This window comes from Spinacia oleracea, chromosome 1, assembly GCF_020520425.1.
Source record: "Spinacia oleracea cultivar Varoflay chromosome 1, BTI_SOV_V1, whole genome shotgun sequence".
Lineage (NCBI taxonomy): Eukaryota > Viridiplantae > Streptophyta > Magnoliopsida > Caryophyllales > Amaranthaceae > Spinacia > Spinacia oleracea.
Window position 1 is genome coordinate 106,157,641 of NC_079487.1, and position 72,089 is coordinate 106,229,729.

Below are 72,089 nucleotides of genomic sequence, written 5' to 3' on the forward strand. Positions count from 1 at the left end.
CCTAGTGCCTAGTGCCTACACGGGTGCAAACGTGCGAGAATGCCAAATTTTGCGACTTCTTTAAAGAATTGATTCTTGTCTGCTTTTAAATCCTACTCTCGATCAATCTTTTTTTATAGAAATAATGTCAATCCTTTTAGTTTTAGTATTAGTACTGATAGAAATAAGACGAAAATAGTATGTGGCTAGAAATTGATATCGGGGTAAAAGATAACTAAGATGCTTTAGGTGTATCACTCTTATTGCTTGCCTATATTAAGAGTTTAAGACTTGTGGTTGTTAATTTGTTATGTGTCTACTGTACAATTCAATCCAACTTTGTCTCTTTTAAAACACAAATTGACACTTGACAGTTGTGCTTGTGTACCATGTTTTTTGTGCTAAGAATGGGTCACTAAATTATGGGGAAACAATAACACACTTATTTTCAGATACATTGTTATGGAATACTCTCTCCGTATTTATTTAAGAGATACACTTGCATTTTTCGATCGTATTTATTTAATAGAAACATTTGCCATTTTTAGTAACTTATCAACCCCACCATCTAATTAAATAATACATCTAATTAACATATGACCCACCATTCTATTAAACAAATAATTTCAGAAACCCATTCCACCTCTTACCCCCAAAATGACATGGTCCCACTTGTTTACTTATTAAAATATCTACCCAACCCCACTTACTTTATTTTTTTATTTCATTCAACTTTTTTTCTTAATACCCGTACCCGGCCAAGTGTATCTCTTAAATAAATACGGAAGGAGTAGGTGATTGTTTAATTGTAAATTATTAGGTCTTGCTATAAAATAAAATAAAATAAAATAGTTACGGAGTATTACTGTAATTGTTATTTACTTGTACTACTCCATATGTAATTGAAAAATAAGATGTAAAGAGTAATGTTTTTAGAAACTTGTTTTCGGTACAAAGTACTCCCTCTCTAAAAGATTGCTCAAACTTTCTTTTCGATCTACCTTTTTGAGTTTGTCCAATACCACTTACTCTGTATAATATATAGTCATGACATTCTCTCACACTCTATTATTTAAATTAGCAAAAAAATAAGACAATTGATTCACCTGTTTTGCTTTTGTCGTCTTTCTTAATAAAATGAAAAAATGATTTGATACAGTCTTTAGAAACGATTGGAGTATAATTTACAGAATAGTTTTCTAGAAAGTATTAAAGTATTGTTTGATTAAAGACCTTTTACTTAATTTCTTTTACTTCATGTCTTCATTTACCATTTTTTACAATCTCTCTCACCTTCCCCACGAGTACATTATTCACTCACTCACTTTCTCAAAAATTTCTAGAAACAATAGCTTACGCCTTACGCTAAATGAATATTCCTTCCGGTTTTTTTTTCTATATTCTTCTTTTGGTGTTCCTTTGAGATTGCTTCATACATTAAAAAAAAAAAAAAAATCTACTTGCTTTCGCTCCTCTTTTCCTCGTAAACCCACTTTATCAACTTATGTGCATATTTTTACACCAAATTGTTAATAAAGTAAATTTTGATTATAGAGCAACAAAAGAAGAGACGGATGAGCTGCTTAAGGAACGAAGAGAGTGCATTATTTTCTTTCGAAGAAAGTATACAGGGACACTATCAACTATCAAGTGTCAATTGCCAAGTCGAAAAAGGAGTTTGGCCATACCTTAATTTTCTAGGATGCTGCCTAGTTGCCTATCGGGCTACCCCACAACGTTGGCTTGGGGAAGCAATCTCAAGAATACAAATGTCCTGATAAATCCACCGTCAATTTTTGTTTTATTTTTCTTTCCAACACATTTCGCAGTCATTTTTATTTAATTAATTACTCACTCTTTGGCGGAATACTTGAATCAGAGTTTAATACAAAGTTACTTGTTATTTAATTTTTTTTGCAAGGTAAGATGAATAGCCCTACCAGGTCGGAACTCCGCATGGGTCAATCGCCCCGGGTTAGCAGGCTAGACACTTTGAGAGTGGGGGGAGTGATAAGGGGAACCCTCCCTCAAAGTGCCCCTAGTGGGGATTGAACCCCCAACCTTTTGGTTGGAAGGTGAAATCTTTTCCACTAGGCCAAGATACACTTGGTTACTTGTTATTTAATTAGATGGTACTAGTTGATAGTGGAGTATTTTTTGACATAGATAGGGATATTGTCAACTTCTTAAAGGGGGCAAGGGGTAGGGGGAGGGTGCATGGGACCTCAAAATGACATTTGAAAGGGTAGTTGATATAATATTAATAAATTTTTACCATTTATAGAAAACAATACAAGTAATCCGGTACGCCTTTATAAGAAAAGCATTGCAAGTATTCCGGGATGGAGGAGTACTCCATATTTGGAGTATTACACTATTAAGTATTACCCCAAACATTTTAGCATGTTTACGGCCATGTTTTGCAATTAAATTCGGGGTCGGTAATGTTATTGGCTAGTTTATTTGACTGGTTATAGTTTGTTACTCCCTCCGTCTCTTAATATTTGACTTGTTTTGACTTTTTGCACTATTCACATAATTCACTTTGACCCTATTTTATTTCTAATATATGAAAATAAATGTTAGTATATAATATATTGTTGGCTTCATCTTAATGTATATTTTCAAAATATTAATATTTTTATAAATTTTTATAATATGTAGTTAAAGAAATTGGTGGTCAAAGTTGTGCATCAACAAGCGTGTCCGATCAAAACAGGTCGAGTATTAAGGAATAGAGGGAGTATGTTCAAGTATTTTAATGTTTGATAAATCAACGGTTAGATATTAGTCCGTATAAATTCTTGCGAATGTACGAGAGATAGTGTGAAAGATGGTAGATTGGTGGACTGAGAACCTAGCCAATGAGGAAAGAGGACAGCGATGGGATAATCCTATACACTGTATGACAACAGTACAACAGGACAGCAACAGAGATCAGCAAGTTTCTGCATTATCTTGCATTGCATTATCAGATGTTGACAACAGACATGTCTAAACATTACGGGAGTAGAGTAGAGTACTATACTCCGTAATATTCACAATAAAGTCAACAGGATATGAAAACCCACTTCTTATTGCAACTTGCCTACATGGGCCCCGAATATAATTTGGGAAATAATCTACTCCATTTCTACGGAGTACTAGTGTCGCCGAAATATAAATAGAAATAACTCCATTCACATTAGGCTGTTAATTACATTTATGGAGTACGGAGTATTACTTTAGATACGTAGTTGTTACAAAAATCCTTAAATAAAAAAAAACAATATCACTATGGATTGATTGGTTTCAAATTAAACAGTACGTAGTAGCATTGACTTACACATGAGCAGCACAAGTGGCTTCATTTTACATGTTAACTTGTGAAAATGAGCATGTTTAGTGGAAACGAAATAATTTTCCTTAAACACGACACAATATATAAAAAGTGAGCAATACCAAAATAAATATCACTTTAACAATGCGTTTTGTTGAAAATGTAGCAAAATAAAGCCACACGTGTTGCTCATGTGCAAGTCAATGGTCGGAAAAGCTCAGTCAATGCGGGAAACTTCCATTAGGTGTCTTTCGCAAAAAAAAAATTACATTATGGTGTGATTTCACAAAAGAAATTATATAAGATCATTTGTCGCAAAATTTTAGTCATCAAAAATCCATTTTAGCAAATTTGCCAAAAGTAAAATAAAATCATACAAACTAGAGTTTCTAATTTTTTAAAAAATTAACTTTAATTTATTTAACTTGTATGTGTTGAGAATGGTAGTGTGTCAGCATGCTTAATTAAGATCTTAGCCCATTTCATTACTTATTGTCCAGCCCATTTAGTTGTAAAGTCACATGTTCAACTTATGGGATCATGTGACTTGTTTTGTCTCTTTGTATGAGTCATGTTTAGGGTATTATCCTAGGACAATGATTGGCCAGCCCTTACTTCTAGGTTGATGCTGCGCCGTCCTATTTAAGGACTTGTAATGAGCAATCAGCTCACAACTTCAAATGAATGAAAACAGAAATGAAATGAGGGCTAAATGAGAATGTTGATTGCTTGCTGTTTGTATGAACTCAAGGCTGGAATGTCTTCATGGTATCAGAGCAAAGGTTAGTAAAGCTCGATCTTTTCTCATCTTTCCTGGTTAGCAAACCTGTGTAGAAGCAATCAATCAATGTTTCATTAAGTAGCCTAAAAATAGAAGCTTTTTCTTTTAAAACAGTTAGCTTTGTCTTGTGCATATGGTCTGAAAACTTTGATAAACATGACTACTATAGAAACTACTAGCCCCTTATACCTGCACCCTTCTGATGGAAGTAACTCCATAAATATTGAAAAGCTCCAGGGATCCTCAAACTATAGATCCTGGAGAAGATCCATGGAAATATCTCTGGGAGCCAAGAGAAAACTTGGGTTTGTGACAGGTGCTGTAACTAGAGATGCTAGTGATAAAGTAAAACAGGAATGCTGGGATACCTGTAATGATATGGTGATATCTTGGATCCTAGGGTCTGTGTGTGAATCTGTTAAGAAATCTATAATGTTTGTAGCCAACTGTGCTCAAATGTGGAAACAACTTGAGAGCAGATACTCTGTGTCAAATGGATCTAGAAAGTACAGACTTTGCAAAGATATTTATGAAACAAAGCAACAAGGGAGGATTGTGTCTGAATACTACACTGAAATGAGAGCTCTGTGGGAAGAGCTTGAATCCCTAAGTGTGTATCCTGCCATTACCACCATGACAACAGAGATAAATGCATTTGTGCAAGCCCATGAACAACAACAAGAAGAAATGAAACTGTTTCAGTTTCTGAATGGATTAGATGAAGCATATGGTGCTCAAAGAATCCACTTGTTAATGATGTCCCCTCTTCCTAGTGTTGATACAGCATGCAGCTGTGTGCAGCAAGAAGAGTCTCAAAGGGAGATACTGAAACCGGTAAAAGAAGAAAATGAGGCAGCTGCTATGTACAGCAAAGTGCAGGAGCTGAACTGCACTGCTTGTGGCAAGAATTGTCACACACAAGACAAGTATTGGACTGTAGTTGGCTATCCTGAGTGGCATGCCAGGAGTCAACAACAGAACAAATTCAAACCCAGAGATTACAGTGGAAAGAAACCACAAGTGAGAGGAACTGGATCCAAAGGGAATCAGAAATGGAATAAGGGCAAGAATGGCAACAAAGGAAGAATGGATGCTAATGCTCATAGTCACAGTGAAAGTGGGTCATCAAGCTCAACAACCTTCACTGCTCAACAACTTGAAAAATTATTGAGAAATCTGCCTGCACTCTCAAAGAATGGAGGATCTGACACTGAAGAAGAAATGGATGTGAGCTACTCCAATATGGTGAGCTGTTATTTTGCTGACAAAAGCAACAATGAGTGGATCATTGACACAGGAGCATCTCACCACATGACTGGAGATGTAAACCTGCTGTCAAAGATAGGAACTTGCAACAACAAACCAAGAATCAACTTGCCTACAGGAGAAACTTCTCTCATTAGTCACTGTGGTGAAGCTCTCCTTGAAAACAGGCTAGAACTTAAAAATGTACTGTGTGTTCCAGCCTTCAAATACAACCTTCTGTCAGTAAAAAAACTCACTCAAGATGGGAAGTGTAAGGTGACCTTTCACCCAAAATTCTGTATCATTGAAGATGGGAGAACTTCAGAGGTGAAGGGAGTTGGGAGAGTATCAAATGGTCTGTATTATCTTGTGAACAAAGCTCTGGGTGATATTATTGAAGAATTCAAAGATCAGAATATCCAGTGCATGAATGCATCCACCACTCTGAGTGTGCCTGCAGTGATACAAGGAGTAAAACCTCTCAACAAGACCACCCTGTGGCATCACAGATTGGGTCATGCTCCTCTCAACAAAATCAGCAAGATACATGAGCTTAAAGGGTTCAAAAACACCACAGAAGACATCTGTTTGACCTGTCCCCTATCAAAATTCACAAAGCTGCCATTCAAGCCAAACAACTCAATAGCAAGCAAGCCATTTGAACTGGTTCATATTGATACCTGGGGTCCATACAAAGTTGAAACAAGGGGTCACTACAAATACTTTCTAACTGTTGTAGATGACCACTCCAGAATGACTTGGGTTCACCTGTTGAGACAGAAGTCTGATGCATTTGAAGCAATCAGAATCTTTGTTCACATGGCAAAGAATCAGTTTGGGTATAGTGTGAAGATCATAAGGTCAGATAATGCTCTTGAGTTTGATGACAAGAAATGCACCTCTTTCTTCACTGAATTGGGAATATCTCACCAAACCTCTTGCAATGACAGACCTCAACAAAATGGGAGAGTAGAAAGGAAGCACAGGAATGTTCTAGAAATGGGGAGAGCATTGAGATTCCAGGCTGGCCTTCCACTCCAATTTTGGGGAGACTGTGTTCTTACTGCAGTTCATCTGACAAACAGACTGCCAAGCACAATTCTTGATCACAAAACACCATATGAGGAAACTGTGTACATGAAAATTCCACCTGGATACACTGAGATGGGAAGCAGGATAACAGTTCAAGCCAAGGGGGAGTCTGTTCCTAAGTCTGATCCCACAAAAGTGTGCAAACTCAACAAATCTTTGTATGGACTCAAACAAGCCCCTAGACAGTGGTTTGCTAAATTGAGCTCAGCCCTGATAAGCAACAAATTCACTCAGTCCAAGTCTGACTACTCTCTCTTCACCAAAAGAACTGGAAAATCTTTCACAAGCATCCTAGTCTATGTGGATGACCTAATCATTGCAGGAAATGACATGTCATCTATCTGTGAAGCTAAGGAGTTCCTCTCATCTCAATTCCTAATGAAAGACATGGGAGAATTAAGCTACTTCTTAGGAATTGAAGTTGACAGAAACAATCAAGGAATATTCCTTTCACAGAGGAAATATGTACTAGATCTCCTTGCTGAGTATGGTCTTACTAACTGTAAACCACTCAAGCTCCCCATGGATGCTCATTTGAAACTATCTGCTGATATTGGTGATGTGTTGGGAGATCCTGAACCCTACCAAAAACTTGTGGGAAAGCTCATTTACCTCACTATCACAAGACCTGACATTGCCTTCACTGTCCATGTACTGAGTAAATTCATGCACAAGCCAACAAATGTCCATATGCAAGCTGCTATGAGGGTGCTAAGGTACCTATCTGGTTCACCCAATCAAGGAATTCTTCTTGCCTCACACTCTTCTGCTCAACTCCAAGCCTACTGTGACAGTGATTGGGCAGGCTGCCCTACCACCAGAAGGTCAACATCTGGTTTTTGCATCCTTCTAGGTGCCTCTCCCATCTCTTGGAAAGCAAAAAGACAATCTGTGGTAGCCAGGTCCACTGCTGAAGCTGAATACAGATCAATGGCACTGACTGTGTGTGAAATACTATGGCTAAAACAACTCTTGAAGGATTTGGGGTTACCAAACTTGGGCACCACTCTTGTTCACTGTGACAATGAAGCAGCATTGGCAATTGCAGCCAACCCTGTGCACCATGAGAAAACAAAACATGTTGAGATAGACTATCACTTTATCAGAGAAAAAGCAGCAACTGGTGTGATCAAACCAACCAAGATTGCTAGTGTGGATCAACTGGCAGATGTCTTCACCAAGCTTCTCTCCACTCGACAACAACACTACCTTCTCTCCAAGCTGGGAGTTTGTTCTAAACCTGCACTCTCAGCTTGAGGGGGAGTGTTGAGAATGGTAGTGTGTCAGCATGCTTAATTAAGATCTTAGCCCATTTCATTACTTATTGTCCAGCCCATTTAGTTGTAAAGTCACATGTTCAACTTATGGGATCATGTGACTTGTTTTGTCTCTTTGTATGAGTCATGTTTAGGGTATTATCCTAGGACAATGATTGGCCAGCCCTTACTTCTAGGTTGATGCTCGTCCTATTTAAGGACTTGTAATGAGCAATCAGCTCACAACTTCAAATGAATGAAAACAGAAATGAAATGAGGGCTAAATGAGAATGTTGATTGCTTGTTGTTTGTATGAACTCAAGGCTGAAATGTCTTCAGTATGCAAACCTGTAACATGAGATGTGATTTTTGGCCCTTTTGCGCGCCCACTATTTTTAGCAAGCTCACTATGAGAGCACATGAAAAATATTATACGAAGACTATTTTATATAAAGTCATGCCAAAATCAACAAAACAAAAGGTCAATCAATCTAGAGAGTAAAAAAAAAAAAATACTCCGTAACAATCTTTTGTTTTCAAAAAAATAATATAATGGTCATCATTTACCAAAATCAACAAAATGAAAGATCGATCAATCTAGAGAGTATAAAAAAAATTACTCCGTAACAATTTTTTGTTTTCAAAAAAATAATATAATGGTCATCATTTACCAAAATCATCATTGCCATCCGTCGGAGGGAAAGATTGCCATTTAGGCATTTACCACAAAAACCCAAAAATCTACGGAGTAATTTGTAAAACTACAACTCTACAACTCTACAAGTGGTCAAGTGTACAATCTCTCCTAGATTGAAAACAGTGAGAAAGGTCAAAAAGCTTCATTTCCTTTACTTTGCAACTTTCACAAAAAACCAGTTTCTTAACCTTACACCCCCATCTCCATCTCCATCTACTTCTACTTCTACTTCGCCGTCTATTCTTTTTCCATCTTCAACTACAATTCCCATCTGGCCATCTCCATCTCCAAATTTTGTCATGCAAATTGAAAAAGTTCTTGACATGGATCAATTCTATGGTAATTCTTTCTTATATGCATTTTTTTCAATTATTTTAGTAATCTCTCGCAGTGTTTTTTTAATGCAATTTAGTATTCATTTTTGTTCTCACGTATTTTTGCTAGTATTTCCATTAGTTTTGTTATAAACAATAGAGTACTGGTAAACTTAAAACTTGCAATTGGGTCTTAAACTTTGTCAATTATGTGGGCATCAATTTCTTTTACTCAGTCGCAATTCCTACTCAGTTGATTGCAATCCTCTCTCCCAAATGCTGCTACGAGAAGTGTTTTTAGATTTAAGGAAACCCGCTTATAGAAACCTCTGTTTCACACTTTCACCAGACATGTAAATTAGAGTTTTGACCGGTCAAAAGTCAAAACACAGTCAAACCTCTAAAGTAGAAGTTGAATCCGTAATTGTTTGTTCAATCCTCTGCATTCAGTCCACCGAACTCCTATAAACAGGTTTGCAGTAGTGACAGTTTTTTTTAGCTTTCTAGGGGCGAGAATTTATTTGGTTAGTCAGATAACAATTGATCTTGAACAAGTTTAACTAGGAAGTAGGGACTAGTTGAAGAATTAGATAATACGGAGTATGTTTGTCCGTTTATTTTTACTCGTAATACTTTGTTTTTCCAACCTTGTCAAATTTATTTAATTATCAATCATTCTAAGAGTATGAAAGTGATGGATAGCTCAGTAGGTTAGAGCTTCCATCCCTGTGATCGATTCTCATCCTCGCATTTGTCGCTCATCTGTCATTTGCAACCAAAAAAAAAAAAAATGTTAGAGTACAAAAGTTTTACGATAATACTCCGATTTATGGGGGTGAAAAGTTACACTAGGAATTTTTGAGTTTGTGGGGCCAAGCCCACTCAGCCACTCAGGCCATACCAAATGTCCGCCACTGCATGGGAAGAATCAGATCCGAAAGAGAAACGGAATAGACGGGCGTAATTTGGTAGGTAGGGTATACGAAAGTATTATCAATTTAGTGACTCAAACGTTATATTATTAAGAAAATGAATGTGATTAAGAAGAGATGATGGAGTATTTTTGTCATTTTTACCATCATTTCAACTCTATTTGGTCTCTCCCAAATGAGTGAACCTCCGAACTTAAACATCAAATGTCATTTGAATTTCTAAGGTTTTACCCACACGTTAGTGTTTTGTCTTGTAGGATTACCAATTGGACAAATCATCCTTTTTGGCGTACTCTTAGGACAATCTTGTTAAATTCCAATATTACCCTCACACCAATAATTATCCTAAGCAACTTGTATTAAAAAACACCAAAATTAATTAAAGCTCCTTTTAGTCATCAGTTGGATACTTGGATCTTATTCATTTCGTGTTGTGTCATTGTATCATGTATCATGTATCATGTGTAATGTGTATGTGTCCTCTTAAACTTCAGAAAGTCACATATTCTTGATTACTTCATCATACCATTCCTTTATGTGATCAATACCCAAATCACCAACTAAAACACTCACTCACTCACTCACCTTGAAAAACCATACAATAAGGTACAGTTGGGTGGGCGGTGGTGTCATTATTCATTCATTCATTATTGAAATATTTATTCATTCACCCCAGATTTGTTTTATATAGTCCATAATTTGTAGTATTGTTTTGGTAAAGCAATGGCGATGACAGGAAACAGTATGCAAGGATATCAAGTAGTCCACCAGCAGCCGCAAGCAAGCAACGACATAAAAGGCATGGAGCCTAAACTCTACTTTGCAGCATTAAGCGGATCCTTTCTAGACTTAACACGGTGTATGCCAGATTGGAACACACAAACAACCATCACAGGTAACAATGTTCTACACGTTCACGTTGGGAAATCACTCTACGGCCACGGCCACAAAGCAGCTAAAGATCAGAAAGTGGCTAGGGTGATCAATATCAAGCTTATCAAAGAAGTCCTTGATTATGATAGTTCGTTGCTATGGAAGGAGAATAATAACGGAAATACCCCTCTGCATCTTGCTGCTAGATTCGGGTTATCAGATGTGGTTCAAGTCTTCCTGGAACGAGCTTATAGTGAGGTTAGTTTCCTGGTTAGGATGACTAATAATAAGAAGGATACAGCCTTGCACGAGGCTGCACGTGTAGGTCATGTTGATGTGGTGAGACGGCTAGTGAAGGCGCATTTTTGTTGTCCGAATGAGGCTAATGAGGTGGGTGAGACTCCCCTTTATCTTGCTGCTGAGAGGGGATCTACTGAGTCGGTAGCTATTATTATAGACACTTGCGATCATGCAGCTCTTGCTTATCGAGGTCCTAGTGGTAGAACAGCTCTTCATGCTGCTGTTCAGTGGGGAAATTCAGGTAAGCTACACCTACCTTTTTGTGGAATTTTTACTATTCTTTATGCCATAATCCACCGGTATTTCCAAGATTAGATGTTATACTGTATTGTGTATGGTTAACTATTTCGCTCAAAATCAACCAACTTCTCTGTATGATAGCGAGATTATACATCATAGAATCAAGAGGAGATGAGTTTTGACTAAAGCTGACTAACGTGTCGTGTTCTTGTTCGTCTTCAACATAAACGGGTTGGAAAAGCTCAAAAGTAGCCCGACTCATTTAATAAACGTATCGTGTCGTTTAACTAATCGTGTCGGTAACTCTTAACACTAACCTGTTTTTTTCATGTCCGGTTCGTGTCGTGTTTGTTCGATAAAGTTGACTCCGTTATAAAGTTTTCAACACAATACAATAATTGTTTGGTTGTTTTTTCTTAAACGGTTTAACTCGTGTCAGTTTCGTGTTGAGAATCTCAACACTAATCTAACCCATTTAATTAAACATGTCGTGTCGTGTTGGCCCGTTTAATTAAACGTGTCGTAAACCTTGACACTAACCCGCTTTTTCCGTGTCCGGTTCATGTCATGTCAGATTTTGCCTACTCTAGTTTTGTCCATGTAAATGATAAAACCAAAAGGCGGCCGAAAAGTCATTTACCAAACAAAGGCTTAGGAGTTAAGACAATAAAGAGTATTAAGAATGGGTTTGAACTTTGAACTACTACTACGACTTAGTTGCTAACATGCTTTGAACATGAACTGACAGTGATGGTAAAGAAGTTGTTGGAAAAAGATCCGTCGTTAATCAGGGTCCGGGACAACGAGGGGCAGACACCACTTCATTCAGCAGCTGCAGAGGTGAGCAAACTCGAACTTTTGAAGGTGTTGTTAGATTACGACAAGAAAGGATCATCAGCAGTATATATTCCAGATAATAAGGGAAGAACAGCATTGCATATTGCAATGCTCCGGCTTTCTTGGGGAGCAATGAAGGCGCTCATGGCTTACTGTCCAGACTGTATCGAAATAGTTGACAATGATGAGCAGAATGTTGTTCATTATGCTGCCAAATGGAATTGTTTAACCAAAATTGATACTTTCCTGGGGTTAGGACACTTTGATGAGCTTCTTAATCAGAAGGATGTAGATGGGAATACTCCTCTCCATTTGATTGTTGACTCTATTCCCAAAAATTTCACTCATCCGTGTTTACTTAAAGTCGGAAATTTCATTGTTAATCATACCGTGTTGGACCTCAAAGTGTTCAACAAACAAGACCTTACGGTTGGGGATATCTTGGCTTCTTATGACCGTATCATTCGTCGAGAAAGTGTAAGTTCCTTTCTCCCCTCCACTTGTTAATTATATACCAATATATGTAATTTTGTAAGCAAAATTGTTTGTGATAGATGTACGTGATAGAGTATAAAACTTGGGCTTCAACCATCATCTTAAGCTTTTGGTTGAAGCCCAATATTACTTTTATGCTCTATCACGCCCCCCCCAAACCCAACATGAAAGCCCTTTAGGCTTGAAGTGTGGATGCAACATGGGTGTCTTCATACCCAACGCTAAATATTTCACTTTAAAAGGAGGGGTGAATGGGATATGAACACGTGACTTTGTATTATGCTGGCTCTGATACCAAGTCAGAGGACCAACTCAACCAAAAGCTTAAGCTGATGTTTGAAGCACCAATATTAGTTTTATATTCTAGCGGTACATACTTTGTAATAATATAATGTTGCATTAATTTGACAGATATTACAAGGACTAACGGGTAAAGTAGCACCAAGAGGTAGGAGAATCAACACATATGAAACAGATCTAGATGTTGAGAAAGCAAGGGGTGATGATCTAGGAGAAGGGACAAACGTAGTGACACTGAAAGAAGCAGCACAAAGTCGTTTAGTAGTTGCTGCCTTGATAGCAACAGTATCATTCACAGCCGGGTTTACCTTACCCGGTGGGTTTGATCAAAACATAGGTGACGACATGGGGATGGCCGTGCTTAAGGGCAGGACAGCCTTCAAGATATGTTTAATCTCCAACGCGGTAGCCTTCATGTCATCAACTATAGCCATACTACTTTACTTTGTTCTTGTAACAACAGGTTCGACTTGGTTCATACGAGTTCTTTCGTCTCACGGTCTAATATTGAACACGTTCTCATTGGGTGCACTCATGGTAGCATTCACCACAGGAGTGTCGGTCGTGGTATCTGCCAACCTCGCCCTCGTGATCGTGTTATGGGTGTTCTCTACATTTTTCTTTGTGTATTATGTAATATTAATCCTCCAAACGTTCGGGATTTCGCTGTTTTATGCCAGGAGGTGTAGCCTCAGGCGTGCTACTGCTGGCTGATCTATGCCATGATATCATATATAGTTGGCCTGTCAAATGTAACAACTACTAGCTCCATCCATCACATTATGTTCTTACTATGAAATGATTGAATTCATGATCTTGATTAATTATGACCTTTGAGATCTCATTGTATATATTTTTGTTATTATATTCCAATAATATCTACTCCGTAGATCGTTGTCTTGCAGACCTTTTGGTAAAGAGTTTTTGGAAGCATGTTTAGAGGCAAGAGTCATCAAATTGCCATATCTTCTCCTTTGGAAACAAGTGTATTTCATTTCAGTAAACAAATCTTACCCCAACTTTTTGGGAGACAAGATTTGTGATCAATTTGTAAAAAGCTTCTCCCCCCACCCCCCATTTGTCAAAATTAAAAGCATAATTAACTTGCAAAAAGCCTTTTCCCCAAATTGTAAAAATATAAAGGATAATTATAATTAGGTTCTTCTCATAAAAATAAAAATAAAAACAAATATGTTTCAAGTTGAATAAGTTCAAATGATGACATTTACAGAGTAATAAGTTTACATTTTCAGTCAGGTCTAATAGGTTTATATAAGTCCGGGAGATTTTAAGTGAAAAGATTGCATTCCTGTATACATCTATATAGTTAGCTAATTTTACCAAGTGAGTGCATTTTTTTTAAGCAATCCACTTCCTTGGTGAAATAAGTCAAATATAACAGAACCTAACTCACTCATTCATTCATATGAAAATAAACAGTTTTAATTATAGATAATCATATCTCTATCTAAGTATCCATGCTTATCTTTTTGTGTGTGAATGGGTAACAAGAACAATACGAATTACAAATAGGGGTAATGAGATTTGAACCAGTCACATATCATATATAATAATATAACTCTCAATTTTAAAAGTTAGCCACTAGTTCAAGCCACTATTCGTATAATGGTATAGGTCTATCTATGTGTATGATACTCTGTCATTAATAAGGCCCCATTTAGTTCACCTTATTTCTCATTATTTGATTTATTTTTTCTGATCTTATCTGATCTTATTTTTTCTGATCTGAACTGCTTTGATCTGATTTTTCATAATTAAGATATAAATAACAAAAACTACCATTATTAATATTAAATGATTTACATGTAAAATAAATTTTATTCAACTTTATAATGTTGTTATAATTACAAATTATTTATTTAACTTTAGTCATTATTTAACTATTCCATATATTAGATAGATTTGGTGTAGGTCTAGATACATCGGTTCTAATTTAGACACGATCTGGACAAAATCGGTTATGAGTTGCACATGATCTGGACATACTCGTTCCTATATGGACATAATTGTTTTGACTTGGACATTATTTGGACACATCGGTTCTGATATTAACGTATGTGTTCAGATTTGGACCGTTGGTTCAGATCTGGACATGATCTGTACATATTGGTTCTGATATGGACATGATATATACAGATCGGTTCTGATATGGACATATCATGTACAGATCATTCTAATTTGGACATGAGCTATATAGATCGGTATTGATCTGAACATGATATGCACATACCGGTTTTGATATGGACATAATGGTTCTGATCTGACATGATGATTCTGATCTGGACATGATATGCACATACCGATCATACCATTTATGATTTGGACATGATCGGTATAGATTGGTTCTGATCTGGACATGATCTGCACATCGTGGTTCTGATCTGGACATAATCTGTACAGATCAGTCTGATCTGGACATATTCGATACCAATAAGTTCTGATCTCTACAAATAGATTCTGATTTGAACATCATATGTACTAATCTGGACATGATCTGTACATATCGATTATGATTTGGACATGATATGTACAAATCGGTTATGATCTGGACATGATTTGATCATACCGGTTTTGATCTTGACATATCGCTTCAGATTTAGACAACAACATTTTAATTATTAAAGAAATAATAATAATAAATAATAGTAATATTATAAATTTTTTTTGAGGGAAATAGTAATATTATAATAACAATTAGTATATATAATAATAATAATAATAATAATAATAATAATAATAATAATAATAATAATAATAATAATAGTAATATGGCGGCTTCCGTGGAGAAGTTTCATTGCCCTTTTGTGGGTCTTAGCGGGTGCCAGGATGGAGGTGGGCGTGGTTTGGTGAGGAGTTCTCTGATCACTCACTTACGGGATCGTCATTATTGCTCTGGTGTGCGGGATGTAACCCGTCATTCCCTTACTACCAATTTGCAGGTTTTTTCTACGGCTGAGGTGACCTTTCGTCGTATGGGTATTTGGCTATGTGGAGATTGTTTCAAGACACATACTCAACGTACTAGGTGTCGACATGGCAGTGGTTCTAGTACTGTTTTTGTGGACCCACCTGATTCTGGGGATGGTATTTTTCGTTTTATTCTCTATGGTATTCAAAAACCGCAAGCTCCTGCTTCCGAGCTGTCTTTTTCTGATGCGCCTCGAGAACATCATTTTTCTTTTGATGTTGCTCTTCTAGACACTTTATTGTCTAAGCGATTGCGCTCTGTGAAATCCATCCCTCCCAGATGTCGTTTGGGTTTTTCGCGAGTTCTAAAAGGGGCGCTTGATAAGGTGATTTGCAGACCTGATGACATCGCTTGTTGGGTTCAGTTGCTTGTGTTACCTCTTTGTGTCCTCACGACTTTTTCACCGCGAAGTAATCGTGAGTGTTCCTCTGGTGTTCGGCGGCGACGACAGGAAGAGTGTATCACCTCTGCTATTCGTTCTTGGGGTGAGCCTGGTGGTTCCGAGCAACTAGTCATAGACACATTGGCTAGTGTGTCTCCATTGGATGTTGACGAAGACCATGATTTGGCGGAGCGTAATATTAAGCAATGCAAGAGAAAGATTTCTGATGGTCACTACACTGCTGCAGTTAGGGTTCTTTCTTCCTCGGGTCTTGGCCCTTACAATGATGCTACCCTTGCAGATTTGCGAGCAAAGCACCCTTCCGTTCCGGTCCCTACCTTACCGGATATCCCTGTTGATCATCACCTTACTGCTTCCTCCGCTGTTGTTTTGGAGCAGATTAAGGGCTTTCCGCGTGGTACTTCGTGCGGTAGGGATGGCTTGCGTGCACAATACCTTTTGGATTGCTTGGGTGGTGCTGCTGTAGCTGTTTCTGATGAGTTGGTGGATGCTATCACTCAGGTAGTTAATCTCTTTCTTGCTGGAAAGTGCCCTGCTGTGCTTGGAGGATACATTGCTAGTGCTCCTCTTACACCACTTGTTAAGCCTGGTGGGGGTATTCGGCCTATTGCTGTGGGCACTATTTGGAGGCGCCTTGTTTCTAAGGTCGGGGCTGCTTTGGTTGGTCCGCGTTTAGGAGCCTACTTTGGAGGAATTCAGTTTGGAGTTGGGGTTCCAGCAGGTGGTGAGGCCATTCTCCATGCTGTCAATCGGTTGGTTGAGGCTCGTGGGGCCGATGTTGGCCTCTCTATGTTATTGGTGGATTTTCAGCATGCGTTCAATTTAGTTGATCGATCGGCTTTGTTGCGTGAGGTTCGGCTTCATTGTCCTGCTCTTTCGCGTTGGGTTGAATTCTGCTACTCTTCTCCAGCGCGGCTGTATTATGGGGAGCATACCTTGTGGTCTTGTCAGGGTGTGCAGCAAGGGGATCCTCTCGGCCCTTTGCTTTTTTCTTTGGTTCTACATCCATTGGTGTGTCGCATCAGAGACTCATTTGATCTATCTCTTCAGGCTTGGTACTTGGACGAAGGCACTATCGTTGGTGACACTTTGGTGGTTGGGTAGGTCTTGGAGTTGATTTTGGAGGAGGGTCCTCATTTAGGTCTCCATGTTAATGTTGAGAAGACGGAGGTTTTCTGGCCTTCAGAGGACCCACGCAGTCGTCTGGAGGGTGTCTTTCCTACGGATATTGCTCGTCCTGCGTTCGGTGTTAAGTTGCTTGGTGGCCCAGTCAGTACGGATTCTTCTTTTTGCAAGGAGTTGGTTTCGCAGCGTGTGTCGAAGACTGTTGTGTTGATGGATGCTGTAGCCAAGCTTAATGATCCCCAGTGTGAGTTGTTGCTTCTTCGTGCGTGTACTGGAGTTTCTAAACTCTACTTTGCTATGCGCACTTGTCCGCCTCATCTTTTCGAAGCGGCCCAATTATCTTTTGATGTGGCTCTGCGGGCTTCTTTAGAGCGCATCGTGACTGCTTCGGGGCCTGGGTTCGGTGACTGGCAATGGCGCCTTGCCACCTTGCCTTATTCTTATGGAGGATTGGGTGTTTATTCAGCTGGTGATGTTCGGCATTATGCTTTTCTTGCATCCCGTTTGCAGTCTTCTGCTTTGCAGGATTCGCTTCTTCGGCTTTCAGGTGTTGATGGACCGGGACCGGCCTTTGATGATGCTCTTGGTCTTTTCAATAGGACCGTGGAGTCCGACCTTATGCGTAGCCCTAGTGAGATCGCTGCCCCCACACTCATGAAGAAATTGGCAGACATATATTTCACGAAGGTTACTGCTGATGCGGAATCCGCCTACTCCTTATCTTCACGTCTTGTTGCCCTATGGAAATCGCAGCAGGGGGATCACTCCTCGGCTTGGTTGCGGGCAGTCCCCATCTCGGGTTTAGGCCAGACTATGAACGGTAAGACTTATCGTTCGGTTCTTTGCTATCGGTTGGGTATTCCGTTGTTCTCTGATTCGACGCCGTGTTCTGCTTGCTCTCGGGTTTTCGACGGGGACATTTATGGGGACCATGCCGTGTCTTGTGCTGGGATTGTGGGTATCAAACATCGACATAATGTTGTTCGTGATACCCTTTTGGATATTTGCTATCGGTCGGGGATTTCTGCTCGCAAGGAGGTTGATGTTGGGCTGACTAGTGAGAGTGATGGAGCTCTTCGTCCTGCAGATATTTTGCTTTACTCATTGGATGGCGGTCTAGATGTGTGTGTTGACTTGACTGGGTCTTCTCCTATGATGCAATCGGGGTTGTCAGGCTTCGTTCCGGGTCGGGTTGTGGCGGTTGCAGCGCAACGGAAGCAGGATAAGTATGCGGCACGTTGTAGAGCTTTGGGTTACGGTTTCTTTCCTTTTTCCTTCTCTTCTTTTGGGGAATTAGAGAAAGGGGCTGTTTCTTTGCTGAAGCGGGTCCAGACGTACTCCAGGGCTCGGGACATTGGGGCGCGGGCAGCTGCCCACATTTTCAGCAGGATCGGGTTCGCCATAGCTAGAGGAGTGGGGGCCCAGATTGTATCTCGGCTCCCCTCCAACTTCTTGTAGTTCACTTGTTCTTTGTAGCTTGTTAAGCTTGTAACGTTTTGGTGTTTTCCTATAATAATAATAATAATAATAATAATAATAATAATAATAATAATAATAATAATAATAATAATAATAATAATAATAATAATAAACAGGACATTGGGGCTCGTGCTGCTGCTTATATTTTCACCAGGATAGGCTTTGCTATAGCCAGAGGAGTGAGGGCCCAGATTGTATCTCGACTTCCCACTAACTATTTGTAAAATATTTGACTTTGTTAGCATTTGATTTATAATAATAATAATAATAATAATAATAATAATAATAATAATAATAATAATATAATAATAATAATAATAATAATAATAATAATAATAATAATAATAATAATAATAATATCTGTTCGCAGGCTGAGGTTGTTGTGGAGAAGGAGGTGCCTTTGGGATTTCTGTCCGAGGAAGGGAGAGATCTCCGTCCTGCATACCTTCTTGTCTACTCTTGGGACAAAGGAAAAAAAATGTATGCTTAGATGTCACGGGTATTTCTCCCTTCACCGGGCCAGGAGTTGATGCTTTTGCTCCTAGGGTTGCTGTCGCTAATGCTGTTGCCAGGAAGAAGAAGTATGAAGCGAAGTGCATAGGCGAGTGATGCCCTCGAGTTCATGTCTAAGGTCTCACGGGTTGCTCAGAGTAACACGGCTGCTGCTAACATTCGTTCTTTTCTTTTTCATCGTTTGTGTTTTGCTTTGAATAAGGGTGTCGGAGCCCAATTAGTGGCTAGGCTCCCATCCAACTTTGTGTAATCGCTTATTTATAATAATAATAATAATAATAATAATAATAATAATAATAATAATAATAATAATAATAATAATAATAATAATAATAATAATAATAATAAAATAATAATAATAATAATAATAATAATAATAATAATAACTTTGTCCAACTCTGATTCGACGCCGTGCTCTGCTTGCTCTCGGGTTTTCGACGGGGACATTTATGGGGATCATGCCGTGTCTTGTGCTGGGATTGTGGGTATCAAACATCGTCATAATGTTGTTCGTGATACCCTTTTGGATATTTGCTATCGGTCGGGGATTTCTGCTCGCAAGGAGGTTGATGTTGGGCTGACTAGTGAGAGCGATGGAGCTCTTCGTCCTGCAGATATATTGCTTTACTCATGGGATGGCGGTCTAGATGTGTGTGTTGACTTGACTGGGTCTTCCCCTATGACGCAATCTGGGTTGTCAGGCTTCATTCCGGGCCGGGTTGTGGCGGTTGCAGCACAGCGGAAGCAGGATAAGTATGCGGCACGTTGTAGGGCTTTGGGTTACGGTTTCTTTCCTTTTTCCTTCTCTTCTTTTGGGGAATTAGAGAAATGGGCTGTTTCTTTGCTGAAGCAGGTTCAGACGTACTCCAGGGCTCAGGACATTGGGGCACGGGCAGCTGCCCACATTTTCAGCAGGATCGGGTTCGCCATAGCTAGAGGAGTGGGGGCCCAGATTGTATCTCGGCTCCCCTCCAACTTCTTGTAGTTCACTTGATCTTTATAGCTTGTTAAGCTTGTAACGTTATAATAATAATAATAATAATAATAATAATAATAATAATAATAATAATAATAATAATAATAATCTGATCTTAACTTAATTTTTCTGATCTGATATGGTCTGATTAAATCTGAAATAAGTATTAAGATCATAAAATAAGATCAAGATGAACTAAACAAGGCCTAAGTCTCAGATACGAAGCCTCTGCTCCACATTCATAGTTTATACTTTATATTGCTCTAGTGCGGTTGTGCCTCAAGGCCCTCAACTACAAACAAAAAAAAGAATGTTATGGCCTTATGGGCACGCCAGGGACAAATAGCTATGGGTCATTCTCCCATACAATAAGGCCGAAACCCACAAAACAAAGTTGGACCGAATCTCATCTGGCCTAAAGATAAAATAATCTCAGAAACTCAGTACGATCGGGTCGGGCCAATCTCATGTCCCGAAATTAAGTGCGTCATCCATCACGATTTCGATTTTATCGCCCCTTCCAAACTCAATTCTTCCCCACTCCATCACTAGTCACTTCCTCTCTCTCTCTCTCCTCTCTTACTCTGTGGTTGTCCTTTCCTGAGAAGCGTTGTTAAGGTACGAATAACTTGCTTCATTTTTCTCTTATTAACTTTTTCTCAGTACTTGTATCAGTTTATCATCATTCCCAGAATTCGCAGAATATATTTCATGATCACTAATTTCAGATAACTGGAAATGGGTTTGGTTTTTTCAGATGGCTTCATCGATTGCCTCATCTGCTGTTTCTCTCCAACTTCCTTCAAATAAGGTTCTTCTTCTTTTCCTTCATCTCCTCCTCCTATGTTTATTAATTCTGTGTTTATTAAATCAAGTATTGATTTTTTTTTTTTTGTTTGTTATTCAGGGAAGGGTGAAATTGAGCAGCGGTGATTCCAATGTTTTCATTGGGGGAGATAAGAGAAATGCATCTTTCAAATTGCAAGTAATTGTCACCCACTTCTTATCTGATCTTTTTGTTTAATTGGGTATTCATCATTTTCGCGTGTGGTTTGTCAAAAAGTTACAATCATTGTCTGGATGATATTGATAATATGATATACCTCCTTTGATAATTTGATCTTGAAATACATTATGATATATATACAAAATTTGATAGTTTCCTTGGAATTTTCGCCCGAATGGACCCATTTCTAGGCATTGATCCATTCAGATTTCTAGATGTTAATTGTGGTTTATGCCAATTCTTGTTGCTATGTTGATCGTTTATATATCGGACCTCGTTTTCTTAATTTGATGCTGAAATTTTTATTTTTGCCGAGCCTCGAGCTTGTGGTTCTCGGTTGAGTGTGATCAACTGATGATGCTGTTATCAATTACCAAGTTCATGGATGGTTCTAAACACTCTTTTTACATTCAGTTCAGTTTCTATATTTTTTTGGATGGGTGTCAATTTGGTTACTTGTCATCATAAACAAAGTTTTGATCTTCAATGTGTGCTTATCGTTCTTTAATTTGTTTTGTTCTCCTATTGCAGTCTTTCAGTCGGGTCAGCATGGTTGCCGCTGTCAATGTTTCTCGTTTTGAAGGTATATCAATGGCTCCTGCAGACCCTATTTTAGGTGTTTCAGAAGCTTTCAAAGCTGACACGGATGAGAAGAAGCTCAATCTCGGTGTTGGAGCTTACCGAACCGAAGAACTTCAGCCTTATGTATTAAATGTTGTCAAGAAGGTCAGTTTTACTTTTGGTCTTTGTGTGTAAAAGTATGCTAATTTCTTATTTGTGCATTTTCTTGAAATAGGGATGCATTTTTTTTATCTTCTACTGAAAACCCTCCGATTCTCTATATTTCCTGTTCCTTCTCTTTGGCCAATTTTGTTTGCCATTAGTGGTTGTAAATTTGTAATCTTGAGTCCATTCTTAAATCCTGTGTACTGTTTACCCTTAACTGTCTCACTTCGCTTTATTTTCTGGAAAAATTGTGTTGCTTAAGAGTTCTGAGTGCGTATGTTGCTTAGTTTTTGCAGCATTTTGTGTCAATACTGGAAAATTACATGATTTTCTTTGGGGGTGCTTTCAGGCGGAGAATCTTATGCTGGAGAGAGGAGAAAACAAGGAGGTATGTTGAACTGCTGGATGAATGTGGAGCTACCAGATTCTTCATTTTCTCATTGTTTACTTACGTATTGTTGAATTCACTTTACAGTATCTGCCAATCGAAGGTTTGGCTGCATTTAACAAAGTGACGGCAGAATTGTTATTTGGAGCTGACAACCCTGTTCTGAAAGAACAAAGAGTATGTACTACTGAAATAGCCTTGCGGATTTGGCCTTTTTTGTGGGGGGGGGGGGGGGGGGGGGGGGGGGGGGGGGGGGGACGTAATTTTTTCCCTAGTTCTCAAAGATGAAGTAGGATGCCCTATTGTTGTCTTCTTTGAAATGTAATTGTACCTTATTTGCATTTCTAGGTTGCTACAGTCCAAAGTCTTTCAGGAACTGGCTCACTTCGCCTTGCAGCAGCACTCTTTGAGCGATATTTCCCTGGGGCAAAAGTGTTGATTTCATCTCCAACCTGGGGTATGTACCTTCAGTTCTTCACTCCTCTCTTCCGTCAGAATGGTTTTGATTATATAATCCTCCATGCAAAGGATTTATACTGGAGTTACTTTATGGTGCAGGCAATCACAAAAATATTTTCAATGATGCTGGAGTTCCATGGTCTGAGTACAGATATTACGACCCTAAAACAGTTGGTTTGGATTTTGAGGGGATGATAGCAGATATTAAGGTAAGGTGATCGTGTGCTTTGAGACAATTGCTATTTGTTATTGCACAATCATCGTCTTACTCATATTTCCTCATTCCTGTAACCTCTATTTTGGGTAGTTCAGCTTGCCGCAAAGAATTGGCTTCTCTGATGCCACCCTTTAGTCTTTTAGAAGTTTCAACATAGATTTTTTTTCATGTACTGGCAGCAAAAATGGATTGTGTAACCCCCTGTTATTTTACCTCATAGGACAAGTTTTCTCCACCAAAAAATTTGATTTTTTGGAGAATGAGCTCAATTGTGATACTCTCATAGTATATTAACTGTGAGTTATAGTAACATTGAGTTCATATGGTGTGTTTTTTCTTTGGTTGGTATGAGGAAGAGGCTAATGAAGGGGTGAACATCATCATTATTTTACTATTCTTTCTTAGAACATTCCACTGCTTACATTACTTTAACGCAAAATGATTACCTCTACTTTTTTATCCAATGGTTTACATCCCCTTCCAATATATCATCGTAAATGACTAATGGATAAGTTAGGAAATTTTTTAACTAAGCGAATGAGATTAATTCATCACAATGGTTGTCTACATTCTTACTCGAGTGTTGAGATGAATGCGATTTCAAAAGGTATACTTGTAAATGGGGAATAAATATTATAGCACCATCAAACCGGTGTAGTATTTAAGCTAAGACAATTTCAAATAAAAGTATGGTTTATTCTAAGGCCATGACAGTTCAATCAACTCTGAGGAAATATTGTATACTCCCTCCGTCCCATAATATAGTGCCCGTTTGACCAAAATCACGGTTATTAAGGTAAAGGATAACATTGATAATAAAAACAATAATGATTTGTACTTTCAAGATAAAGTACATGTTAGTTGGCAAAAATGGAGAGATAAATTATAGATTAAAGGTGTGTACATAATAAATAGGCCTAAAAAGGACAAAAATCAAGCACATGGGTTGAATAAAAGTCAAAAAGTACAATTTTCAAAGTAAAAATTAATGGTTTAAAATAGAAATAGGCACATCATTTAGGGACACCATTTTAGGAAAACAAGCACTATATTATGGGACGGAGGGAGTATTATCTACTACAGTTTAAGGATTATGATTTGCAATCGAGGTGGAATTTTTTTCAATTTCAAAATATCTTTCGTGAAGCAAATATATATGAAGTACTTTTTGACGTATAGAAGCAATATTTCAAATGAAAATCTTTTCAAATATGCATTAGCCTATTTAACACCGTATTACCAAAATTAGAGGATTTTGATTGGCATTTCAGTTGGAGGGTTGTTCAATTTCATATTCTATTATTGAAGCAGTTAGTTTATTTTTTTGATATAGTTTGTATTTATGTTTCAAATGCAAATCTTTTCAAACTTGCATTAATTAGGCTATTTATTTTTTTCGAAAGGTAGAAAGAAAGCTCCTTTATAGTATAGAGATTAGAATAAGGGGTATTTTAGTCTATTTTATACTGTAGGGGGACACCAAAAGGCCATTTACCGTAATGACCTGAAGACTTCCCTTGTAGAATAGAGATTCTTTTCTTGGAACATTTTATTACCTCAATTAATTTACTGGTTTTTGTAAAAAGTGAAATGAAACCATCTTTGATCTTTGTGAAACGAATGGAGTAACTATTATCATTTCTCTGGTGAAACAACTGAGGCTCCTTGCCCAGACAAGATGGAGCGGCAAAAATGTGAAATATATGCAGCCTTACCCCCACTAATACAAAGTGTTTACCTTAAAACACCCTTCATTTAGAATGCCTCTACTTTCTCCAACTTCATACTAAATAAGGAGTCAGGGGGGGGAAATTATTCATCTCTATTCAGTCTATTACGGAGTACAAGTAGAACCTAAGTTGAAAATTTTCTATATTGACTCTTTCTGCTCCATTAGCAATGGACATTACAAGCTAAAACTCTATTTAATATTGGTGGCTATTATATATTTATCCAGTCTGCTTGTCAGTTGAAGGTCAATGAGTTTAGAAAATTATAATTTTCTGTATTCTCTTAATTACCTAGAAAAAATATATAGTTACAAAGACTCTTATCATCTTATGGTTTCAGGAAGCTCCTGAAGGATCATTTATTTTGCTCCATGGCTGTGCACACAACCCCACTGGAATTGACCCAACTCCTGAACAATGGGAAAAAATTGCTGATGTCATTCAGGAGAAGAACCACATTCCATTCTTTGATGTTGCTTATCAGGTATTGCTTATCAACTACTTCGTATGTTTCACCACATAAACATCTGCATTTATGAAGTGTATTGTTTCTAGCAGTCATAATTTTTTTTTATTATCTGATAATCTGGTGTGGATGTCTAAAATTGGCATGATGAAAAAGTATTAAAAAGCTAATGATTAGAGCCCCGATAAACTACTAAAACCAGGGATAGGTCATTGTTTGTGTGACCTATGTTTTTCTATAAAGGCGAGAACCCTAAATTAGGTGACCCTCCTCTCGACGTAATACTTGTATGTCTGAAAACTCGTTCACTAAAAACATGGAATTCCAAATAATCTTTTAAAAAGGTTGTATGCCTACTCTTTGGAAACCAATGTGCCTCTCTATTCGCCTCTTAGAGTACGCTTGACATGAACATTCTTTCAGCATATTTGTCATTCATTAATGTAATCATCTCCCACGAACAAGAGAACTTCTCCAGTAGAACTTGAAAGACGACCAAATTACCACCTTCCACTGTAAGCCTTTACCAATTGAGTAGCTCTGTATAGTCTCTTAAAGTGTTTTCCTTGACAAGCAAAGAGGAATGGACTCACATATCATAGGATTCAGAACTAATAAAATCTCCAGAGTTTATAATGATAAAGCTGGCAGTTTCTTGCTAATTGATCAACAACAGCCACCCAATATTAATCCTGTTAACGCAGGAATTGGCCAGGTTCATATGTAAGCAATCATACATCTACTAGCCAATGACTGTTGAAAAGGCTGTTTTATAATGACTGATAATTGAACTGTCAGTTTTTAATCTGAAGAAGCCTGTCAGTGTCGCTCCAAATGAACTCAAATGGCTCTTCCACTAGTTTGCTTCTTAGACTTGAACTATACATGGGAGAGGGAGCCAAATGCTTATCAAGAAAGTCCAACTCTCGTTTGTAGCACCTTTAACTTCAAAGCTCAAAATTCATACAACGGTATCCTGAACATTTAAACTATCACTCCTCTCTTGTGATTGTCTCCTTGAGAGCCTTTCTTGGGAATACCAAAGTTTTAATCTCGGAAATCTCCATGGATTAAGCATCTATCATGGTATCATGCAGTGGTTCGTATCTTACAGTTTAGATGAACTTCAGTGGTACTTTGACAGTATGTAAATATTAGTGTGTCAAATTTTGGCTATCTCTTATCAAGTTTATCTGCCACAAGAAAAAAAGGTGAAGAAATGAGCAAACAGTAAGCAGAGTAGGAATATCACCTGCCGTCTTTTCTGTTTTCTCATAGTGCACAAGCCTATAGGGGGGTAATTGTAGGAGACTAGGAGCTAAAGACTTGAACTATAATTCTAAGCAAAACTTTTCATATAAAAGGACAGAAAAGTTACAAGGAAGAAGGGAAAAAAACACACCAGGAATGCCTTACACTTGTTGCTGCTGTTAACTGATCCGATATTCCTGTCATGCAAAGGAGAATCCACTACCACTGTGTGGACTTACAGAACAGGGAGTCCAACTGGATAGATCGTATTGTGATGATGTGATAGTGGTCTCAGCTGTTGTGCCTGAGGTGGTGCCGTCCATAGGTCCCATTGCTGGCCACACAAACGATGGCTTGAAAGGTGGGACTAAAGGCACAGGCACTGTCCCTGACAGTATCTGCTTGATCACTTCATTCACTTGTGTCTTAGGTCTCTCAACAGCCATCGGGTGAGAGCATGCCAAACCTAGGAGCAAAACCCTTTCTGCTTCCTCAGCTACATACTCTTTTCCCAACCTCTCATCAATTGCTCCTAGAATGTTTTCGTCTCGGTGCATTGACCATACCCAGTCAACTGTACACTGATATCCACCCTTCTTTGTCCAAGGGCGTAACCCACTAGCCACCTCAAGAAGGACTGCCCCAAGGCCGAAGATATCAGACTCCCTCGTGGCCTTGCCTGTGTGGAAGCATTCAGGAGCAATGTACCCCATTGTGTCATGCACACCTTCCTCCATCTCCGCGTATGAGGTTTTTTCATGGTCTAATGCACAAGCTAACCCAAAATCACCAAGACGGGCATTGAAGCGGGTATCCAGCATCACATTGCTTGCCTTAAGGTCCCGATGTATCACCTAGTACTTTGTTATGGGGGGTAATTCTAGGAGACTAGGAGCTGCAGAGATTATGATGATTAATTGTTTCAGCAGGCATGTTTAGCCACGCAAAACACAGTATTCTCCTGTACAAAGGTCATTTATCTTTGTTCTTTCTGCAGTATGCATATTGCACAATAAAGGGGTGTAGAGGGTTGAATTTATTTATTGGTACCGTTATGACAACGACTAATGTTATGTTTACACTTCTGTGTAAAGGATGTTTGTCTTTTTTTTACCGTACTTTTATAAGGAGAAAACAGAGTAAGGTGTGAGAAGTAAGGCAAAGTTCTTGCACTTATTTCTTGGTCCCATAAGCAATGAAAAATGGGTATGCTTGTTTAAGTCATTCAATAGTGCATACCAGTTCCCTCCCCTCATTCCCCCACATGGTCCCTTTCAGCAACCATACCCTTTATAAACTCTGTCGATGCAGTTCCCACAGAATAACTCGGTATTTTATTTTATCTCATGCGGATACTTACCCAAAAATAAAACATTTATTTTGTAGGGATTTGCAAGTGGTAGTCTTGATGAAGATGCATCATCTATGAGGATGTTTGCTGCTCGTGGTATGGAATTTCTGGTTGCTCAATCTTACAGTAAAAATCTTGGTCTTTACTCAGAAAGAATTGGTGCAATCAATGTTGTCTGTTCATCGGCAGATGCTGCTGCAAGGTAACATCGATTTCTTGTGCTCTTCCAAGTTTTTCAATTCTCAGCATCCTTTGAATAGCTGTTATTAATTGTTAGAGTTTTTATTGGACTAAGCTTTGAAAATTTCCCATACCATTGATCTACACTGTCCAAATTTTCATTAAATGACGACGTGTCATTTAAGAGTTACGTCGCTCACGTATCATACTTCCAAGGCAACAAAATATAAATGTTTTGACAAAGAAAAACCTACGCGTTTGATATCTTGAATAATTTAGTTTATTAAAAGAGCTGGTTGTTTGTTTCTTTATATCAGGGTAAAGAGCCAATTGAAAAGAATTGCAAGACCTATGTACTCAAATCCCCCAATTCACGGAGCTAGAATTGTTGCCGATGTTGTGGGCAATCCGGATCTATTCAATGAATGGAAGGAAGAGATGGAAATGATGGCCGGTAGGATAAAGAGTGTAAGACAGAAGTTGTATGACAACCTCGTTTCGAAAGATAAGAGTGGGAAGGACTGGTCATTTATCCTTAAACAGATAGGCATGTTCTCATTCACTGGCCTAAACAAAGCTCAGGTAATTATCTTTCCAAGATGTCAAAGTATTTTGGTTGTTTAAAGTAATTGTTGGGATTTCAATAACATGCCAATATCTCCAATACTCATTTCGCTCATTTTTTTGGTAACAGAGTGATAATATGACAAATAAGTGGCATATATACATGACCAAGGATGGAAGAATATCGCTGGCTGGTTTATCCGCGGCCAAATGTGAATATCTTGCTGATGCCATCATCGACTCATACTACAATGTTAGTTAAAAAAAGATGTATGAAGTCCAGGAAATGACATTATTTTGGTGAGTATTCATCTTGATTGCGAGAATTTGTAATAATGTACACTATATGCTCTGTTCGAGAAGCAATGTGTGTTGTATCAATTTTGTTTGGGGTTATATTAGTAACATTTTCTCGTAAGATGCCGGTGTTTTGAACTTGTTCAGTATACATAGTACTTGATTTGAAGCAATAATGAATCGTTCTCAGAGAATGGACAAAATAATTGAGTCATATTCGAAACCTACCAAAATAGTACGGAATACGTGGATAGATGATAATTTGTCCTTAACTCCCACATGGTCCGCAACTTCAGCAGAAGTTCCTGTGCGTGTGCCTTATTTCCAGCCTCAGCCTCAGCCTCAGGACACAAGTATGCTTTACAGCCATAAGTTTATATAATATACTCATACTGTACTAGTTGTTGGGTTAGACATTGCAAAATGTGATAACTGTTGATTGAGTTGATCTTTGATGTTTCAATTATTTGGCAGCCGACACTATCTTCCTTTTTCCTTATTGTTTTCAAATCATGTTCATGTTCCTGTTCATGTTCCTTGGTCTTCATTTATTATGCACGCTCACATTGTCACTAGCTCGATCTCTCTCTTTCACTCACGTACGCAATTAGAGGTGACAGATTGTCGAATAAGTAGTGCGGACTAGGTTCGATTCAAATCATATAGGGTTACTGTCATTAACGCACACAATAGACTGTCATATACGGTTTGAATTTCAAGATGCAGGCTGGTTCTGAAAGCAATGTATATCAGCATGATGGTGTATAATAGACTGCATTTCCTGTACACAGATGATATAGATTCAACTTTATATGTGTATCAATTTACAAACTTGGTTACTTTAATGAAAAGATACAAGGAGAAATTCAAAGAAAAGCTTGATGATATGGGAAGATAGGCTGTGAATAACGCGAATGCAAGTTCAAAATTGTGTTCGATGCAAATGCAGAAGATATCCAACCTCCTAAGCTGTCTGCTGCTCCGTATATGTTGCAGATGCCCTTGAATTAGTGCGCTGGTTTATTCTTAGAGTACCTCCAAGTTCAACTGGAACGAGCGGAACAAGTGAATGCATAACGTCGATAATCAATGGACGATAACTTGGTTCTGGTTGCACGCATAACACAGCCACAGCAGCCACCTACAAATATTACAGCAGAAACTGTTTTCTTAGCAAATTTTAGCATGGGTCATTAGCAGCAGAATAATTCTTACTTCTGACCATAAATTTAAGGACCCAACTTGACAGAATCTTAGGGACTACAATAAACAATCAAGTAAAAGTAGGGAAGTAGGGAAGTATTCTGATAATTTACTTGGTACAAATGCTTAGGATCCATGGTGTCACGGATCACGGGATCCACAATGTTCGGAAGCTTTGATCTGTCAGTCAATTGCGGCATTGCCTGCAATAGATTGAACTTCAGATTTCAAATCTTATCACTCAATAAATCGGCAAACATTTATAGGAGTAGCACAGTATACATACCCATGTCACAATGGATTGGCATTGAGACGGTGAAAGTTTTTCCACCGGCTTTCTCCCAAGGAGAAGCTCCAAAAGCACCACTCCAAATGCATAAACATCACTTTTATCAGTCAATTTACCTGACAACAAACAAATCCCTTAATTAATCACATATTCAACGACAACTTTCTATGTGCATTGCCACAGTTGTCTGTCAAATTGTCAGACAGTAGTCACACTAGCGTCCTCAACATAGTTGAAGGTGAAATAACAAAGCCGAAATTGTAAAACAGATTCCTACAATGATTACACCTAATCGTTTTCATCTGCAGGAAATAATAATTTATTGATTATGCGCAATCTAACCACTACAATCATTTGAATTCTTGGTAAGCAATTCAATCATGCTCCAGTAATCTAGCCAGAGGATACAACAATGAATTAATATTCTGATTTCTACAAGTTTCTGTGTATCTGGCAATTAATATAGTGGACCGAGGCAATCTCAACTCCAGCAAGAATATGGCGGCAAGTTCAACTAATTTAAACCAAGTAAGAGCAGAGTTTCCATAACATAATTGACCCACCTGCTATTCACCAGCATTACATGTGCACCCATATGCAATTCAAATTTAATATAAACCACAAAAGTACTACTTGGTATTTATAATTTCATATACACTTACTTAAGATGATATTATTATATGAGATTGAGATTATTAAACAAAGAAACCCGACAAAGCCATTCATTATAATGCATCTAGAACGAAGAAATATACTGCTAGACAAAAGCTAATTATAAGCACCTAGGATATGATAGAGAATTTACAGCTTACTAATTAAGCATCCTAAGCAGGCTTAGTTGACTTACCATCTAAAAGATACTCGGGTGCCACATACCCTAAGGTACCCGAGAGCTTGATGTTGTTCTTGGTATGAGGTCCATCCGTGATAGCAAAACCAAAATCCGATAGCTACCAAAGATCAAGTTAATGGGGTGAGGTCGGATCAAGTTACATCAGCTAATCATTCAAATGCGTAGAAATTTAAATCAATGATAATATAATACTCGATTAACACAAAATAAGGTATTAACCTTGGCATTGAACTCGGAATCCAGAAGGATGTTAGATGATTTAAGATCTCTATGAATGACTGGAGGGTTACAGTGCTCATGTAGAAATTCTAATCCTCTGATCAAGACATACAAATTTGTCGTCATTCGATTAAAAAACACAAAAGTTAACAAGTGAATTTGTTTATATATTTGTTTTAAAATGTCACCTTGCAATATCAAGAGCGATTTTCATTCGTATATGCCAAGTTAAAGCTGATCCTCGGGAAACACCTACAAACATTGATCAAATACAAATATTAGCTTCTCCATCCTTTCATGCTATAGAACTTTCAACTTGACAATATACTTTCAACATTGATCAACTCGGACTCCACATTTCACCTTGCTTGTTCAGTTCGACTTATTTTGACTTATTTCAGACAAAATAAGTTCAGATAATATAAGTTCAGTAAAAATAAGTTTTTTTCAGAGATTTTCACATACAATTTTTTTCAGATAAAATAAGTTCAGTTAAGTTCAGATAGTATAAGTTCAGTCAATATAAGTTGAATAGAACGGAGCCTAAGTACTGTGTCGGATCCTTGACACTTGACATTGTTACAGACAGTTAACACTTAATTTTGGATAATAAACATGGATTTTTCACATAGAGCAGCCGAGTCTGATCTTAGAGACTTAGACACATTTCCTTGTCTGACATGAGTACCCAAGTCCGAGTAACATAACATATAAGAGTGTTTTGAAATATTACCATGCAACTGAGTTTCTAGGCATCCATTTTCCATAAGTTCATACACAAGAAATCTTGAATCACCATGAATGCAATAGCCTAGAAGAGTTATAATATTCTGCTGCCGGATTTTACTTAACAACGAGATCTCATTCTGCATTATGCAATTTCATCATCACACAATGAATCACAGTTAGAAACCATTGCAAGTTCATCATCTTGGGACAGAAACTACAAGCATATGAACAACAATTAAATGGTACCTGGAATTCTTTTTCGGCTTCTTGACTACCCCCATCCATTTTCTTCACAGCAACATAACAATTACCATCAAGCTTAGCCTTGTATACACATCCAAAACCACCCACACCTACGACATTGCTTTCGTCGAAGTTTCCGGTGGCAGCCTCTAGCATCTTATACTCCATATTAGAGACACACCCTCTTAATTTGACATTCATTTTCAAAGAATTCAAGGTGCCCTTTGATTGATTGAACGAAAATCGACTGATGAAATCTGAATCCCAGACATAAAATCAAGAACATTACTATCACATTAAGCCTAAAATCAAGAATAATAACAAGATCCTACCCTAACAAACAAAATTTACCTGAATTTCTAGCATTCTTCTTTCCGGATTTGTTACCATAATTTCTCTTATGATAAATCCACAAACAAAACAATGTTAACATAAAAAAACCAACTGAAGCACAAGCAACAATTAGGGCTACTCTCAGTCTTGTGTTTGAAATCATTTTTGTATTTTCACCACCCACTTCAATTCCTGTACACCAAATCCAACAAATTAACTAAAAATCAATCTTAACTAATTAAAATTTACAAATTGATAATTTTTCCAACCTAAATTGCAAATTTCTGGGATCAAATTTACAAAATTAGCAAGAATCACACTTCAAAGGCATTGACCCAAGTCCAAAAAAACAGAAGCTTAGTGAAGAAATAACAGCAAATTAAATAAATAGCTGATTTATGGAAGTAGGGAGGTAGCAGAGAGATAATGTTAAGTATGAGCCACATTAATTTGGAGATAAAATCTAGCAATAATTTTAGTGCATAAATTCAATTCATTGTTCTGGGTCATAACTGTTTATTTCTTTTCTTTTTTGAATTTTTGAAGTGGCCCCAAAAACTGAAGACACTTTTGATTGTAATTATGGAAAACTTAGTAACAATTATGGGGGAAAAAGGAGAGAGCTTTACCTGGAGAAGATTGAGCCATTGATGGAGAAATTGAAGGTGAAAACAGAGGAGCAGAAACAGGGGAAATTGTTCTGCCTTCAATGTTTAAATTATTTTGTTGGAGAAAAAGAAACAAAATTATAAAAATAAAAATGTTTTTCCTCATTCTTGTCATTTTTTCAAGAAATTCCAAATTTTTTGAAAATGTTGTTTATCACAATAAATGAAGAAGACAGAAAATAGAAATTGATAGAAAATTTTGCACTGTTTTTTGGTGATTTTGAAGCAAGTTGTAAATCTTCACATTTTCCTTGCTTTCCCTCTCACTCTCCTCTCTGTCTCTCTCACTCCTAGAAAACCAGGACTTAGAAAATGAGTTGCTATTTTTATTTTATTTTAATTTTTTCAAAGTGTGGATGTCATGGATATTTAACATAGTACTGTCTCTTTCAGTATAGTGAGCTTTTTCATTGTTTTGTTTTTCCTAAACGTCCTATTTTTGCAATTCCAATTTCCAAGCATCTAACATCAAAATATAAATAAAATACTCCGTAGTTAGTTTCTTAATAAAATCTGCTTTCCTAATTGTTTCTAAAAATGTTTCATGTTTCTATTTTAAATCAGCAATTCTTCTCACTTTTTTAAAAATTTGTATCAATAAAACAAGAATAAAAATGTGCATTATTGTTTTTTCTTACTCACACTTGCCTTTTCACACGAATCACACTCAAACACCCTCACATCCATTTTTATTTTTTATTGTGTACATTATCAACATACGAAGTAAGTACATAAGATAGTACTCTGTAATACGAAGTACTCCGTATTTTTTTTCTTACATACACATGCAATTTCTTAATGATCATGATTTTCATTAAATAGGAAATGTTTTAAGGAACGGAGAGAATAACAAAAATAAATATTACAATAGTACATTTGAGTTGATAAATGTTTGTAGGGGGTGGTGGTGGGGTGGGGGGAGAGGGGTTTGGGATAAAAATAGAGGTTTATGATAAAAGGGTGGATATGCCTGGTATAAATTTTGGCGGAGGTGTTTATTACACCGTAGTTTAATAATAACTGAAAAAGATGTTTGAACTGAAAAAAAAAAACTAATTTGAAAAAGCTTGTTGTGTAAGATTTATGGAAGAGAGGTTTGTGAATTACTAGTCATTTTATTCAGTAAAATACTATGTAGCAACCAAATTACTCTCTACGTTTTTGAATAAATGTAACAATGTATTTTTTTGCGTTTTCAAAATAGTGCAACACATTTATCGTTGTCAATTTAAACTAATTTTTTATTTTTTTCCTTTCTCCTTCCACTATGCACTTAAGGCTTTTGCACAAACATATAATACAACGAATTAATCAAATCAACTAATGTAATCAACTAAAATTAATGTAAATCATTGTATATCCTTTAATTTTCAAAAAAGGCTTAAGATTGTTTTCCATTACAAATACTTGTACATGGCAATACAAGTTCTCAGTTGATCAAAATATATTGAGGCTCTATTCCTTTGAGATGAACTGAACTTAATTTAATTTAACTTAACTTAACTAAATTGAATGCTACTGGACTAAAAATAAGCCATGAAACTGAAATTAAGTCCAAAAAAACATGGCCTAACGTAGGTCAAAGTATCTAACAGAAGATCTTCCCATTGAAATAATCTCAAAAATGCTCAAAAAAAATTCAATAAAAAGAAAATATGATAAAATCTATTTCTGTTATTTCTTAATGTTATACTCCTTCCGTTTTTTAATGTTCTACGAGCTCGAGGCTAAATTTCGCAACAATTGTTGTAGCACATAAAGTGTAAGAGCAACATCTATATTTAAACTGGTTGATTGTGGAGAAGGTATATGGTAATTGAAAATGTAAGGAATTATCCTATGAACTCTACTACTTTTAGAAGTGTTAGATATGATTTGATGGGATTGTAATTCCTAAACGAGTGCATCATTACTTCATATTAATAGTTGATTAGCATAATACAACCATGTGGGCAGTTGCCTACAAAGGATACTTCCAAAGGAAGTAGTTTTCTTGCTTTTCTCGAGCTCCTCCTTTTAAACCTTTTTAGGGGTACCCATTCTTTTCCTTTGTTTTAAAAAATCCACTTCTTTTCCTTTCTTTATTTTGGTGCTGGTCTGGTCCCTTTTCCAAAGCACAAAAGTGTGGAAAGATATTGCAAATTAAGGATTACTCTATTGATCCATGTTTTATTTTTTCAATTACGGCGTTTGTTATTAGACCCAAATAAGTCAACATAAATTACAAATAGGACCGGAGGAGGAAGATAGACCAAATAAACAAGCAACTTATCGTATACAATCTTTCAGTCCACTAATGTCAAGATAGACGTTTTGATAGTTTTAATACAATTATTAGTGAAGTGTAATGGTTAAATTAACAAAAAAAAAACAATGTATTTCTATATGATCCTAGCCTGATTTACATAGGTTGGTGTATCCTTTAGCACAGGTATTACATCTGCCGATATATAAAACTAGTCTTATATGCACACAATGCGTGCGATATTAAATTAAACCGTCACATTGTGTTATTGTATCTAATAACCTCAAATAATATATAGGAATAATTGTTCATAAAGTTCCTTTAAACAAACATTTCACTATTGTAAATATTGTGATTGTATTTTTTTATGCGCATATAAATAAGATGAGTCCACTAATTATATAATAAATATAGTAGGAAAAACATTATGTCTAATTTTTTATTTTTTATCTCAAACTCCATTATAAGCTAAATATAATCACGACTATCCACATTCGCCTCAACTCATAGCCACTAATCTCCGACATATGTCAATTGTCACCGAAACAATGCCTCAACTTTTAAAAATAAAAATGAATCTAAAACCCCAAATTAACATGTTCAAAATTTGTTTGTTTTTTAATATGTATAGTTGTTCACTGGTAGACCCAACGGAAAAAGAGATAGGACTTAAAATAATACAGAGTAGTGTCTTTAAATCCTTTGTTTCCGGCAATTGTGAGTTCAACAATATAGTATGATAATATACTAATATAGAGCAATATAAAAGAGCAGTAACCTTGCTCATTACATGATTGCACACATGTCATACAATATTACATTTTAAGCAGTATTGCACATAGAAGTACAACAATTAACAAAGAAACTCAATATAAATATTTGCATATTACATCATTTTTTTAAAAAAAAATCAAAAATAATATTGCATATTACTTCATTTTTTTAATGAGTTGATGAAAAACATGTCTTATTTGGTGAAAGTTATTCGACGGGGTTATTGAATGCAATGACGAACTATATAATATTTACATGCATAACGATTCAAGTGTTTTAGTACAATTTAGAAGACGAAACTAATTACTAAATTAAGTTTGGATCGAGTTGCATCTCAGCAACCAAAACAAACTATATACAACAAATTATTGGAGTAGAAGAAATCGAAGTTGAAGATTAATTGTTTAAAAGGCCGGCCGTTCTTTTAATAAGTTTTTTTTTTGTTAATTTTTCCCTATTTCGTGCATACAATTACTAATTAGTTTAATTACATCATCCTCTAATATAATCATGAATTGCTTATTTTGTTAATCATTCTATTTTTACAATTATAATCATGAAATAACATAATCGTTTTGTTTTTAATTTGATTATTTGTGCACGGATTTAGAAGAAGTAATTAGTATCAATAAGAAAATACTTACGTGTATTAGCGCGAGATCATCGTCATTTAAAATGTGGTAGAGTTTTTTGGGATGAAGTGTGTTTTTAATTTAGTTTTCTTTTATTTTTTTTTATAACTCATAGTACTGATTTACTTTAAAAAAAAAATTAAGTTGCGCAATTATAATTTTCCGTCTTTAACACTTCAAGATTTTGGCAACTAAACACATTTTCGGAATTATATGGCTGGTTTTGTTTTGCAATGACATAAAAAATTGATTGAGGTACTTTGTTTGATTGATTGCATAATCTTAGGAGAGATTGTAAATTTTATGTGTTCCCTCTTAAAGATTACACGACATAGTCAAAATTAGTTTGACTTTCTTTTGTTGTTGTCATTTATGGGTTTTGCTTCCTTGTAGGAAATTAGAATAGATTTATGTGCATTTTGAATTTGTATTCTTAATTGTTCATTGCATTAAATTATGAGTGAGGGTATTTTAGTCTAGATATGTAACACGAAAAGTGTGATTACTGAAATGTGCTCAGTTCTTCACTTACAGAATAGATGTGTGCATACTTTACATACAATAATTTTTTTGGATTCTACTACGAGGAGTTTTCACCGCCTTCACAACAAACGACCGTGGTTAAACGTGTAAAACACTGTAGTAAATAAGAGCATGATTCCATAAGATTAGTCCGGTCCATACTAAATCGACAATCTTTAATTTAATTACAGAGTACTCCCTCCGTCCCTTAATTCTCGCACCGTTTTGACTGGACACGCTTGCCAATGCACAACTTTGACCATCAATATTTTTAAATACATATTATAAAAACTTATAAAAATATATATTAATATCTTGAAAATATATATTAAGATGAAGCCAACAATATATTATATACTAACATTTGTTTTCATATCCTATAAATAAAATAAGGTCAAAGTGAATTATGTAAATAGTGTAAAAAGTCAAAACGGTGCGAATATTAAGGGACAAAATGAGTATTATTTTTAATTAGAATTGAATCCACAATAAAGAGAGCTAGTACGTTCTTTAATTAGTGTGCACATCATCAAACGCTCACTAACCTTTCTCATAAAACATGTGGATATAATTGACTTTATTTTAAATAATACGGAGTACTACTGTACTAGTACGTACTCGTATGATTGTCTTGCATAGTTGCACAACATTATCAGCTCCAGCATCGAGATCAAATATTAGGTATGGTAGATAACGAAGTGGGGTCTACTCAAGATCATACTGTTGTCATTTGTGAATCTACATTTCTGCTAATACGTTTCTTAAACCGGTGTGTTGTGAATTTGTGATCCATATTGGTCAGTTTAGGAATGACAAAATTACGTGTTGCGCGGTGCAATACTTTGAGTTATCTTATTAATTTCTCATTTAAACTCTACATACATTCATCGTTGCCCTTGTTCATATGATGTTAATTTTACAATTGAAAAAATTTTAGTTCGTAATTAACACGCTCGTCTATCTAAAATAATACTTTCTCAATGTCATTTTTAACCATTTTAATTTCTAGTTAGCTAGTAAAAAATATCTAAAATAATTTCAGTTGAAATATACATGTATTTATACTAGTTCAACAACATTTTATATAACACAAACACTTATTTAAAGACAGTGTACACTAAATATTGTACATTAGAGTAAAGTTAAGTTCAAATGTTTAAAGTTATCCGGTGTAATGTAAAAGTTATCTATTACGTATTTTTTAGTGATAAATTTTTCCGCTTAAATCAAAAAATTATCCTTTCAAAATCACCAATAGTATATAAAACAACGACATATATAACCTTTTACAAGGTTTATCCGTCAAATTATAATAATATAAAATTTAATCAAATTAAAACATGTGAAAGATTACCAAATTTTGGGTTAAAGTTACCCGATATACAATACATTTATTTTTCGCTTTGAACGTGCAAAACCTTTTGTTTATATAATATGTAATACGCATTAACATTTATTTTTAATCCAAAAAAAGTTGGTCAATGTCGACTTTTATAACCTTATAGGCGTCAATGTGTCACACCACACGGGGTATACGTTTATTAATTTGTGTATTGGGATCAAGTAGAATTGACGTGCGCTCAATTAGGTCGATCGCTTATGGTTGGTACGATTGTATAAATCTCAATGCGACCCCGAATCCCACAAGTTCTACAAGTCTTAGCTTTGAGAGGTACTTAATACCATACGACATAGAGAGTGAGTAATTAGAGTGGATGGGCACACACAGCATAATGGACCACCTCTAATTGAATTGAATTGAAGTAACTAAACACCCTTTTGAAAATAACTAAACAACTACTAGTCTAATACTCTGTCCGAGTTTTTTTTTTTTTTTTTTTTTTAAATGGTTGTTTTCCCCGTTGATCAAAAAGTTTTGGTGGGAGATAAGGAAATCAAGGATAGATGGAGGTTCTACTTTGATAACTTGTTCAACGGTGATCAAGGGCGCGATATTGGGGACGTGAGAGGACAGTGGGGCCCGATGGTATACCTATCGAAGTCTGGATATGTTTGGGAGATCGATAGAGGGGTTGTATAGGTAAAAACTCTTTTCAACGAGATTTAGGGAAGTAATAAGATGTCATTAGAGTGGAGGAAAAGTACTATCATCCCCTTGTACAAGAATAAGGTTGATGTCCAGGATTGTGCCAACTATCGAGGAATCAAACTAATGAGTCATACTATGAAACTTGGGAGCGGATTATTGAGCAAATATTGAGGAGAACTGTGAAAATTTCGGAGAATCAGTTTGGATTTATGCCTGGGAGATCGACTAGGTAACCATTCATCTTATAAGGCAACGAATGGATAATTATCGGGATAAGAAGAAGGATTTACATATGATTTTCATTGATTTGGAGAAGGCGTATGATAAGGTACACAGGGAAATTCTTTGGTGGGCATTAAGTAGGAAAAGAATTCCGATGAAGTATATTGATATCATCAAGGACATGTATGAGGGAGTTAGCACGAGTGTGAGAACTAGTGTTGGTAAGACCGAATAATTCCTCATTACAATTGGAGTGCATCAAGGTTCTGCACTTAGCCCGTTTCTTTTTGCTATAGTCATGGACGAATTGACGAGGTCGATTCAAGATGTTATACCCTAGTGCATGATGTTTGCAGGTGAAATTGTGTTGATTGATGAAACAAAAGGAGTGTAAAGTAAGTTTGAGTTATGGAGACAAACTTTGGAATCCCGAGGTTTTAGGCTGAGTAGAAACAAGACGGAATATATGGAGTGTAAGTTTAGTGGAGTCCAAGACAAAGAGACAAGGGCGATTACCTTAGATGGGAAAATGTCCAGGGCTCTGAAATGTTTCGTTATTTAGGATCTATTATCCAAAACGATGGATAATTGGATGGCGATGTGGCTCATAGAATCAAAGCATGTTGGTTGAAGTGGAAAGGTGCCACGAGGTTCCTATGTGATCCAGGTATGCCCCAAAGATTGAAGAATTTTTTTTACCGACTGACTTTGTTATACGGCACGAAATGTTGGGAAGTGAAACAATGTCACGTGAATAAGATGATTGTGGCGGAGATGCGCATGTTACGTTGGATGTGTGGGCATACAAGAAAGAATCGTTTGAGGAATGAGATTATTAGAAGAAAGTAGGAGTTGCACCGATTGAGTTTAAGATGATGGAAGATCGTGTAAGATGGTTTGGACATGTAAGTAGAAGATCAAGTGATACCCCGATTAGGAGGATAGAAGGGTGGCGAAGTGATAGAATTGCAAGGGGTAGGGGAAGACTTAAGAAAACTTGGAGGAAGGCGATTGAGCATGATATGACTTTTTTTGATATTGAGGAAAAATATGACGTTGGATATGACAAAGTGGAGGGAGAGAATATACATTGATGACTTCATTTGACTTATACAGCTTCCATTTTTCTGTTTCTTTTTACTTTTTATTTTTTATTTTTTATTTTTAAAATTTTTTAAATGTTTTTTTTTAAATTTACATGCTATTTTGAAATGTACTTGTTTTACTTATTCATTTATTTTAAACTTTACTTATTTTTATTATCTCTTTCCTCTTATTTTACTCTCATTAATTCCACTTTCTCTTCCTTGTTTTTTATTTTTTAACTTCCCGCTCTTTCTGGTTTGATTGATGACAATGACGATTCTCTTACGACGATTCATGTTAGCCGACCCCAAAACATTTTGGGAATAAGGCTTTGTTGTTGTTGGTTACTTCCTCCGTCTCTTTTTGTTCTTTACGTTTTTCTCTTTGGGTGTCCCAAAATGTTCTTTACATTTCCTTTTATATTATCACATAAATATTTTAATATTCTACTTCAAAATTTATGTTCAATGATTATTTTAACCAATTAAATTCATTAGGTCATTTAATATCTCACACTTTTCTATTGAAACATTAATTTTTTTTTTCTCATTTTCCCAATATCAGAATTTTGATAAAAGTGAAAACATTATAAATAAATGCAATTTGCTTTGTTTAAATAAAAAAAGATAGAGGAATCAAATGCACATTAATTAGTCGTTAATAAACGTGTAAAAAGCCAAACGTAAAGAACAAAAAGAGACGGAGGGAGTACATTTTAATTTGTGTTGTCAAACTTTATAAACTTTGACCGTAAATTATCGCTCACCGGTATTACAATTATCAAAATAATATGCTTGAAATGTTGTTGGATTTCTATCAATATGTATGTTCAAGATATAAAATTTTAATAAAAATTCATATGTAATTAGATACATTGATGGTCAAATGTGTACATAGACAACCGCAAAAAATAAAGTGTAATCATAAAAAAAAAAAAAAAGGGAGGGTTTAATTCATCGGATTTTTCATGAAATGACCCCGAGGTTTGCGTTAATGCACCAAATACCCCTAATGTTTCCAGAATGCACCAAATACCCCCGAGGTTTAAAACAATAACACCAAATGCCCTTAATGAGCATTTTCCGTCTATTCCGTTAACTTTCCGTTAAAATTAAGTTAATTTTTTTTCTTTTTTTTCCCTTTATCTTTCTGTATCTTTCTCTTTCCCTTTTCAATCTCCATTGTTAACCCATTATTTCACCTTCACATTCCTTGGGCTTTTTGAAAATCCCCAACCCCATTGCTTCCCCTTTCAAAGATTCAGATCAACTCAACCTAAAACAATCACATTTGATTTTCGCACCTCCTCAAAATTCACAAACCTTAACAAAAATATTATCCCCAAATCAACAATATTGGGGGATTCCAATCTATATTCCCCAGACCTACAACCACCCTCTTCTTCTTCTTTTCTTTCTTTAACCCAAAAAATTCATTGAATAAATCAGATATGGTGGGTCTTCTCAATCGAAGATTGAGGGTGAAGAAGCTCCACCACCGCAATTGAGGCAATTACATCGCAGGGTCCACCACCACCGTCGCAGCCTCCTCTACCACCACCGTCGTAAGCTTCTGTATGCGTTTGTCTTAGCCTGCGTTTTTCGCATCTCCTCAAAATTCAGATCTATGAAAGAAATCCCAAACAAAACTTTTGGGGTTTTTTTTAAATTGAGGCAATTAATTTTTTGGGTTTAACTAATATAATTAAGTATACACTGGATTAAATTAATATGATGGTGAGGAAGATGAGAGATGCGTTTTAATGGTGAAGAAGAAGAAGAAGAGAAGAAGAAACGCAGTAGAAGGAAGAAGAAGAAACGCAATAGAAGGAAGTTCAAGAATGTTTATTTTTTTTATTTTTTTTGTAAAATTTGGGTTTAATTAGAGAAGATCCCAAAAAAGAGTTTTGGGTTTCTTTTTTGGGTTTGTTTTAAAAATAATAGTAGTTAATTATTTTTTTGGGGGGTTTAATTAATATAATTAAGTTTTAATATTAGGATTAGGAGAGAAAATGGTTGAGTAAGGGCAAAAAAGTAAATTCACGCTAACAGAGAGTTAACGGAATGGACGGAAAATGCTCATTAAGGGCATTTGGTGTTATTGTTTTAAACCTCGGGGGTATTTGGTGCATTCTGGAAACATTAGGGGTATTTGGTGCATTAACGCAAACCTCGGGGTCATTTCATGAAAAATCCGTTAATTCATTTATCTCATCATCGATTACATTCGATTATCCATGTCACCGACGAAAATCCAAAATCAACAATATCAACGATATCAACATCACGAATTTTATCACAAAAAAGCAAAGTGATCAAACTCTCTATTCTGTTTTCTTTGTAGACCCTTCCGATGAGACAATACAGGCTTTAATGCATTTTGATGTCATTTGTCGGGACAATCTTCGATCTTCCACACGTATCTCTATTTTTTTTTCTTCTTCTTTTTTGTACGTTAACGAAAAAATTGTCCACCTCAAACAAATAACAAATAAACCCGTGTACTATACGCAATCTTCAATTACTTTGGCGTACCCCTTTAAAAAATCAGAAATACCCTTTTTAATTCTTTGGTTTCTGTATGAAATAGTTAACTATATTTTGTTCAATCTGTATGAAATAGTTAACTCGATTTTGTTCAATTTGTACGAAATAGTTAGTTCCACTATGTTCAATCTATACGAAATAACTAATTCTGTTTTGTTCAATCTGTACAAAATGGAAGTGTATATTTCATATAAGTTACATGAAGTGACTCGGAAAAAACAGAAAAAAACGGATATTACCTCAATTCCAACGTTTTCCAAGTCAAAAAAAATCGTCTATGTCAATCCAAATACGTATTCTAATTTTATCACGTACACGTTACACTAAAAAATTTCAAGTTTACGTGAACAAAAATAATAGGGGAAAAGGTTGAGAGAAAACAATAAAAGTGGGTGTTAGGTTTTTTTTTCAGAATGAAACAAATGAACGAAAAAAGGGATGCGTCAAGTAAAATCATGCTGCATTTAGCAACCCCCCAAATAAAACGCCTAAATCTTGCTGCCCACTACACCTGAAAAAATTGACCCAACCTAAAAGACATAACCTAAATCAAAACCATATTTAAAATTGGCCTGAAAAAAGACCGAGTAGATCATATTGAACTTATATATAGTTGAAATGAATTAGTTTCCCTTAATAAAATATTTTTAATAGAAATAGAATTGACCGGCCCGATCCGAATAGACCCCGCCAGCACCCGAACCAAGATTCACTTATTCACCTACCTGTAATTGATCTTACATTAACAGACCAACTCAAAGTTAAAATCTAACTGGCCCCAAAGTTTTGCCACTGGAATCAGACCTAACCTAAATGGACTCTACGTCTCTAACCTAACCTAACCCAACCCAACCCAACCCCAGTGGCGGGTCTAGAAATTATACTAAGTGGGGTCACTATTACAAAATTACTGAAAAATTAACTAAATTAAATACTTTTTGATACGAATTAGTAAAAAATTATGCAAATTTTTTCGGCTAAGTGGGGTCAAGTGATCCCACTCGGCATACATTGGATCCGCAAATGCCCAACCCAACCCTACCCAAACAACAAGTTTGCCACATTCGATTGGACCTCTAGCACGGCCCAAAATTTTTGGGCCCAAAAAATAAAAAAAAATTGGTGATACCCCCACACATCTCAATTATTGGTTAGATAGCAGTCAATTGCACAGAAATAATACACTTAATTGTCTCTTGAACAATTGTATAACCTTCTCTAATTACTCTACAGGTCACGGGAACGAGTTCAATAGCTACATTTTATTTATTTATGGCTTTCTTAGCTTTTAGCGAAGCATAAAATGCATTTAAAAAACTAAAAGTTACTTCATACGTGTACGTATATAGTTATTACTCTCTTTTTTAACGATTACACTTCTATTTACTATTTACTACTCATAATATGCTATGCTACAAAAAATAATATTTAGGGTTATTGATTATATTATCATGAATGCAGGTGCTCATCAGATGTACAAGATGATTTTCAGTGTTGTTGTGTATATGGTCTGGAAGAAGAGGGATGCGAGACATTTTCAGAATTGTTTTGTTTTCATAAAAATAACAAATTTACAACGTAACATAAATCATAATATACGTAACGTACCCAACTTAATTTAACCGGACTTAAACCGAATAACGTGTCACACAAAAGGCCATAAATGATCCACATCGAAGTATAAGTATTGTAGGCTGAGACTTTGAGTAGTAGGATTCTTTGCTTGTAAATATCTTCATTAATATGATTAATGATACTCTTAATCTTAATCTTAATCAATAATATTTAAGTTGATGATACTCTGGTTGAGGATTACGCAAAGTACAACGCTCATATATATATAATGTGGTGCGTGGAGGTGTTAGCAGGAGCTCAAAAGTATGGCTGCCTCCGCCAGAGGAGATTGTGATGCATCCCTTGTGGTAGAATGCAAGGCTGCACTTATGGTTGTGACTTGTGAGGCTAACTAAAAGGTATGGTTATCGTCATATGATGCTTGAATCGGATAGCTAAAGTCACTTCCGTTTACGCAAATCCATATCAGATGATGTTCTCTCGTTGAGTAGTTGGTTTGATTTTATATTTTTTGAATGATGTTAAAAGAGAAGAGAATTTTGTCGTCCATCATCTTGTCCGGTATATTGTCTTTTGGAACTAAACAAGTATGGGGAAATCATTTTTCATGTGAGGTCTCCCCGTATGTAATAATCGCAATTTAGAAGGTGGACCATGGTGCACATGGAGTATGCTGCACCTTAAGAACATTAATATATAATTAAAAGAACATCTGGTTACGTAAAAAGAACATGGACATATATTTTTTTTTATATTTTTAATAAATTGTGATTTTTTATAACAAACATGTAAAACATTTTATTGCATGTTCTTTTGTCGTAGTATCATGTTCTTTTGTTTATGCACATGTGTTCTTTTGGTATACATGGTGCACCATGCTCTATGTGCAACATGGTCCATAGTCCACGGATTGATAATAATGGATGCATTTTCAATAAGGCATTACGACTTTTCCTTGAAGAAATAAAGTTGCAGTAGGCAGCCCATGAACCTTTTAGGCCTTGTAAATGGGCCAACTGACTTCTTGTTTTATCTGCCAACCCAACTCCATCATAGTCTAATAATGGGCTTTTGGGATGGGCTAAACTTCAAAGTAGGTCCAAATCAAAAGAAGATTGACAATGGTCTTTGGGAATGGGCTAAACAAACTTCAAAGTAGGTCCAAATCAAAAGAGGATTAACAATGGCCTTTTGGAATGGGCTAAACTTCAAAGTAGGTCCACATCAAAACAAGAGTAACAATTTGTCACAGGCTTGTTGATAGGTCAGTCCGCGTTCTCTTACGAGTCAAGTCAACCAACTTAAAAAGTCCAATCAAATAAAAAGTACTCCGTAGGACAACAAAGACGACATTCTCCAAATAAAAACAAAAATGTGAATAAATTATTGGTCATAGACTTTCCCTTAAAAGTTGAAACACATCCACATGCAAAGACTTCGTCAACACAATACCCTAGCTTAAAGTTGTATGTAAACATTTAGAGTATGTTTGATATGGTGTTTTTAAATGATGAAAATTGAATCGTTTAACTATTTTCATTATCTAATGTTTGGTATGACAGGTGTGATAAGGGTAATTATTATTACTATTTATTACGGAGTACCTCTCTAAATTTTATGTAACAAAATTAGTACCCTCGTCAATCCATATATTGTTACAAGTGATTCATTTCCCGAGGCATATCAAACAATTTATAATGATACTCCCTCCGTTTCTTTTTTATTTTTACGTTTGGCTTTTTACACGTCTATTAACGACTAATTAATGTACATTGATATTTGTCTATTTTGTTATTTAAACAAGACAAATTACGTTTAGTTATACGGAGTAATATTTTCACTTTTATCAAAATTCTGATATTTGGAAAATGAGAAAAATTTAATGTCTCAATGGAAAAGTGTGAAAGATTAAATGCCCCAAAAAATTTAATTGGTTAAAATAATCATCATTCACAAATTTTGATAGAATATTAAAACACTTATGTGATAATATAAAAATAAACCTAAAGAATAAAAAAAACGGATAAAGTAATATTTAACATTACCTTTTCCATCTTATTTATATCCTTTCATTTCTTTCATAAATTTATTCAAAACATGCCCTCACATATAATCAATATATACGGAGTACAAAGTATTGTCTACTACTCCACTTCGTATGATCTTAATTTGTATAAGCATCACAAAATTACACGTTGATTAATGTTATTAATGATTCGTTGTTTTATTCTTAGCTCATTGTTTACGGTTCTAACTTCTAAGGAATATAGTGCCTTTCACAAAAATAAGTCTCCATCCTGTTAAAATTACGGATGATTTTAAATTAAAAGACTACATACTTTGATTTTTATTTATTTTTCAAATATAGAAATTATACACGGTTTTTTTTTTTGGTAGTTTTTTTTTTTACTCTCGTAAGAATAACTGAATTGCATGTTATTTGACAGAGACAAAACACATAACATTTGAGTTATTTTGTTCATCTAAGAAAGAAAAAGTTAGTGTGAAAATTTAAGTTTAACTCAATTGACAAACACGCAAATTTTGTAAGGATCAGATTTGTAACTTATCAAAAAATACACAGAATAATTACTCCGTATTGTTCACTGAATATGTAACATTGAAACATGTCATGATATTCAATCCACTATTCGTCTATTCCCCTGTCCAAATTTAAGCTACAGTTCAAATAGCCCAAGACTCCAAGTACTTTAAAACAAAAATAGAATAAAAAGCTAGTCACAATATATACGTATATTTTAAAATATATCCCGTTCCATATGATCCTATCGCTCATATGTATATACAAGTATATGTTATAACGTAAACATTATAATCATGTGTTTAAATTTTGTGGTACCGACCAATTATTATATCATGGTGTACGTGCCTACTATTATGAATTGTAGATTTGTAGTGCATAAGGACCTACGTTACTTATATAAAATATAATGATTTTCCATTGTATTATGAGAAGATATATACCTAATATTTAAAAAGTGAAATAAGAGATGATTAGATGACACGTGTTATTCTTTATTTCATCCATCAATTTGGTACTCCATTAGTTTTTTATTTTTTCTTTTGTTGTTTTCTACTACGTATATTTTACACTTCTAACGCTTCCTTTTGTTGTTCGATATATTTTACGGTTTAATGTCGCTTGCACTTTATCTTCCTCATTCAACATCAATTCACCATTTAATTTATATATTCATACCTCTTTCACTCTATCTCCCTCTTTAAACCTCAATTTAATGCACCATTTCATTTATTTATTCTTTCAACCTTTAAATTCAACCTCTATGTAGTATATTTCAACTAAAATCACAAGTCTCAGTAAGACTAGAACTTTAAAATACGGCTAAACTACTATCATATAACTCTCGATCTTTGAACGGGATCAAAAACTAGTTATCGTTTAACTCGGTTGGTCATTTGTTCTTGATTTATAGCCCCGGGCGTTGCTCTAGGTTTTAGCGGTTACTTTTTGCAAACATGAACTCATTTTAAAAAGATTATATTTTATATCTATTTGAAAAAATATAACGTACACTGTAGCTAGCTACGGAGTAAGATGGTAGAAAGTGTAACTTTTAATTCATGAGATCCGGTGTTCGATCCTTATTACATGTTTCTTGATTGTCAATAACATGATATTTATTAATGGTAACATCACGTAATAAAGAGAGATATACGTAACACATGTACATTTTTATAAACGTCGTTTAATAGGTTACAAGTAGTAATTTTTGGTAGCTAAATAAATAGTTGGAACAACTTAGTTGGGTATTACGTATACACGAACTGAACACTTTGTCGGCCCGTGGCCGAACCACTGCGGTAAAAGACAATTCCGCGCTACCTCCGATGCAGTATAACACTTACTGTTGCCCTCCATAGTTAACATGATACCAAGGTTTGTGTGCACTCACAAGCCTCGGTTGGAGACCATAATATTTACCCTGAAAAACGAGAACTGTGTTTGAGAATTTGAGAGAGAATACAGAGAATACTTTATGTGATTGTGTATTTATGAAAAACTGTAGAGAAGTATTTATAGAAGAAATGCAACAGCCATAAACGACTAGTAATGGGAAAACGGGAAAAAGTGGGTGGTTTCACGATTTACTGGAGGTTTAGAGGGGCAGTTACAATATCATTAGTGGGGATTAATGGGACAGTTATAGGGTTGATTAATTTTGCCCGTTAGAATTAATTAAACCAACTTTAGACCAAAAAGAATAATCCACCTCACGCCCGCGAACCAGCGAACCGCATTCGCCAAGTACCAAGGCCCAAAGGCCCAAGGCGCGCGTGTGTGTTGTGTGTCCACTCATGTCACTCTCATGCTTTCTTAATCAAATAATTCTCTCACGTACCCAAATATAAATATTGAATGTGGTTTGTGTTTTTTCCATGTGAGACTTTTCATATATTCACATTTTCCTATTTCCTACTGTTGACCCTAAAGTTTTGATGATGACAAAGCAAACTCCTGACAATTGGTTAAGTTATGTTGCATAATAGGTTCCGAGATCCTTAGAGGGATAATGCTAAGTTAAGGAGATCCTGAGTTGGATAAACTAAGCAACGTGGAATATAAGCAGGTAATTGATCCATGTCAGACACTACATTGAAGAAATAATCATTAAGCAAGGCGAGATCCTTAGGCGAGTTCCTAAGGCGAGATCCTCATATATTATGTGGATCCTCGATGTTCCAGAGAAGGAACAAATTGGGAAGTCTTCGAGTGAAACTTCTAAAGGTGCAACATGAAGACTACAACATATGAGTTTATGTTTAAGATTTATGTAAGTATTTAATATTGTTTATACGTAATTTGGAACGAAAGGAACCTAAGTATTTTGGTACGTTTTAAATGAAATATGTTAACTGTAATTATAAAAGAGTTTTAACTTGGAAAATCTTTTTAATAAATAAAATGAATTTAATTAATAAATGAAACATAGGATTCTGATTTATTATCCTTGTTTCTCAAGTAAAAGATTTTCCATGTTCCTTGAAACTCTCCCCACGTATTTCTGTTTAACGTACGTTTAGTGTTTTGATTTGGTCTCCCTTGTTTCTCTCCAACTATGCCCATGTTACTGAGCAGTAACTGTTAGTGGGTAGTTGAGGAGAACATGGGTACCCAACCCTAAGTAAAACTCTCCTATAAAAGGAGAAGAGTTTTGGCTTTTCAAAACACAACTGATTTCTACAAAATCTATCTTAAAGAGCTTAAACGTTTTAAAAGAATCAGTTGGCAAAATAGAGTGTTCCTTGAGTTCCTTATTACTATAAGCTTTATTACGTACTAGAATCTATCTATCATATTGTATTTTGGGTTTAAGGATTGAGTGATCCTTGAGTGACTTAGAGTTAAGTCAAAGAGAGAAAGAGCGACTAAGAGTTTAGTCAAAGAGAGAAACAGCGACTTAGAGTTAAGTCAAAGAGAAAAGGAGCGACTTAGAGTTAAGTCAGAGAGAGAAAGAGTAGCACAGTAATCGAAGGGGATTGCTGTGGGGAACTCGTGTTCGAGAGGAACTCGAGTTAAAGAGTGTATTTGTAATAGAGTTATTGCATTAATACAAAAGAGTAGTGAGGTTCTTCTTGATTAGGGTCAAGAAGGTTCCTCCGTTTTATATCTTTCTTCGCTCATTGTTCTCAGTCTCTTTATTGTTTAAATTCCGCAAGAAACTTACTCAAGTTCCCAAGAAACAATTCACCCCCCCTCTTGTCAAGTGTTCCTACTGAACTATCAGTTGGTATCAGAGCAGGATCTCACAAAAATACAGGAAACCCTGTTGAGAAAAAGTTCCTGGAAAGTATGAACGCTTACGAGAAACTCGAGGAAGGTTATTCCACTCAAAGACCTCCAATGTTCAACGGGAAGTTCTACACCTACTGGAAGAACAGGATGGAGATCTATATCAAGGCAGAGAACTATCAAGTCTGGCGAGTCATAGAAGTCGGTGATTTCGAGGTAACAATGACAAATGCTCAAAATGAGGTAGTTCCTAAACCCATGTCTGAATTTACTAAGGAAGATTTTGAGAAATTTGAAATCAATGCAATGGCTGTGAAAATCTTGCATTGCGGCCTTGGACCTCATGAACATAACAGAGTTATGGGGTGCAAGAGCGCAAAGCAAATCTGGGATCTCCTTCAAATAACTCATGAAGGAACTAATGAGGTCAAACGTTCAAAAATTGATTTATTAATGTCTAAGTATGAACGTTTTGAAATGCAACCAAGAGAAACAATACAGGAAATGTTTACTCGTTTCACTAATATTACTAATGAACTAGTTTCTCTTGGAAGAAATATTCCCTCTGATGAACAGGTTAGGAAGATCCTAAGGAGCATGCCACAGGATGATAGATGGAGAACCAAGGTCACAGCTGAAGGAAATAATGCCCTTGGTCCAAGTATGCATTCTATGTTAAGTCTAATAAATGCGGTTCAGTATTAATTAACAAGTTAATAATTCAGTGAGATCAAGTGAGCTGAATGCCTAGCTAGAGGCCGCTTCAGTTCAAGTGGAATTAATGATATTAATCCACAGCTTACTCTTGACTGAACCCGTAGGGTCACACAAATAGTACGTAAACGGATCAAGTATTTAATGGCATTAAATACTCCATCTATGAATATTCGGAACCGACGGATCTTGGTTTCAGTGGGAGCTAAGATCGTCACAGGCAAGAAATGAATACTCCGGAAACGATGATATTGCCGGAAACGGAAATATGGATCGTATCGGAAATATGAATATTATCCAAGTCGTAGATGTTGCCGGAAACGGAAACATGGTACGTATCGGAAAATATTATTGGAAATGGAAATATTACTAGAATCGGAAATATTGCCGGAAACGGAAATATTGTCAGAATCGGAAATATTACCGGAATCGGAAAATAATTCCGGAAACGGAAATATTAAATATTTGTTCGAAACGGAAATTAATTCCGGAATCGGAAATATTAAATATTGTTCGTATCGGAAATAAATTCCGGAACTGGAAATTTAATCGGAAGCGTATCGTACGAATTAGCATCGGACGAGGCCTGCCGGACGAAGGCCCAGCACGAAGCCGGGCCATCGCCCAGCAAGCACGCGCGCCACAAGCCCAGCCAAGGCAGCGCCCAGGCCTACCGCAAGGCAGGCCCAGCGCGCGCCAAGGCCACGGATGCGTGGGCCGCGCTGCGTGGGCTGCTGCTCGCACGCGCATGGGCAGCCCTTGTGGCTGCCGTGTGTGTGTGAGTTTGTGCTCATGCGTGATTCCTAAATCTACAAGAGTTAGTGTATGATTAAATTCCTATTCCTAATTGGATAAATTAATTAAATAGAATTCATGTAGGATTCTAATTTCAATTAATTCGTATCCTACTAGGATTACGATTCCTTTTCCATAACTCTATAAATAAAGGCCTAGGGGTCATTATTTATAACACAAGGTTTTAAGTATTCAAAACTAAGATTTTTAAGCAGAAAAATCAGCCAATATTCTTGCCTACCTAACCGAAAATATTAGAACCTTAAGGGCGATTCTAGTTGGTCAATCTTAAGGCGGATCCGGACGTGCTGTGGACTATCTACGGAGGGACGACACTTGGAGTCCTAAAGACTTGTTCTTGTTCGGTTCGGGCGCAGCTAGGGAAGGCACGCAACAAAGAGTATGCATCTAAACTATGCTAAATGATTATGTGTAAATAATATGTTTCCTGGCTTTATGGTTTTTCCGCATGATTTATGAACTGTCATATGAATCATAACCTAACAGTGGTATCACGAGCCCCTTATTATTTTCATAATCTAAATTGCATGAACATGGTTAAATATTACAAATTTGCAAGAATTAAAAGGGGTGATTAATTTTCGTAATTGTTAATTAATTGCAAATTGCGTTTATTTAATTATACGTACGCAGTTTTTCGGCAGTTTCTTCGTTACTCATCCGAATTGAGTGATTTTTGTGTCAATTCCGCATGTAAAAGGCATTCTAAAATTTTGACAAAAAGAGTATTTTTCTCCCGAACCCAGAATTCTCAAATTCGAAGCCTAACTATGAATTTTCGAAGGTTTTAGTTTTTCGAATGCAAAATTTCGTAAATTTAAGATGTTAAATTAAATATTTGCAATTCTTGTTGATAAATCTTGAATTTTTGATTGACCTACTGCATATGTTTAACAAGTTTGAATGCCTAGTCTTGTTAATTATGCAATCTAATTTGTAATTATGATTAATTTGTTGAAAATTAGAATAATTTAGAATTAATTTGATTTTCATAATTAATTGTAATTTAATTAGAAACCTATGATTAAAAACCACCATAAAAATTGTAAATTTACGATAAATTTTAAATTTTTATGACCTAGACTTGAATCCATAACAATCGGAAATCAATTGGATAATAAATTTTCGATTTTTCGCCCTAAAATTATGAAATTAATATTATCTATTAATTTGTCATTAATTTTAAATATAAATTTTAAATTTTTATGCGATTCGTTCATAAAACTTGCACGCACGAAGCAATGGACGCTTCGTGTTACCCTTAAGGGGTGTTGTATAATGCGGGCATGCGACGACGAGCAAGGGAGCTCGTCGCCCGTGCGGCACGAATGCAATGAGCAAGGGCGTAGTGCACGAGCACAAGGCAGCAGCCCTGCCTTGTGTCGTGTGCCACGAGCAATGAACGAATGGGCATGGGCGAAGGGCGAGCCAAGGCAGTCGCATGTGGGCAGCAAGCGAGCTGCGCCACAACGCGCGCTGCCTCGCACAAGAGCGCGCAGCCTCGCGCGCAGCGAGCGCAAGCTCGCGTGCCACGAGCGCTGCGCCTAGCATTACTCGCGCGCACAGCGCGCGATGTCGCCCGCCCAGCGAGCGATGTCGCGCCCCAGCGAGCGATGGCTCACGCGCACAGCGAGCGATGTCGCGCGCCCAGCGAGCGATGTCGCGCGCCCAGCGAGCGATGTCGCGCGCCCAGCGAGCGATGGCTCGCGCGCCCAGCGAGCGATGTCGCGCGCCCAGCGAGCGATGTCGCGCGCGCGCACAGCGAGCGATAGCTCGCGTGCGATGAGCGCTGGCGCGCGCAGCGAGCACCAATGCGTGCGGAGGCTTGCGATAGGGAAGCAGCAGCTATGCGACGAGCGCATGGGCTGCGCGCACATGGCCAGCAATGGCTGTGTGCGTACGGCCCATGGGCGTGCAACGCGTAGGGTGTTTGCGTTACGATTAGATCGTTTTGAATGTTTAATTTGAAAATTTCAGTTCACGTAATTTTAATTAATTTTAAAATTAATAATTTGAATTATTTTCTTGGATTTTAATTTTGAATATTATAATTATAATAAATGTTATTTATTCTAATTATTTTACTAAAATTAAAATCATGAATTAATTTAAATACGACTGAAATTAAATTAAATTTTTGGATTCAATTATAAATTTATATGAGCTTTAAATTTTAATTAAATTTGTATGTTTCCGGTTAGACTAGAAATACATTTTTATGTTTAAAATTGGTAAAGCATATGAATTTATTGGTTTAAGTGGGAGCGCTTTTTAGTCATAAACTCTTGATTAGGTCTACAAATCCTTAAGGTTAAAACAACTTGATTAGAATTAATAAGGACAGAATAATTGGTAGATTATTGGTACCCTTGATTAATTGCTGCAAATGTTTACGTGATGCATAATGTGTTTTACTAACCAGCTATGTGGGCCATTCATGATAATGAATGGGTGAATGGTATATATTGTATATGTACTGTTTTGCAGGTTATGAAGTGACTAGTATGGCCCAAATAGGATAGAAAATATGGTCTGCGTACCATTAATTTGAATGTATTTGGTCTAAAGTACCAAAGTTATTTTTCAATTCAAATATGGTCTGCGAACCATCAAATAGTTGTAATTAGTTATAGCTTATCCTATTTGAAGAAAATGGTGCCTCCCACGGAGATTTTCAAGACGGACTTTGAAGTCAAAGCTTCAAGATGAAGTCGGGCCATACTAGATCACAAATATCTTATGCATGTTTTAAGTTATTTATTGCTTTAAATATGTCTTAAAATGCATGAGATCAAAAGCTTGATTATGTTGCATGATTAAGGATTTTAGTTCACTTAAAATCTAACCAACATAGTAAGAGCCTTAAGTTCCAAACTTAAAAATTGAGTTAAAAGGTGCCATGCCAAAATATACACTTGCTTGGATATCCTTTACATCAATCTAGTAATAGTTTTCGCTCAGCGAGGTGTTACTTATTGGTCCTAAAGGGGCAAGGTACACAAATAATTGTGAGTACATGTTAGTTTTGGTGAAACTCAACGATATAAGTAAGGAGTCCTTTTATGTCGTGGCAAATTCGATAGGTTTACCTAATAAGTTCTTAGACGTACCTATCAACCAAGAATAGTTTCTAGACTATTAGCAAAAGGCTTTTGCTTACCTAAGATGTTCTAGGATTAAGTCGACAAACTGTGCTTAATTCTTCAATGATTTTAGGATCTTGGAATCATTTTATTCACACCTGCCGGAACAATAAAATCGAATAAAATGCTAATAACTTGTTTGAATTGCATGGTTGCTTTAATTTCAAGTTATTATTCATGATAAATGTTTAGACTTTGCATGCTTCAATGTATGTTTTAATTATTGTTTATAATTAAATATCTTGCACTGCAATAAATCCTTTTTGAAAGGTAACAGTAAATTTCCTCGATTGGTAGTGAATCCAAGAACGATTCACGGAAAAGAGAGAAAGTGAGCAATTTAAAATGTACGTTTCTTATAGCGACTTTTATGGTTGTTTTCGAATATCAAAATCGAATGGCAAACCAATTGGTGCTTGTGAATTCAAAATACACTGTAGTTTTGAAATCATGAAGCATTGAGTTTAATGCGCTCAGCTTTACCAATGGTTAACAACCTAATATCTTTGTCCATTTAATTCTCGAATGAGTCTAGTCCCTAGACATTCGAATAGATCGATGCTTAGAGAACTTTAGAAGCTTCTAGTAAGATCATCTAGTTGAAACAAAATATTCAACATAAATTAAAATGGTAAAGAACCTTGTTGGTGACATTGGACATGTCTAACAAAGTATAAAAGTCAACACTAAAGAATTCAATTCTTAAGACTATAAGAAAGGGTACAAGAAATAGGAAAACGAGGAACAAATGAAAGGAATTTACGATTCCGTTTCTACCTATAAGTTTATGTTTAAAGAGAAGTGACCTAGCAATCAAACTTCCTTGGTATCATATACCGCTTGAGGTTCTTACTTCGGTAATAACTCAAACAATGGAAGCTAGGATACACTAATGACCTACAAGTGGGAAATGAAGCATGGCAATGCTACATTAGTTGTAGGGTCATCTAGTTTGTTTTAAGTCCTTTCAAAGGCTGGAACTTAATGGCTATTTTGTTCCATAATCAACATACCTAAATTTCTGTTTTCAAACACAGAAAGACTCACATTCAAGAAAGAAAAAAAGACAATGTTTGTTTGTTTATTTGAATGAAATGGTCAATTACAGGTTGAGTCAATATGCTTGATTAAAACAAACAACTCTTTAAAGAACTTTACTAGGTTCAAATCAATCCCTTGATTTGAGTTCCACTAATCTTTGGCATTGTTGCTTAGACCATATCAACAAGTTAACATTCATAAGCTCTATTTTGATGGACTTTTGAAAGTTGATTGATTTCTAGATCATTTTAAGACAGCTAGTCTTACTTGTTGAAAGTAACAAAAGATATGAACTATTGTTAGAACGCCTAGACAATAGAGTTCAAAGCTAAAGAAAGATTTTATGACTTTATTATTTCACACAGATTTGAGTGAATATAGGTTTATTTACTCAATTTGATATAAGTTTGAATCTGTTTGGCTAGTTCAAAGATTCAGAAGTATAAAATCCACTTGGCAAGAAATCATAAAGATCTAGGTTAGATCATGTTGATGATTACTTGAGACCAAATATGATCATCAATGATTGTGTGTTATAATTTCACAATCTAGGTCCATAAGATATGGCATATCTACGTTGGAATGATCGAAGTCAATTAGTACTTGATTCGATCAATGATGAATCATAAAGACTTTTCCTATAATTTCTAAAACAAAATGCTCAACTACCACCAAACTAAACCAAATTCGTCAAAGCTATTGAAAAGTAAATTCAGAATATCTTTTCATAATATATCTAAAGAGTTCCTAAACTCAGTGGGAGCTTAGTGTTTGTTATTCAACAAACTAAGGCCCAAGCATAGATATATGTTTCATTGTGATTTATTCAAATGAGACACAAGGGTATTGTTTCTACCACGAATTTTTTGAGAACATAATGTTTGTTTGCTCGAAATAATGTCCTTTTGGAGATTCGTTTCCAAAATGACAAGTGGGAGAAAATAGACCTCGAAAGTTTTCGAGGCGAACAACAAACATAAACGGACATTCCGGAGGCTTTTCGAAGTGCTTCAGAAAACCCGAACTTATTCTGAAAGGACTTTAGAAGTAGCTTTTAAAGAATAGACATCTCTTAGAAGACTTTACAAGTGCTTCAAGGAGAACAGAATATTCAAAGGACTTTCAAGTGGCTATTGATATTCTATTGTTTGATGTTCTATACCCAAGTAGGCATAGAATTCAAGTCACTGAAACTATGAGATTCTTCTATTAGATAGTAAAGAAACATAGAGATCAGGTCAATGAAACTATGAGATTCTTCTATTAGATAGTGAAGAAACCTACAACTTACAGTCAAACTATTATCATGTAGATTAATGAGTTTGTGATTTGTAAGAAAGCTATGACGAAACCTAGATTCCCTAAAATGGTTAGAGGCCATATATAGACTCAAATGTTTTAAATGGTTAGAGGCCATAAAACATACTCAATGTTTTGATGACAAAATTGAAATTTTGTTGATTTGCAAGAATAGGTTCACACCTATTGGTTGCAAGTTTGTTTTAAGGATAAAAACCATCAAACATGGAATTGTGTTCACACACAAAGCTAGATTAGTTGCTAAAGGTTACAAGCAAATTCATGGTGTGAATTGTGTTGAAACCTCATGCATAATCGTAATGCTCAAGTCTATAATTCAAGCAATGATTGCATATTGGTACATATAGCAATTGGATGACAAAACGTATTCCTCAGTCAAATGTTGGAATAAACTATGTACATGGTATGTCATAGGATTTGTGGATCCAAATAAATGCTTGAAAAAGAAAGCTAGCTTATGAAATCTAAGTACAGATTTAAGCAAGCAATTGGGAATTAGAAATGTATTTTAGTGAAGCTAATAAGTATTTTAGTTTCATAAAATGTACATGATTCTTATAGATATATAAGAAGTTTAGTGGGAGTACATAAAACTTATTTGGTCCTATGTGTATCACACACATATCTCTCTATTGTGAAATAACATTCAAATGCTAATGACTTAGATTTGAAATTATTCATCAATGATGGACCATGGCGAAACTTAGTACATACTGGGTATTAAGATCTATTTACAAAGATCTTACGATATTGTTTTGGATTAAGTAATGGCATTTACTAAATCAAACACGAAAATCTCCATTGGAGATATTCGACCCATGTGAATAAATCTAAGTAAAGGATGTTTGAACTATGTATAAGCATTTACTAAGTTAAACATCAAAGGATCTAAATAAGATTCTTAACCTATATTATATGTCAAAGAATTTAGCTGAATTTAGTATCTACTGAAATTAGATAAGCTAAAGTTACATGAATAGAATTCAATTGGGAATTATTCTCCAAAAGAATTTATCATGTATGATATAATATGAGGATCGCCAAAAACGTGTCGTATGACTTTAGCCATGACGAACATATACCAATCTCTATTGATCTAAGTAAAGATCAACTAGATTGAGATCAAGAATACTTATGGTACTTGAAAAGGTACATAGGAATAGTTCTTGATTCAAGGAAATAAAGATATGCTAAATATTGATGCTACACGCATAAACACTGGCAAAGGATCAAGCAAGACCCTTTGGAGTTAACCATTGATAAGAACGAGCTATAGAGCATCGTGTTTTGAAATGGCAACATGGATTGGAGACCATGAGTTGTTGCGTGGGAAATTAAAATAATAATTTCTATGTTCTAAGATATAGTTGGAGAGTCTTCCACATATCTATGAACTGCTTGGACAGGTAAATCCAAACAAAGCATCACTAGCAACCTATACAGTTGAAGTAAAAGTAATTATTGCCTAAGAAGCAATAAAACAGGGTTGTTTAAAGTTCTTCACTGAACTTGGGTAGATCACCTGTCTGCTGGCTTGATGGTTCTTCATTGAAAAATGCGTAGAACCACTCTTGAAGCAAGAAAAACGTCTGCTAACTTGATGGTTCTTCATTGCAAAATGAGTAAAACCACCATCGAAGTAAGAAAGACTAGATCACATAATAAACAAACTCGAAAAGATCTTATCATCATATCTCGAAGAACATTCGATGAAAAGGATATTAAGATTGGCAAAGCATGATAACTAAACCTATGCAACAAGTGAGAAGCAACACTCACGTTGTAGCACTGGAAATCAAGCATAGCTTTGAATTCCATGAATTGTTTTAAAAGATGGGTTAGAGGCCCATGGTTGTAAAACATTGGGGTTGAACATTTATCATATATGAAATGTGTTTTCATATTCCATTTAATCTTGGTTTAGTATTAAATGATGAGTCCCTTCAAATTTGACGATATATTCAAGATAGACTGTCAGGACCAGTCCTGTGACTAAGAAATGTCTATCAAGTGAACTTGAATGTCAAAGGTTGAAAATTGTCCCTAATCGGAGTTTTCTATAAAATTGGACGCATAGAAAACGTTAGACGATTAGAATGCAAGATGACTAGTAGTTCTGTTTCTTGAACTATGTGGACATGGCAATGTCATAATCATTTGCATAGATACTTACTTTGGGAAGACTAGTATCGGACAAGACCTATGAAACTTTACTGTAAGAGATGAAAGTCTGTCATAAGTAAATTTCATTAAATTATTAGACACTAAATCCTCAATACCTGAGTGATTTGAGATTACTTGTTTGAGAACTGGTTGCTTTGACGTTGACCAACCGTCGCACCGTAAAAGGAGGCTATAAAGGCAACGCTCAGGTAATCACCTATCAAACGAAGTCTAATCTCAAGATCGCAAGATTGGGATTGTCCTCCCATAAATCGGGATGAGATGCTTAAAATTTGTACAAGGCCACTCGGAGAGCTAGAAACTGTGAAATGCATGGCCGTGCTCGGATGAATCATAGGCTATGATTATCTGTTTATTTGATCAGTTGAACTCTGAAACCGAGGAACACCTCTGGACATAATAAGGATGACAACTCTTACCTTATGTTCAAGAGCAAGCATCGAGCGACAAAGGAATTAGGAAATGCACACTTGTCCCTAAGGACAAGTGGGAGACTGAAGGAAATAATGCCCTTGGTCCAAGTATGCATTCTATGTTAAGTCTAATAAATGCGGTTCAGTATTAATTAACAAGTTAATAATTCAGTGAGATCAAGTGAGCTGAATGCCTAGCTAGAGGCCGCTTCAGTTCAAGTGGAATTAATGATATTAATCCACAGCTTACTCTTGACTGAACCCGTAGGGTCACACAAATAGTACGTAAACGGATCAAGTATTTAATGGCATTAAATACTCCATCTATGAATATTCGGAACCGACGGATCTTGGTTTCAGTGGGAGCTAAGATCGTCACAGGCAAGAAATGAATACTCCGGAAACGATGATATTGCCGGAAACGGAAATATGGATCGTATCGGAAATATGAATATTATCCAAGTCGTAGATGTTGCCGGAAACGGAAACATGGTACGTATCGGAAAATATTATTGGAAATGGAAATATTACCAGAATCGGAAATATTGCCGGAAACGGAAATATTGTCAGAATCGGAAATATTACCGGAATCGGAAAATAATTCCGGAAACGGAAATATTAAATATTTGTTCGAAACGGAAATTAATTCCGGAATCGGAAATATTAAATATTGTTCGTATCGGAAATAAATTCCGGAACTGGAAATTTAATCGGAAGCGTATCGTACGAATTAGCATCGGACGAGGCCTGCCGGACGAAGGCCCAGCACGAAGCCGGGCCATCGCCCAGCAAGCACGCGCGCCACAAGCCCAGCCAAGGCAGCGCCCAGGCCTACCGCAAGGCAGGCCCAACGCGCGCCAAGGCCACGGATGCGTGGGCCGCGCTGCGTGGGCTGCTGCTCGCACGCGCATGGGCAGCCCTTGTGGCTGCCGTGTGTGTGTGAGTTTGTGCTCATGCGTGATTCCTAAATCTACAAGAGTTAGTGTATGATTAAATTCCTATTCCTAATTGGATAAATTAATTAAATAGAATTCATGTAGGATTCTAATTTCAATTAATTCGTATCCTACTAGGATTACGATTCCTTTTCCATAACTCTATAAATAAAGGCCTAGGGGTCATTATTTATAACACAAGGTTTTAAGTATTCAAAACTAAGATTTTTAAGCAGAAAAATCAGCCAATATTCTTGCCTACCTAACCGAAAATATTAGAACCTTAAGGGCGATTCTAGTTGGTCAATCTTAAGGCGGATCCGGACGTGATGTGGACTATCTACGGAGGGACGACACTTGGAGTCCTAAAGACTTGTTCTTGTTCGGTTCGGGCGCAGCTAGGGAAGGCACGCAACAAAGAGTATGCATCTAAACTATGCTAAATGATTATGTGTAAATAATATGTTTCCTGGCTTTATGGTTTTTCCGCATGATTTATGAACTGTCATATGAATCATAACCTAACAACAGCATTGTTCGAAACAAAGGATTTCACCAAATTCAACATTGAACAATTGGCGGGATCCTTGATGACTCACGAATTACATCTAGGAGCAGTTGTTCCTGAGAACCGAGGCCTTGCTCTCAAGGCTGAGGAACAGGAGGACTCAGAACCTGATGAAGATGAGGTTGCTACGTTGGTCAGAAGAATGAAAAGATTTTACAGGAACTCTAAACCTGGAAATCTAAGAGGAAGGAACTCAATGAGAAAACTAAGCGGTTCCAAGTCTGACCAAGGATGTTTCAAGTGCGGTGATTCTGACCATCAAATCAAAGACTGCGCTCAGTGGGAAAATGAAAAAGGGAAAGGCAAGGGAGAGGATCAATATAAGGAAAGATTCAACAAATCCACCTTTGCCAAGCCCAACTTCAAGAAGGCAATGATCGAAGCTTGGGAAGAAGCCACTGACTCGGAAGAAGATGAGGATCAACCAGAAGAAACAGCAAACCTTTGTCTTATGGCAAAGATCGATGAATCAACCCAAGATCCATCAAGTGAAGTAATGTCCTCAACTCTTCTATCTCTGTCTAAAATTAAATTAGTGGAATTATTGATAGAAACTCTAGACAATTTTAAAAAGCTTATCGTAATAAAGGCTCAAAGTGACAAGGCAGTGGAACTTAGCAAAGAACACACAACCTACCTCGATAATGTTAAATCTGATGTACATGGTAGGTTCTTTCAGTTGCCTGACAGGAACACCTCTCTTAAAGACTCTTTTAAAAGAGTTAAAAATGTATATATTATGCTTGATGAAGCTAACAATGTTGATGAAATTCAGGAACAAGAAGATTTCGAAATTGGTTTAATTCGTTTTACAGATAATGATGAGGAAATCTCTCCTGGAAGACATCAAAATGGAATAGCAGATCCACAAACACACGAAACTGCTTCTAACCAAAAAGTTCCTGTACAAAGAAATCCAAGAGCCCCTGATCCTGAGGAACTAGAAAATGCTGATTCTGAGGAACCGGAAGAAGATCAAGAAACCTCTGATGCAGAGGAACAAGGATCTCAGGAAACAGAAGGAACTGAGGAGACCTTAGATGTTCCAGTGGCACAATTTCAACCTAAGCCCTGGAAACATCAAAGTTCTCACCCAATGGATCTGATTATCAGTGATATTAGGAAAGGAACTCAAACAAGGTCTCAACTAAGGAACTTTTGTGCTTTTCATGCGTTCCTCTCCACAATCGAGCCAAGGAACCACACTGAATCTTTGAAAGATACTGATTGGATCACTGCCAAGCAAAATGAGTTAAACGAGTTCCAAAGGAACAAGGTATGGCATCTGGAATCCAAACCAAAGAATCAAAAGGTCATAGGATCGATGTGGGTGTTCAGGAACAAGCTCGATGAACATACAACGATCGTCAGGAACAAGGCAAGGTTAGTAGTCGAAGGCTACAATCAACAGGAAGCCTTTATGGGATTTAAGTTGTATCAGATGGACGTCAAATGTGCTTTCTTAAATGATTTTCTTGAAGAAGACGTCTATGTGGAACAACCCCCAGGTTTCGAGAATCACGAATTTCCGAATCACATCTACAAGCCTGACAAAGCTCTATATGGGTTAAAGCAGGCTCCTATATCGTGGTACGAGAGATTATGCAAGTTTCTTTTACAAAATGATTTTAAACGAGGAAGAATTGATAAAATTCTATTTTTAAAATCAAAAGGATCTGACTCACTAGTTGTACAAATTTACTTTGATAATTTACTGTTTCGTACAACTAATGAAAGTTTTTGCAAGAATCTTGCAAAGTAAACAAGCAGAGAGAAGCACGGGAAAATGAGATTCGATATCGGGATGATCAAGATAAGAAAAGTAAGCAGGACAGTTCCTCACAAGGTATGACTTTTATAGATTTATGCAGAACTACTGTATACCATTATAAATACATGTGCGTAAAGCATAACTGAAGTTTACCATCGTTAAGGAACAACCAAAAATTTAGAATTAAAATGTGTATTTAATTAGTCAGTAATATGAGATACGTAAATCAAAAGTTCCGCTAAAATAAAAGGATCATGGATATATTTTGTTTGTTACAATTTTTTTTCATATCTTTTATTTTTCCACAAATTATTTTTATCTTTTATTTCCTTCTATATATCCATAATTTTTCTTATTCCATTAAATTTTATTTTTCCAAAATTAAAAGCTAATGGATCGCCCCTATGGATCTCATACCCAAAACCACCACAAATTCACATCTCACCAATTCAAACACAAGGAACCCAAAAATAAAAATCCCCAAATTCAAACACCACAAAACCCTAAAAATTAAAAATCCCCAATCTGAAACCCTAGCCACCATGAGCGGCGGCCAGCCTCAAGCAACCGCCGGCGGCAGTGGCTCGGCGACCGGACCCAACCCGGCCGACCGACCGACCACTGATACCACAGCAACCGAGCTTCTCCAACCCTCCAACCCTCCACAACAACCAACGACGGCGGCTCCACCTCCCAGCCGTCCGACTCCATGGCCACCGTCCTCACCGAAACCCACAAACCCAAACCCGCTCGCGACGTCCCTCCACAAGCAACCGCTCGCGAACGAACTCCCCCCACCCAGTTCGCGACCCTCCCTACTCGCCCTGACCCGGTCGCTAACGCCAACCCCCACAGAACCCACCCAGATCCGAACCCACCCAGACCCGAAACTCCCCCTGCCTCTCTGTCTAGTTCGAACCACCCGAAAAAAGAGGGAGCTTCACCGACCCGCGAATTACAGCGGAGGTCGGGTGGTGGGGGTGCTTTTAAAAACCCGAATGAAAGAAAAAAAAAAGGCAGCACGTTCTCAGGGGGAACAAGAATGGGTTATGATGTATATACTAAGGGGACGTTGTTATACCAAAAAAAAAAAAAAATTAAAAAAAAAATTAAAAAAAAAAAAAAAAAAAAACAAAAAAAAAAAAACAAAAAAGAGTATGACAGGGTTCACAAAGTGGTTCCAAGGTGAAATATTCTCTGTTGTTTGTTGATATATATTATGATAATGAGAATGATGATGAGAAAGTGGAAGAATGAAAAGACGCAATTGAGAAAGGATATGGATCTATATGCAGTTGAAAAAGGAACAACCTAAACTTGCTACATACCCAAGCCATCTTTCCTGGTCCTATCCATTTGTGTTACATTACGCTTTTGATTTTTTTTGGAACTTTTTATTTTATTTTTTTTATTTTTTTTGTATGTAACCATCTGTTGGGAAACATACAATTTCTCTTCCTTTATTTCTGTGGAACTCCTAAAAGATCGTATCTCTAAAAACTTGGCTTGTTAATTATTATGTTTTATATTCGAATTTAGTACGTTGGAACTTAACTTTGAGGCTAACTTAGTTTGCCAACCGTTGATCGGAGGGCGCTATAATCGGTATATATTAGTACTGTATTTTTCTACTTTTTGTTAATGCCAACAGGGGGAAATGAATGCAAACTTAACTTAAATTGATCACTTGAGTCCGTCTCACTACTCTCTTCTCGATGTAAGTTTATAAAATTTTATTTCTCGTTCTTAATTTTATTTTCGTTTACTAAAATTAATTTCAATTTTCCTTAATTTCATTTAGGAAATTTAGATTAATTTTTATAAAAATACTTTATTTTTATTATTGCTTTATATTTATGCTAATTGATTATTATTGCATTTAGTGAAAGTTTGCTTATATTGTCATCACCAAAAAGGGGGAATATTGTTGACCCTAAAGTTTTGATGATGACAAAGCAAACTCCTGACAATTGGTTAAGTTATGTTGCATAATAGGTTCCGAGATCCTTAGAGGGATAATGCTAAGTTAAGGAGATCCTGAGTTGGATAAACTAAGCAACGTGGAATATAAGCAAGTAATTGATCCATGTCAGACACTACATTGAAGAAATAATCATTAAGCAAGGCGAGATCCTTAGGCGAGTTCCTAAGGCGAGATCCTCATATATTATGTGGATCCTCGATGTTCCAGAGAAGGAACAAATTGGGAAGTCTTCGAGTGAAGCTTCTAAAGGTGCAACATGAAGACTACAACATATGAGTTTATGTTTAGGATTTATGTAAGTATTTAATATTGTTTATACGTAATTTGGAACGAAAGGAACCTAAGTATTTTGGTACGTTTTAAATGAAATATGTTAACTGTAATTATAAAAGAGTTTTAACTTGGAAAATCTTTTTAATAAATAAAATGAATTTAATTAATAAATGAAACATAGGATTCTGATTTATTATCCTTGTTTCTCAAGTAAAAGATTTTCCATGTTCCTTGAAACTCTCCCCACGTATTTCTGTTTAACGTACATTTAGTGTTTTGATTTGGTCTCCCTTGTTTCTCTCCAACTATGCCCATGTTACTGAGCAGTAACTGTTAGTGGGTAGTTGAGGAGAACATGGGTACCCAACCCTAAGTAAAACTCTCCTATAAAAGGAGAAGAGTTTTGGCTTTTCAAAACACAACTGATTTCTACAAAATCTATCTTAAAGAGCTTAAACGTTTTAAAAGAATCAGTTGGCAAAATAGAGTGTTCCTTGAGTTCCTTATTACTATAAGCTTTATTACGTACTAGAATCTATCTATCATATTGTATTTTGGGTTTAAGGATTGAGTGATCCTTGAGTGACTTAGAGTTAAGTCAAAGAGAGAAAGAGCGACTAAGAGTTTAGTCAAAGAGAGAAACAGCGACTTAGAGTTAAGTCAAAGAGAAAAGGAGCGACTTAGAGTTAAGTCAGAGAGAGAAAGAGTAGCACAGTAATCGAAGGGGATTGCTGTGGGGAACTCGTGTTCGAGAGGAACTCGAGTTAAAGAGTGTATTTGTAATAGAGTTATTGCATTAATACAAAAGAGTAGTGAGGTTCTTCTTGATTAGGGTCAAGAAGGTTCCTCCGTTTTATATCTTTCTTCGCTCATTGTTCTCAGTCTCTTTATTGTTTAAATTCCGCAAGAAACTTACTCAAGTTCCCAAGAAACAATTCACCCCCCTCTTGTCAAGTGTTCCTACTGAACTATCACCTACTTTTTTTTTTTTTTTTTTAATTCCCACTGAGATTTTCAACAATTTTGTATAGATCGAATTACTAATTACTCAAATAGGGAGAATAATAATAGAGATCATAGGGTAAACATTAGGTATGGACGTATGGTTGGTGACTTGGTGTAATTGGTTGAGTACGACCGAGCAGCCAAAGTCGGCTAACTAGAGGCATATTGCCATTTGCAATTTTGCACCTCATATTATTAATTTTTTAAAATAAAGAAAAAAATAAAATGAAAGCTATCTTGTCATTGTAACCTGTTGTCATCAAACCAGTTGTCAAGTGACACGTGTAGATAAAATTTACGACTACCTATCTCTCTTCTCATTTTTCCTTTTTCCAGGAAACAAACACGTCCCTTTCATTTTTATTTTCTTCCTCTCCTCCCTTTTTTTTTTTTTAATTATTTCAATTATAGATTTTTATAAATAAAATAATCAAAACAAAGTTCCTGGGACCCACCGGTGACTTCCCCCTGTTTCCCACTGGTTCCAATAAATGGCACAGTTCGTAATATTGAAGAAAACGGAAGGTGAAAAGTGTAAAACTTTACAAGATTTTTAATGGGAACCGTTTGATTGCTACCCACGTCAGATGGGCCTATGCCGGTTCTTCTGTAGGAGGGTGTTATCCCCACACGCTATGTTCCCCTACGCGCTCCCATTTAATCGTGTTTTACTTTAATCAATTAAACATTTCCAAATTGGACTTAAGGTTTTTTTTTTTTAACTAGGTTAGGTCGATGAGACTAATTTTTTTTTATATGAATAATTTATTTAAACGAAGTTTTTAATAAAATAAAATCAATTTTTACCAATGAATGTTGGGAAAATCAGAGAAAATTATTATTTTATTTGGATTGTAAAGTGATTAGTGCGATTTTAGGAGTTTAGCGTTTCGACAAAAATACTTAAGTTGGGAAAATATAAGAAAAAACTTATCAGACAAATATTATATATCATTTTCTTTTAGAATTGAATAATATCCGTAACGTACCGTAACCATACCCGTACCTTCGATCTATCCAAATTTTTGGTTATGGTATTGATTTGATAACCATATCAATAATACCCTATTTTCTAGATTTGGGTATATAACATGCTTTCAGGTTTATAAGTAATTTTATTGGACCCACTTTTTAACACTTGTTTTACATAAATAAAAAATAAAAAAATTGTTTTTTGTTTGGGTATGGTCATATAGTAAAACATTTCAGTGTAATTTATTTATTTATTTATTAAATATTGTAGGTTAAGAGTATAATGCATTTTTTTGAAAATTTTATATGAAAATCAAAAAAATATTTTGTTATTTTTCTTTTACGGAGTTTCTGTAATAGCTTATTACATATATTATAGGAACAGTAATATAAAAAAAAAAAACTGTGATTTTTTTCTATTCCTAACATATATCTTCTTCAAATCAGTAATAATATATTTTTTTTTGTCCTTGTCGTAATACATGAAATCATAATTTTTTTCCATATATACTTCTATTATATTAAGTAGAAGGAAAGAATAAAAAAAATCAGGAAATCAAATAATTCAAGAGATTCTTAAATTAAAATCTTTAAAAAAAGAAAAAATAAAACCAAGGATTCACCTGAAGGAAATAATGCCCTTGGTCCAAGTATGCATTCAATGATAAGTCTAATAAATGCGGTTCAGTATTAATTAACAAGTTAATAATTCAGTGAGATCAAGTGAGCTGAATGCCTAGCTAGAGGCCGCTTCAGTTCAAGTGGAATTAATGATATTAATCCACAACTTACTCTTGACTGAACCCGTAGGGTCACACAAATAGTACGTAAACGGATCAAGTATTTAATGGCATTAAATACTCCAACTATGGATATTCGGAATCGACGGATCTTGGTTTCAGTGGGAGCTGAGATCGTCACAGGCAAGAAATGAATACTCCGGAAACGATGATATTGCCGGAAACGGAAATATGGATCGTATCGGAAATATAAATATTATCCAAGTCGTAGATGTTGCCGGAAACGGAAACATGGTACGTATCGGAAAATATTATCGGAAATAGAAATATTGCCGGAATCGGAAATATTGCCGGAAACGGAAATATTGTCTGAATCGGAAATATTATCGGAATCGGAAAATAATTCCGGAAACGGAAATATTAAATATTTGTTCGAAACGGAAATTAATTCCGGAATCGAAAATATTAAATATTGTTCGTATCGGAAATAAATTCCGGAATCGGGAATTTAATCGGAAGCGCATCGTACGAATAAGCATCGGACGAGGCCTGCCGGACGAGGGCCCAGCACGAAGCCAGGCCATCGCCCAGCAAGCCAAGCGCGCCACACGAACAGCCAAGGCCACGCCAGGCCCAGCGCAAGGCCAGGCCCAGCAGGCCGTGGCAGCGCGCAGCTGCGAGCAGTGGGCTGCGAGCATTGCTGCAGCTCGCGTGGGCCGTGCGGCCGTGTGGGCTGTGCGCGGGCATGGCCTGCACGCTTGCGGGTCATGCTCGCGTAAGTGTTTGTGTTCGCATACGAAACCTAAAACGTGCAGAATTCGTTTAATGATTAAATTCCTAATTCTATTTGATAATTTAATTAAATAAGAGTTTTATTATAATTCTAATTTAATTAATTCGTATCCTAATAGGATTCCAATTCTCTTTCCATACCCCTATAAATATGTGGCCTGGGTTCACAATTTATAACGAGTTATTCAAGTATTCAAAGTGAGTTTTTGAGAGAAAAATTCAGTCACACATCTTGCTCAAAAGTGCCGAAAATTTATAGTACCTTAGGGGCGATTCTAGTTGGTCAATCTTAAGGCGGATCCGGACGTGCTGTGGACTATCTACGGAGGGACGACACTTGGAGTCCTAAAGACTTGTTCTTGTTCGGTTCGGGCGCAGCTAGGGAAGGCACGCAACAAAGAGTATGCATCTAAATTATGCTATATGATTATGTGTAAATAATATGTATTCCTGGCTTAATGGTTGTTTCCGCATGATTTATGAATTGTCATATGTATCATAACCTAACATCACCAGGACGTGACACCCGTCATTCCTGGTGTGTCTTTTTGTATATAGTAATAGATAGATTGCAAACGAGCGCAAGGGCAATAATACATTACAAACGGGATAGGCTAATAGGGGATTCGAACTTGATACCTATCGTACACGAGCTCTTAATCTTAACCACTAGGCTAAGACTTTATTAGTTCAAATTAGACTTAACTGAAATCATATAAGAGCATGTTTATCAAACACCTTGTTTTGGTGCTTAAGAAAGATGAGTGAAAAAAAAAGGTAGAGAGATGAGCTGTAAAAAATCAACCCGACCCAATAACCGACCCAAACCCGACCCTAAAATACTGGGTCCTGGAGAAGATTTTGTGACCCGTATTTATCCGAACTCGAGCAACCCGAAAAGTAATGGGTCAAAACCCGACCGAACTCGTTATGGACCTGACCAATTGAAAATCATTGTATTTATAGTAATAAATGAGATTATGAGAAAACTTAAGCATAATAAACATGTTGTTTTTAATATGATTTTAATTTGAATTATACGTCATTTTATGGTTAAATTTGACTAAATATAAACTTTTGTAGGAAAATTTGTTAATTTGTTCCCATATTTTGTATACTTATCCTAAATTAATGAAAATATAATGCGCGTTTTAAAATCTCTCAACCCGTTAGGTCGACCTGAACCCCAAATTAAGTTTTGGGTCTTGAACAAGCATTCGAAAACCCGAACCCGAAAGTGACCGATCCGATTCAACTCGAACCCGAAAATAATTTTTTACAACCCCATCCGACCAACCTCTTTGACAGGTATAGAGATGAGTTAGATATAAAGAGAGAGAATGAAACCAAAGAAGATTTGAAGTTTATGAACACCAAATAGAAAATCAATTTCTTTTGTGGAAAGATTGACATGTGTCATACGAGGACCAAAAATATTGAATTTTCCTTTTTAATCGCAAAGTGATTTCAATGAACTAGATTTGTTGTGTTAAATGTATATAACTATTGCAAATTTACAATGCTCGTAAAATTATTATTACAACTAAAAAATTATGAATGTTTTTTTTATGCTCTATAAATAGACATCAATAATGATCCATGTACTTTACTATTAAGTTTATTATTGATATTAAGTGTATACATTAAGACCCTGTTCTTTTGGACTTTATTGCAATTCCATTCAGTTCAGAACAGTTCATCTCCATTCAGTTCAGTTCAGCTTCATTCAGTTCAATTCAGTTCAAAAGAACGGATTTATCTCTCTTTGTAGTTATTTTTATTCTTTATACTGCAATTAAAATTGAAAATTATTACTTATATATTACTATTATTATATTAATATTATATGTAATTATTGTTATTAAAAATAATTATGATTATTGTAATTCTTATTTATTATTATGAGTATTGTTATAATTATTAACATTATAATTATTACTATTAATCTTTTAATTGTTATTGATATAGCTAAAATTATCACTACTACAATATTGGCATATGCGCGAGTAAAATTGCAAAATAACGATGTAAGTATTTCTATATAAACGTCATAAGTACAACAAAAAATATTTATTATTTATTACTTATTACTTATTACTTACTCCCTCCGTTCCATAATGTTCATCACTTTTCCATTATGCGCGGTTTCCAATTCACTACTTTGACCGTTAATAATTTTAATTTCGTATTAATAAAAATTATAAAAAATTGATATTTAGAAAATTTATATTGAAACGAATCCAATGATATCCCACAAGTTAACATTTATACTCTTAATCATACTACTAATTACGGTCAAAGTTTTTAAACTTTGACCATATGGATACATGAGGAACATTATGGAACAGAGGGAGTATTACTTATTGCTTATTACTTATTATTTATTACTTATTACTTATTATGTTCCATTTAGTTCAGTTCAATTCAGCCAAACAAAGTTCAGAAGAGCAAAACCTAACAAGTGAAGTCTTACTTTGTTTAATTTTTTAATTTACATATTTATTAGCCGATTATAAAATTTAATTAATAAATTATTAATACGTCACTAACTTAATTAATAATGATTAATTATGTCATTAATAATTTGATTATATACCTATTCCGATTCTTTATAGTTGCAACACTTTACTTTTTGAACTATTCACATACTTTACCTTGTATATTTTTTTATGATCT

General features: G+C 36.0%; 3 protein-coding genes across 4 annotated transcripts; 2 read left to right on the forward strand and 1 right to left on the reverse strand.

Moving 5' to 3' along the window:
* The first annotated feature begins 8,259 nt into the window (after nucleotides 1-8,259).
* On the forward strand, nucleotides 8,260-13,497 carry LOC110798397 (ankyrin repeat-containing protein ITN1). Of its 2 annotated transcripts, none has more exons than XM_022003573.2 (4): nucleotides 8,260-8,708; nucleotides 10,337-11,029; nucleotides 11,777-12,342; nucleotides 12,772-13,497. In XM_022003573.2, exons 1-4 carry the CDS (start codon nucleotides 8,669-8,671, stop codon nucleotides 13,372-13,374), a joined length of 1,902 nt encoding a protein of 633 aa, XP_021859265.2. In that variant the 5' UTR covers nucleotides 8,260-8,668; the 3' UTR covers nucleotides 13,375-13,497. The 2 variants fall into 2 exon arrangements, with proteins under 2 accessions (XP_021859265.2, XP_021859266.2); XM_022003574.2 differs by lacking the exon at nucleotides 8,260-8,708 and adding an exon at nucleotides 9,647-10,221.
* Nucleotides 13,498-20,658: 7,161 nt separating this feature from the next.
* On the forward strand, nucleotides 20,659-28,901 carry LOC110798395 (aspartate aminotransferase, chloroplastic). The gene is made up of 12 exons (XM_022003570.2): nucleotides 20,659-20,763; nucleotides 20,903-20,956; nucleotides 21,053-21,130; nucleotides 21,683-21,877; nucleotides 22,227-22,265; nucleotides 22,353-22,442; nucleotides 22,614-22,722; nucleotides 22,824-22,933; nucleotides 25,012-25,155; nucleotides 27,775-27,941; nucleotides 28,237-28,501; nucleotides 28,614-28,901. Exons 2-12 carry the CDS (start codon nucleotides 20,903-20,905, stop codon nucleotides 28,743-28,745), a joined length of 1,383 nt encoding a protein of 460 aa, XP_021859262.1. The 5' UTR covers nucleotides 20,659-20,763; the 3' UTR covers nucleotides 28,746-28,901.
* A 656-nt stretch (nucleotides 28,902-29,557) lies between these two features.
* On the reverse strand, nucleotides 29,558-33,655 carry LOC110798396 (probable receptor-like protein kinase At1g80640). The gene is made up of 10 exons (XM_022003571.2): nucleotides 33,279-33,655; nucleotides 32,668-32,841; nucleotides 32,320-32,573; nucleotides 32,078-32,210; nucleotides 31,533-31,596; nucleotides 31,345-31,441; nucleotides 31,120-31,222; nucleotides 30,270-30,388; nucleotides 30,097-30,186; nucleotides 29,558-29,921 (listed from the first exon to the last, which is right to left on the reverse strand). Exons 1-10 carry the CDS (start codon nucleotides 33,430-33,432, stop codon nucleotides 29,745-29,747), a joined length of 1,365 nt encoding a protein of 454 aa, XP_021859263.2. The 5' UTR covers nucleotides 33,433-33,655; the 3' UTR covers nucleotides 29,558-29,744.
* Between the last annotated feature and the right edge of the window lie 38,434 nt (nucleotides 33,656-72,089).

What these genes read in the sequence shown, in the direction of transcription:
- LOC110798395 (XM_022003570.2), top strand. Translation starts at nt 20,903, where the DNA reads ATGGCTTCATCGATTGCCTCATCTGCTGTTTCTCTCCAACTTCCTTCA. An exon ending in TCCAACTTCCTTCAAATAAG is followed by an intron (nt 20,957 to 21,052) that starts GTTCTTCTTCTT and finishes TTTGTTATTCAG; the next exon opens with GGAAGGGTGAAATTGAGCAG. An exon ending in AGAGAGGAGAAAACAAGGAG is followed by an intron (nt 22,266 to 22,352) that starts GTATGTTGAACT and finishes TTCACTTTACAG; the next exon opens with TATCTGCCAATCGAAGGTTT.
- LOC110798396 (XM_022003571.2), bottom strand. Translation starts at nt 33,432, where the DNA reads ATGACAAGAATGAGGAAAAACATTTTTATTTTTATAATTTTGTTTCTT. An exon ending in CCTAGAAACTCAGTTGCATG is followed by an intron (nt 31,597 to 32,077) that starts GTAATATTTCAA and finishes CAATGTTTGTAG; the next exon opens with GTGTTTCCCGAGGATCAGCT. An exon ending in ACCCGAGTATCTTTTAGATG is followed by an intron (nt 30,389 to 31,119) that starts GTAAGTCAACTA and finishes GTTTGTTGTCAG; the next exon opens with GTAAATTGACTGATAAAAGT.
- LOC110798397 (XM_022003573.2), top strand. Translation starts at nt 8,669, where the DNA reads ATGCAAATTGAAAAAGTTCTTGACATGGATCAATTCTATG. An exon ending in TGACATGGATCAATTCTATG is followed by an intron (nt 8,709 to 10,336) that starts GTAATTCTTTCT and finishes GTTTTGGTAAAG; the next exon opens with CAATGGCGATGACAGGAAAC. An exon ending in TGTTCAGTGGGGAAATTCAG is followed by an intron (nt 11,030 to 11,776) that starts GTAAGCTACACC and finishes ATGAACTGACAG; the next exon opens with TGATGGTAAAGAAGTTGTTG.